The sequence below is a fragment of the Odontesthes bonariensis genome, chromosome 6, assembly GCF_027942865.1.
Source record: "Odontesthes bonariensis isolate fOdoBon6 chromosome 6, fOdoBon6.hap1, whole genome shotgun sequence".
Lineage (NCBI taxonomy): Eukaryota > Metazoa > Chordata > Actinopteri > Atheriniformes > Atherinopsidae > Odontesthes > Odontesthes bonariensis.
In genome coordinates, this window is record NC_134511.1 from 1683664 (window position 1) to 1744611 (window position 60948).

General features: G+C 43.6%; 3 protein-coding genes across 6 annotated transcripts in view; 1 reads left to right on the forward strand and 2 right to left on the reverse strand.

Annotated features, from left to right (window-relative positions):
• The window catches only part of cntrl (centriolin), a 30579-nt gene extending 23782 nt beyond the window's left edge, over positions 1 to 6797 (forward strand). For 3 of the 4 annotated variants that reach the window (XM_075467019.1, XM_075467021.1, XM_075467020.1), the window contains exons 15-19: positions 2685 to 2752; positions 2833 to 2973; positions 3065 to 3128; positions 5050 to 5112; positions 5755 to 6797. In XM_075467019.1, coding sequence (XP_075323134.1) covers positions 2685 to 2752; positions 2833 to 2973; positions 3065 to 3128; positions 5050 to 5112; positions 5755 to 5892 — 474 coding nt within the window. In that variant the 3' untranslated portion in view covers positions 5893 to 6797. The remainder of the gene's footprint in view (positions 1 to 2684; positions 2753 to 2832; positions 2974 to 3064; positions 3129 to 5049; positions 5113 to 5754) is intronic. The other variant, XM_075467022.1, reaches the window with a different exon arrangement.
• Positions 4916 to 19790, reverse strand: tti2 (TELO2 interacting protein 2). Its single transcript, XM_075467024.1, has 10 exons — positions 19681 to 19790; positions 16134 to 16602; positions 15894 to 16060; positions 14731 to 14788; positions 14439 to 14567; positions 11928 to 12020; positions 11437 to 11630; positions 8014 to 8157; positions 6291 to 6450; positions 4916 to 6209 (listed from the first exon to the last, which is right to left on the reverse strand). Exons 1-10 carry the CDS (start codon positions 19713 to 19715, stop codon positions 6123 to 6125), a joined length of 1536 nt encoding a protein of 511 aa, XP_075323139.1. The 5' UTR covers positions 19716 to 19790; the 3' UTR covers positions 4916 to 6122.
• Positions 19791 to 29966: 10176 nt separating this feature from the next.
• Positions 29967 to 58197, reverse strand: slc18a1 (solute carrier family 18 member A1). The gene is made up of 17 exons (XM_075467023.1): positions 58091 to 58197; positions 52317 to 52415; positions 50303 to 50604; positions 49467 to 49591; positions 45369 to 45427; positions 45199 to 45282; positions 41570 to 41662; positions 40293 to 40382; positions 40154 to 40197; positions 39187 to 39247; positions 38968 to 39063; positions 38061 to 38139; positions 36959 to 37010; positions 35417 to 35480; positions 35183 to 35302; positions 34877 to 35010; positions 29967 to 32494 (listed from the first exon to the last, which is right to left on the reverse strand). Exons 2-17 carry the CDS (start codon positions 52411 to 52413, stop codon positions 32384 to 32386), a joined length of 1611 nt encoding a protein of 536 aa, XP_075323138.1. The 5' UTR covers positions 52414 to 52415; positions 58091 to 58197; the 3' UTR covers positions 29967 to 32383.
• Between the last annotated feature and the right edge of the window lie 2751 nt (positions 58198 to 60948).

Below are 60948 nucleotides of genomic sequence, written 5' to 3' on the forward strand. Positions count from 1 at the left end.
CCAGAGACCAGGTACACACACACACACACACACACAACCAGAGACCAGGTACACACACACAACCAGAGACCAGGTACACACACACACACACACACACACACAGGTACACACAACCAGAGACCAGGTACACACACAGGTATACACACACACAGGTAAACACACACACACACACACACACACACACAGGTACACACACACACACACACACACACACACACACACAGGTACACACACACACAGGTAAACACACACACACGCACAGGTACACACAAACACACAAACACACACAGGTACACAGGTACACACACACACACACGCACAGGTAAACACACACACACACAGGTACACACAACCAGAGACCAGGTACACACACAGGTACACACACAGGTACACACACACAACCAGAGACCAGGTACACACACACACACACACACAGGTACACACACACAGCCAGAGACCAGGTACACACACACACACACACACACACACACACACACACACACACACAGGTACACACAACCAGAGACCAGGTACACACACACACACACACACACAGGTACACACAACCAGAGACCAGGTACACACACACACACACAGGTACACACAACCAGAGACCAGGTACACACACACACACACACACACACACACACAGGTACACACAACCAGAGACCAGGTACACACACACACACACACACACAGGTACACACAACCAGAGACCAGGTACACACACACACACACACACACACACACACACACAGGTACACACAACCAGAGACCAGGTACACACACACACACACACACACACACACAACCAGAGACCAGGTACACACACACAAGTACACACACACACACAGGTACACACACACAACCAGAGACCAGGTACACACACACACACACACACAGGTACACACAACCAGAGACCAGGTACACACACACACACACACACACACACACACACACACACAGGTACACACAACCAGAGACCAGGTACACACACACACACACAGAGGTACACACACAGGTACACACACACAACCAGAGACCAGGTACACACACACACACACACACACACACAGGTACACACAACCAGAGACCAGGTACACACACACACACACACACACACACACAGGTACACACAACCAGAGACCAGGTACACACACACACACACACACAACCAGAGACCAGGTACACACACACACACACACAGGTACACACAACCAGAGACCAGGTACACACACAGGTACACACACACACACACAACCAGAGACCAGGTACACACACACACACACACACACACACAGGTACACACAACCAGAGACCAGGTACACACACAGGTAAACACACACACACACACACACACACACACACAACCAGAGACCAGGTACACACACACACACACACAGGTACACACAACCAGAGACCAGGTACACACACAGGTACACACACACACACACAACCAGAGACCAGGTACACACACACACACACACACACACACACACACAGGTACACACAACCAGAGACCAGGTACACACACAGGTAAACACACACACACACACACACACACACACACACACACACACAACCAGAGACCAGGTACACGCACAGGTACACACACACACACACGCACACACACACACAACCAGAGACCAGGTACACGCACAGGTACACACACACACACAGGTACACACACACACACACGCACAGGTAAACACACACACACACACACACACACACAGGTACACACAACCAGAGACCAGGTACACACACAGGTACACACAGGTACACACACACACACACACACACACAGGTACACACACAGGTACACACAGGTACACACAGGTACACACACACACACACACACAACCAGAGACCAGGTACACGCACAGGTACACACACACACACAGGTACACACACACACACACGCACAGGTAAACACACACACACACACACACACACACACAGGTACACACAACCAGAGACCAGGTACACACACAGGTACACACACACAACCAGAGACCAGGTACACACACACACACACACAGGTACACACAACCAGAGACCAGGTACACACACACACACACACACACACACACAGGTACACACAACCAGAGACCAGGTACACACACACACACACACACACACACACACACACAACCAGAGACCAGGTACACACACACACACACAACCAGAGACCAGGTACACACACACACACACACACACAACCAGAGACCAGGTACACACACACACACACACACACACACACAACCAGAGATCAGGTACACACACACACACACACACACACACACAACCAGAGACCAGGTACACACACACACACACACACACACACACAACCAGAGACCAGGTACACACACACAAGTACACACACACACACACACAACCAGAGACCAGGTACACACACAGGTACACACACACACACACACACACACACACACACACACACACACACAACCAGAGACCAGGTACACACACAGGTACACACACACACACAGGTACACGCACAGGTACACACACACACACAGGTACACACACACACACACACACACAGGTACACACACACACACACAGGTACACACACAGGTACACACACACAGAGGTACACACACGGGTACACACACACAGGTACACACACACTCGCCCTCCTGTGATTGGTCCGTCTCCTCCAGGCTGACCTGCTGCAGCGCAGAGCTCAGGACGGCGCCACCTGTCTGCTGGAGGCCTCGCAGAACCTCAGGTAATCTGCTGCAGCTTGACCTCTGACCTCTGAGCTCACCTGAGATCTTCTTCATCCTCATCATGTGACCCGACCTGCAGGCGGCTGCAGGTGGAGGCGGAGCGGCTGAGGAAGAGGAGGCAGGAGGAGGAGCAGACTCTGAGGGAGGTGGAGGAGGAGCTGAGGAGCAGAGAGCAGGAGCTCCAGCAGCTCAGCAGGAAACAGGAAGCAGCTGCAGACAGGTGAGGAGGTCACCTGCAGAGACCAACAAGAAGAGACTGTACTGGTAAACATCGTGTGTGTGTGTGTGTGTGTGTGTGTGTGTGTGCGCAGACTCACCGGCGTGCTGTCAGACTGTCAGGAGGCTCAGAGGCGGCTGGACTCCCTCACCTGTCAGGTAACATCACAAAATGGAGTCATCAGATCAGACTCCTTAGGAGCTGGTGTACGTCAGCTTAATTAGCTAAGCTGTTAGCGTTAGCTGCTGCTAAAGGAACAGCAATAACTCCTTAGGAGCTGGTGTACGTCACCTTCATTAGCTACGCTGTTAGCGTTAGCTGCTGCTAAAGGAACAGCAATAACTCCTTAGAAGCTGGTGTACGCCACCTTCATTAGCTAAGCTGTTAGCGTTAGCTGCTGCTAAAGGAACAGCAATAACTCCTTAGAAGCTGGTGTATGTCACCTTCATTAGCTAAGCTGTTAGCGTTAGCTGCTGCTAAAGGAACAGCAATAACTCCTTAGAAGCTGGTGTACGTCACCTTCATTAGCGGATGAGGCGGGGCTTAGCAGAGGGGACGGAGTCAACTTAAGGATTGACGTACTTGTTATTTTGTAAAAGTCTGCTGCTCACAGGCTTTTATTTTGTAAAAGTCTGTTGCTCACATGCTTTTATTTTGTAAAAGTGTTGCTCACAGGCTTTTATTTTTTTAAAGTCTATTGCTCACAGGCTTTTATTTTGTAAAATTCTGTTGGTCACAGGCTTTTATTTTGTAAAAGTCTGCTGCTCACAGGCTTTTATTTTGTAAAATTCTGTTTCTCACAGGCTTTTATTTTGTAAGTCTTTTGCTCACAGGCTTTTATTTTGTAAAAGTCTGTTGCTCACAGGCTTTTATTTTGTAAAATTCTGTTTCTCACAGGCTTTTATTTTGTAAAAGTCTATTGCTCACAGGCTTTTATTTTGTAAAAGTCTGCTGCTCACATGCTTTTATTTTGTAAAAGTCTGCTGCTCACATGCTTTTATTTTGTAAAAGTCTGCTGCTCACAGGCTTTTATTTTGTAAAAGTCTGCTGCTCACAGGCTTTTATTTTGTAAAATTCTGTTTCTAACAGGCTTTTATTTTGTAAAATTCTGTTTCTAACAGGCTTTTATTTTGTAAAATTCTGTTTCTCACAGGCTTTTATTTTGTAAAAGTCTGTTGCTCACAGGCTTATTTTGTAAAAGTCTGCTGCTCACAGGCTTTTATTTTGTAAAAGTCTGCTGCTCACAGGCTTTTATTCTGTAAAAGTCTGTTGCTCACAGGCTTTTATTTTGTAAAAGTCTGCTGCTGTCTGCTGTGGAACAGGAAAAGAAAGTAATCGGCGGATCCACCAAACATGGAGAAGGGTACGGAACTTTTACTCGGCCATTTTCATTTTAAAGTTCTTCCAGACGGCGGAGTCGACAGAATCAAAGTCATCTGTAAACTCTGCCAAGTTGAATTGTCTTCTCAGCGTAGTAGTTCCAGTCTAAAATATCACTTAAAGGCAAAACACACAACTGATAGCAGCAAGTCATTCAAGGAAACAGACAGTGGAGCGAGGCTTCTACATAAAAACTACAGAAAGATGCTGATGTTAAAAGTGTGTTTGCACAACAAATGTTATGGCACTTTCATTCATATGGCAGCACATTTAAAATAAAGCTAAATGCTAAAAGCTATACACTACTTTTGGATTCATTTTGGGATTCTGCACAAATGCGATTAATCGTGATTAATCAGGGAAATCATGTGATTAATTAGATTAAACATTTTAAACGTTGCCCGGCCCTAATAAAAACTCATACATAGATATTATATATACTGCAGTCTTCACCTGATACGAAGAGGTTCGAATGGAGAGTTACTCAGCTACATCTCCTATTTTAACACATTTAAACATAGAATAAATCCCATTCAATGTAAGACACAATTCATCAGTCACAGGATTGTAAATGATCACGTTTTTTATTAATAAAACACACGTTCATACAGTACAGCCTCCTCTCTGAACAGAGCTTTTATCTTCCCACAGAGACTGAGTGAAAGTGTCTGAAGGTTTCAGGTGTTTCTCTGTGTTCAGGAGGAGAGGTGGAAGGCTGAGCTGCAGAGAGAAGAACTGAGACAGCAAGGGGACCAATGGAAGGTAGATCCACCATCAGACCATCAGCATCTGCTCCTTCCACCAGGGGAGAGACTTTTTACTCAGTTCTACAGCAGCAGAGACCTTTAACATTAAGATCTGATCATGAACAGATTCTATGTTCATCAGACAAACAGATTCTATGTTCATCAGACGAACAGATTCTATGTTCATCAGACAAACAGATTCTATATTTATCAGATGAACAGATTCTATATTCATCAGATGAACAGATTCTATATTCATCACATGAACAGATTCTATATTCATCAGACGAACAGATTCTATGTTCATCAGATGAACAGATTCTATATTCATCAGATGAACAGATTCTATATTCATCACATGAACAGATTCTATATTCATCAGACGAACAGATTCTATGTTCATCAGATGAACAGATTCTATATTCATCAGATGAACAGATTCTATGTTCATCAGATAAACAGATTCTATTTTCATCAGACGAACAGATTCCACGTTCATCAGACGAACAGATTCCACGTTCAGATACAGATTCATACAGAACAGATCCAGCACCAATCTGAGCACAAACACTAGAACCTGAAGCAGCATCTGGTGTCTCACCTGTTGTCTTAAAGTGAGTCAGAACCACCTGAAACTGTTTGTTTTTGTGTTCTGGAGGCTCGTCTGCGCCGCCGGCTGTGGAACCAGCAGGAGAACCAGCAGGAGAACCTGACGGCCCGCCGGCAGGAGAACCAGCAGAGCCTCCTGGGCCTGAAACTCAGGCTGGACCAGGTGGACTCGCTGCTCACTCACTGAACCAGAACCCACAGAACCCACAGAACCCACAGAACCCACAGAACCCACAGAACCGACCGCAGGAGCTGGAAGGAGATCTGAGCCCAGTCCTTCTGAGGATGGCGGGGACGGTTCTGGGTCATCTTAAAGGAAAAAACTCTGCAGTCCAAACTGTTTCCAGGAAGCTGCCGCTCGGTTCCCCATAGGCCCCGCCTCCTCCATAGGCCCCGCCTCCAGGTGCGCCGGCTGCATCACCTCTCCGTCATCGCCGTCACCGTTGCTAAGCAGCCGATGACCTCCGGGCTGCAGCAGCTGCCGTCGACCTGCTGGAGGAGAAGCTGACAGACGGACGGACAGAAGTTTTACTGACAGCAGAACGAGGGTGGCGATCAGCTGAAGAAAAGGGGGCGGAGACTCACCCGCACGCGCCCGTGCGAGCAGGCGTCCATCAGCCGGAGGCAGGCGGCGCTCTGATCCATCAGCCGCCGTCGCACCGAGTCGCTGAGCTGCGAATCCGAGGAGACGCCGACCAGCAGCTGCAGCAGGCGGCGCAGCAGCGCGTCCACTCGATGCTCCATCCTGAGGTCAGGGGTCAGGGGTCAGTAAGAGGTCAGTTAGAGGTCAGGGGTCAGTTAGAGGTCAGAGGTCACACAAACATTTACAGACAAAGCAAATTGTGAGCCATGAAGCTGAAAACAGCGAAGAGGACTAAAGAAGAGCAACGTCTTCACTCATTCATCCTTTATTATTCCAGAGGTGCAGTTCCTCAGCTGAACACTAGAGGGCAGAGTTCCCCCGTCACACTGCAGGGGAGACTCCCGAAGCCCCGCCCACCTCAGATGGAGACACCAGGACTGGATTTCCTCACATGAGACCCTGAGACTCGTTTCTTTGGACTTTTTCTGTTCAATAAAGGTTCAAACTAATCTGCTGATTCCAGATTTTGTTGTATTTCAGAGAATAGTTCCTCTAAACATCAAAGAACTTTAGTTTAGAAATAAAAACAGAACATTTTCTGTTTAAAAGCTATGAACACGCATTCTGTTCAGAGCTAAATTCAACAGTTTGAATTGGCTCTATATGAACGAATTGTATTATTTTATGAATAATTATGATTACAATTAGGCTACGGCTACACGAAAACGAAACAAGGTTTTTTTTGTAAAACAGGTACGATAATTCTTGCGACTCAGGTCCAGACGAAAACGGATGAAAACGATGAAACGATGCAGTACACACGCCACTGTGTCACGCCACGCTGTGAGACAATAGAGAAGTCTCACAGCGTCAACGTTTGACTGACGCAAAAACGTTTTAGCTGTAACAATGGAAACGAACAAATCTTCCCACTCTGGAACCCGTTCTCAAAAACTATCGTTTTGGGGTAGTGGGAACGCCGGCTCCGTGTGGCCGCGACAGCGAAACGATAAGAAAAAGTATCGTTTACAGTGAAAAACGTTTTCGTGTAGCCGCAGCCTTCATTGAATTCCAATTGGCTTGAATTCGACTTTATTATCTAAGTGCCTTTTGTGACATTTGTTCTATTTGGCGCTATATAAATAAAAATGAATTGAATTGAACTGAACATGATCTATGAATGAAAATCATTACCGTTGATTATAAGCTCTAAAGGAAAAAAAAATCTGTGGGTCGTCATGGTAACCGGTCACACTTGTAGGGTCCAACAGGTTTATGGGGATCAAATGGTGTGAAGCACATGTATAAGTGTGATTATATTATTTAGATATTTAGGAAGTGTATATATGGCATATAATTATAAAGGTGTATTGTAGTTTGGATATTTACAAACTGAAGAGTAGTTAAAAAGGAAACTAAAAAAGTATTGTACTTCTTCCCATTCCTTTTTCGAACAATGTTTTGTTATGTATTAGCACTTTATGTGATTGAATTATTATTATTTTTTTTAATTTCTCTTTTTCTTTCTTTTGTATGTACAAATACTTACACACATTTTTATTTTTTATACATGTTCGAAAATAAAAATCTATCTATCAATCAAAAAAGTGACCTTTGATGGTCAGAACTTGGTTTTAGGTTTGGTTGCGCGACTGGAAAATGTTTCCGTGTCAAAGAAAGATCCCCCAAAGGACAGAAAAACAAGGGTGCGTTTGTTTTCGACACCTGGGCCATGCCGCTCTGCTCGTCTTCTGCAGAACCTCCAGGATCTTCAGGCGGGTTGTCTCCTCGGGCGGATCTCTGACCTCCAGGTATCCCAGCAGCACGCGCTCCACCCGCTGCAGGTGTCTGCACACCGCCACGCCCATCCTGCACACACAAAACAAACGCACCCTGAGGGTCTGCTGCTCTGTTAGCTCCACCCGCCTGCTGCACATCCTGCAGGCTAAGGCCAATAAAAAGACAGATGTTAGTTCCTTTTCACAGGAAGTTAAAGAACTGAAGCAGCAGGGTCTATTGATTGATTGATTTATTTATTTATTTAGTCATTTATTATTATTATTAGTTGGTAGTAGTATTTTTTACTAGAATTGGTATTATTATTACACTGCGCCTCCTGAATCTGGGATTCAGGAGGTGCAGTGTGGTTTTCGTCCTGGCCGTGGAACAGTGGACCAGCTCTTCACCCTCCGCAGGATCCTGGAGGGAGCATGGGAGTTCGCCCAACCGGTCTACATGTGTTTTGTGGACTTGGAGAAGGCGTTCGACCGTGTCCCTCGGGGACTCTTGTGGGGGGTGCTCCGGGAGTATGGAGTGCCGGACTCCTTGATATGGGATGTTTGGTCTCTGTATGACCGGTGTCAGAGTTTGGTCCGCATTGCCGGCAGTAAGTCGGACATGTTTCCTGTGAGGGTTGGACTCCGTCAGGGCTGCTCTTTGTCACCGATTCTGTTCATAATTTTTATGGACAGAATTTCTAGGCGCAGCCAGGGCGTTGAGGGGGTCCGTTTTGGCGACCTCAGACCTCGGACCGTGACCTTCAACTCTCACTGGAGCGGTTCGCAGCCGAATGTGAAGCGGCTGGGATGACCATCAGCACCTCCAAATCTGAGACCATGGTCCTCGGCCGGAAAAGGGTGGAATGCCCTCTCCGGGTCGGGAATGAGATCCTTCCCCAAGTGGAGGAGTTCAAGTATCTCGGGGTCTTGTTCACGAGTGAGGGACGAATGGAGCAGGAGATTGACAGGCGGATCGGTGCGGCGTCTGCAGTGATGCGGGCTCTGCACCGGCCCGTCGTGGTGAAGAAGGAGCTGAGCCAGAAGGCGAAACTCTTGATTTACCGGTCAATCTATGTTCCTACCCTCACCTATGGTCACGAGCTGTGGGTAGTGACCGAAAGAACGAGTTCCTACCCTCACCTATGGTCACGAGCTGTGGGTAGTGACCGAAAGAACGAGATCCTACCCTCACCTATGGTCACGAGCTGTGGGTAGTGACCGAAAGAACGAGTTCCTACCCTCACCTATGGTCACGAGCTGTGGGTAGTGACCGAAAGAACGAGTTCCTACCCTCACCTATGGTCACGAGCTGTGGGTAGTGACCGAAAGAACGAGATCCTACCCTCACCTATGGTCACGAGCTGTGGGTAGTGACCGAAAGAACGAGATCGCGAATACAAGCGGCCGAAATGAGTTTCCTCTGCAGGGTGTCTGGGCTCTCCCTTAGAGATAGGGTGAGAAGCTCGGTCATCCGGGAGGGGCTCGGAGTAGAACCGCTGCTCCTCCGCATCCAGAGGAGTCAGATGAGGTGGCTCGGGCATCTGGTTAGGATGCCTCCTGGACGCCTCCCTGGTGAGGTGTTCCGGGCCCGTCCCACTGGGAGGAGGCCCCGGGGAACACCCAGGACACGTTGGAGAGACTATGTCTCTCGGCTGGCCTGGGAACGCCTCGGGGTCCCCCCAGAAGAGCTGGAGGAAGTGGCCGGGGACAGGGACGTCTGGGTCTCTCTGCTTAAGCTGCTGCCCCCGCGACCCGATCCCCGGACCAGCGGAAGATAATGGATGGATGGATGGATGGTATTATTATTGTTGTTGTTAATACATTCACTGTAAATATTTAAAAAAAATGTTGAGCTACTTGACTAATATGAATTTGAATGAATAAAGTATTTTTCTATTCTATTCTAAAACACATGAGCAATGAGCTCCTTATATACCAAAACTAAAGTCTTTATCATTAAAATGCAGCTTTAACAATCAATAACATCTTATTATTGTGAATATCTGCTTTTGTTTTTCTTTTATTGAAAGAACTCAGCAGGCCTGAACAAAAACAGGCTGTTCTTTCATCTTATGCCTTAAAGCATCTCTCTGCAGATATTTTTATTGATCAGGGGGTCGTTTTATGGATCAGTGATAAGGAAAGTGATCAGTCTGGATGGTAGCACACTCATGGACCTCAGTGTGACTAAAGGAGTTCCCCAGGAATCCATCCTGGGGCCACTGCTGTTCTGCTTATATCTGAAAAATCTACATCAAAATGTCTCAGAAGCAAAATCTTCCCCAATATGCTGATGATACTGGGATGTTCTGCTCTAAACCCAAGAGCTACATCTCAGACTCTGCAGGCCTCAGTTAGCATGTTAAAGGTTAAAGGTCACCCCAAGGTCAGAAACCCAAGAGCTACATCTCAGACTCTGCAGGCCTCAGTTAGCATGTTAAAGGTTAAAGGTCACCCCAAGGTCAGAAACCCAAAGAGCTACATCTCAGACTCTGCAGGCCTCAGTTAGCATGTTAAAGGTTAAAGGTCACCCCAAGGTCAGAAACCCAAGAGCTACATCTCAGACTCTGCGGGCCTCAGTTAGCATGTTAAAGGTTAAAGGTCACCCCAAGGTCAGAAACCCAAGAGCTACATCTCAGACTCTGCGGGCCTCAGTCAGCATGTTAAAGGTTAAAGGTCACCCCAAGGTCAGAAACCCAAGAGCTACATCTCAGACTCTGCAGGCCTCAGTTAGCCTGTTAAAGGTTAAAGGTCACCCCAAGGTCAGAAACCCAAGAGCTACATCTCAGACTCTGCGGGCCTCAGTTAGCATGTTAAAGGTTAAAGGTCACCCCAAGGTCAGAAACCCAAGAGCTACATCTCAGACTCTGCAGGCCTCAGTTAGCATGTTAAAGGTTAAAGGTCGCCCCAAGGTCAGAAACCCAAGAGCTACATCTCAGACTCTGCGGGCCTCAGTTAGCATGTTAAAGGTTAAAGGTCACCCCAAGGTCAGAAACCCAAGAGCTACATCTCAGACTCTGCGGGCCTCAGTTAGCATGTTAAAGGTTAAAGGTCACCCCGAGGTCAGAAACCCAAGAGCTACATCTCAGACTCTGCAGGCCTCAGTTAGCATGTTAAAGGTTAAAGGTCACCCCAAGGTCAGAAACCCAAGAGCTACATCTCAGACTCTGCAGGCCTCAGTTAGCATGTTAAAGGTTAAAGGTCACCCCGAGGTCAGAAACCCAAGAGCTACATCTCAGACTCTGCAGGCCTCAGTTAGCATGTTAAAGGTTAAAGGTCACCCCAAGGTCAGAAACCCAAGAGCTACATCTCAGACTCTGCGGGCCTCAGTTAGCATGTTAAAGGTTAAAGGTCCAACAGTCAGACCCACCTGTCGATGAACGGCGGCAGGGCCGAGGCGTAGACGCGTCGCAGCGCCACCTTGTGCTCCGCCTCCATCTGGGTCAGGACCAGACGCAGCACGTCGTCGTGGCGACAGGGCTTCCTGCGGGAGGAGGAGGGGCCGAGCGAGGAGGGGGGCTTCTCCAGAACCGGCAGCAGGTCGAGCAGACAGTTCAGGACGAGCTGTGGGGACAGCAAGTCCTCTGAGCCTGGGGGGTCCGGCATGTTTAAAGGGACAGTTCGCCTCTTTTGACATGAAGCTGTATGACATCCCATACAACTCTGCTCACAGGACGCAGCAGGGGGTAAGAAGATGTTCATAAATGATGTTGCTGATATGGGATGTCACACAGCTTCATGTCAGAAGAGGCGAACTGTCCCTTTAAGGTAGTTTTCGATGATTTTACCTTATTTGTGGACACTTTTAGATGGGTTGACCAGGTAAGATGGAGGGTTAGGATGTGCGTGTGGGTGTGTTACCTGGATGACGGCGGCCTCGGTCGTGTGCAGGTGTTTGAACAAAGCCTGATAGATAACTTCAGCTCTGTTGAACTGACGGAGATCTGCAGCAGGCTAAGACACACACATTCATCATCATCATCATCATCATCGTCATCATCATCATCATCATGGTAACAACATGCTTCTTTCTAAGTGTGTGTGTGTGTGTGTGTGTGTTTGTACAGGTTATTTGGTTTTAACTGGGTTCAAAATGTCCCCAAATACCTTTAAAGGGTCAGAACCAGGTTCAATGTGTCCCCAAAGACTTTTAAATGGTTGGAACTGGGTTCAATGTGTACCCAAAGACTTTTAAATGGTTGGAACTGGGTTCAATGTGTCCCCAAAGACTTTTAAATGGTTGGAACTGGGTTCAATGTGTCCCCAAAGACTTTTAAATGGTTGGAACTGGGTTCAATGTGTCCCCAAAGACTTTTAAATGGTTGGAACTGGGTTCAAAATGTCCCCAAATACCTTTAAAGGGTCAGAACCAGGTTCAATGTGTACCCAAAGACTTTTAAATGGTTGGAACTGGGTTCAATGTGTCCCCAAAGACTTTTAAATGGTTGGAACTGGGTTCAAAATGTCCCCAAATACCTTTAAAGGGTCAGAACCAGGTTCAATGTGTACCCAAAGACTTTTAAATGGTTGGAACTGGGTTCAATGTGTCCCCAAAGACTTTTAAATGGTTGGAACTGGGTTCAATGTGTCCCCAAAGACTTTTAAATGGTTGGAACTGGGTTCAAAATGTCCCCAAAGACCTTTAAAGGGTCAGAACCGGGTTCAATGTGTCCCCAAAGACCTTTAAAGGGTCAGAACCGGGTTCAATGTGTCACCAAAGACTTTTAAAGGGTCAGAACCAGGTTCAATGTGTCCTCAAAGACTTTTAAAGGGTCAGAACCAGGTTCAATGTGTCCCTAAAGACTTTTAAAGGGTCAGAACCGGGTTCAATGTGTCCCCAAAGACCTTTAAAGGGTCAGAACCAGGTTCAATGTTTCCCCAAAGACCTTTAAAGGGTCAGAACCAGGTTCAATGTGTCCCCAAAGACCGTTAAAGGGTCAGAACCAGGTTCAATGTGTCCCCAAAGACCGTTAAAGGGTCAGAACCAGGTTCAATGTGTCCCTAAAGACTTTTAAAGGGTCAGAACCAGGTTCAATGTGTACCCAAAGACTTTTAAATGGTTGGAACTGGGTTCAATGTGTCCCCAAAGACTTTTAAATGGTTGGAACTGGGTTCAATGTGTCCCCAAAGACTTTTAAATGGTTGGAACTGGGTTCAAAATGTCCCCAAAGACCTTTAAAGGGTCAGAACCGGGTTCAATGTGTCCCCAAAGACCTTTAAAGGGTCAGAACCGGGTTCAATGTGTCACCAAAGACTTTTAAAGGGTCAGAACCAGGTTCAATGTGTCCTCAAAGACTTTTAAAGGGTCAGAACCAGGTTCAATGTGTCCCTAAAGACTTTTAAAGGGTCAGAACCGGGTTCAATGTGTCCCCAAAGACCTTTAAAGGGTCAGAACCAGGTTCAATGTTTCCCCAAAGACCTTTAAAGGGTCAGAACCAGGTTCAATGTGTCCCCAAAGACCGTTAAAGGGTCAGAACCAGGTTCAATGTGTCCCTAAAGACTTTTAAAGGGTCAGAACCGGGTTCAATGTGTCCCCAAAGACCTTTAAAGGGTCAGAACCAGGTTCAATGTTTCCCCAAAGTCCTTTAAAGGGTCAGAACCAGGTTCAATGTGTCCCCAAAGACCGTTAAAGGGTCAGAACCAGGTTCAATGTGTCCCCAAATACCTTTAAAGGGTTAGAACTGGGTTCAATGTGTCCCCAAAGACTTTTAAAGGGTCAGAACCAGGTTCAAAATGTCACCAAAGACTTTTAAAGGGTCAGAACCAGGTTCAATGTGTCCTCAAAGACCTTCAAAGGGTCAGAACCAGGTTCAATGTGTCCCCAAAGACTTTTAAAGGGTCAGAACCGGGTTCAATGTGTCCCCAAAGACCTTTAAAGGGTCAGAACCAGGTTCAATGTTTCCCCAAAGACCTTTAAAGGGTCAGAACCAGGTTCAATGTTTCCCCAAAGACCTTTAAAGGGTCAGAACCAGGTTCAATGTGTCCCCAAAGACCTTTAAAGGGTCAGAACCAGGTTCAATGTTTCCCCAAAGACCTTTAAAGGGTCAGAACCAGGTTCAATGTGTCCCCAAAGACCTTTAAAGGGTCAGAACCAGGTTCAATGTTTCCCCAAAGACCTTTAAAGGGTTAGAACCAGGTTCAATGTGTCCCCAAAGACCGTTAAAGGGTCAGAACCAGGTTCAATGTGTCCCCAAATACCTTTAAAGGGTTAGAACTGGGTTCAATGTGTCCCCAAAGACTTTTAAAGGGTCAGAACCGGGTTCAATGTGTCCCCAAAGACCTTTAAATGGTCAGAACCAGGTTCAAAATGTCCCAAAAGACCTTTAAATGGTCAGAACTGGGTTCAATGTGTGCGAGCGTGTTGGTTCTGACCGCGTTGAGCACAATGTGGTGCAGACAGCGGACTCCCAGCATGCAGTTCTCTGGCCTGTAGTGGTCGCTGAGGACGAGAGCGGGGGGCAGGAGGCGGAGCAGGTGGGGGGACAGGGAGGGGCGGGTCACCTGTGGAAACCAGCACACCTGGGTTTAACAAGCTTTCTCTGGCACGAGCACAGACAGAACAACCAATCAATGAGCAGAACAGAGACGGAACATCTATGATCAATAATATGTGAAAATAGCTGGAATCGTTTTTGATTGAGTGAAGATCAAAGGTCAAGCTGACCTGCAGGAGAGTCCACGCGAACACCAGCTTCACTGCCTCACAACGCTGCCACGAGTCCCTGCAACACACACGAGCACACACGTTAAAGCCACGCTGCAGAACGAGCAACGTTATTACAAACGGATGGAACATCAGGAGTGTTGAACCCTTTAAGCCCCGCCTCCTGAATTAAACAGGCTGAAAGTCCCACATTAGCACCACATAACAGAATTTATCTGAATTATCCCTGAAGTCAGGTGTCTTCATGTTCAAAATGTTCCCATAAACTGATGAAAGAACTAAAAATATTTATTATTTAAAATAAATATTTTATTTAAAATAAATAAAACGGGAAGCGTTTGGCCGTTAGCTCACGCAGCTAACAGGAAGCGTTTGGCCGTTAGCTCACGCATCTAACAGGAAGCGTTTGGCCGTTAGCTCACGCAGCTAACAGGAAGTGTTTGGCCGATAGCTCATGCAGCTAACAGGAAGCGTTTGGCCGTTAGCTCACGCAGCTAACAGGAAGTGTTTGGCCGTTAGCTCACGCAGCTAACAGGAAGCGTTTGGCCGTTAGCTCACGCAGCTAACAGGAAGCGTTTGGCCGTTAGCTCATGCAGCTAACAGGAAGCGTTTGACCATTAGCTCAAGCAACTAATAGGAAGCGTTTGGCCGTTAGCTCATGCAGCTAACAGGAAGCGTTTGGCCAATAGTTCACGCAGCTAACAGGAAGCGTTTGGCCGTTAGCTCATGCAGCTAACAGGAAGCATTTGGCCGTTAGCTCAAGCAACTAACAGGAAGCGTTTGGTCGTTAGCTCATGCAGCTAACAGGAAGCGTTTGGCCGTTAGCTCATGCAGCTAACAGGAAGCGTTTGGCCGATAGTTCACGCAGCTAACAGGAAGTGTTTGGCCGTTAGCTCACGCAGCTAACAGGAAGCGTTTGGCCGTTAGCTCACGCAGCTAACAGGAAGCGTTTGGCCGTTAGCTCACGCAGCTAACAGGAAGCGTTTGGCCGTTAGCTGACGTAGCTAACAGGAAGCGTTTGGCCGTTAGCTCACACAGCTAACAAGAAGCGTTTGGCCATTAGCTCATGCAGCTAACAGGAAGCGTTTGGCCGTTAGCTCACGCAGCTAACAGGAAGCGTTTGGCCGTTAGCCAACGTTACACACACAGTTCTCAGGTCTCACTTGGTCAGCTGAGGCTGCAGGACGTCCAGGACTCCTCCCAGAATTCCATTTTTCTCCTCGTCGCCCATCAAGAGGTGGGCGGAGTTTGTCCAGCGTCCCGCCGTCAGCAGCGCCTCCTGCAGGCGGCGTGCGGCCGCTCTGGAAGAGGAGGAGGTCCAAACCTGATCCTGGAACACAAACAGAACCGGCTGTCAGAACCGGCAGCATCAGCACCGCCTGCTTCGGCGCGCTGCGACTCACCTGGAAATGTGTGACGGCGAACACACAGATGGGCGGAGCCACAGCGTGCAGCAGCCCGGCCGCACCTTCTCCCTCCCACTTTCTCAACAGCACCGTGAGGGCGGAGCTTACTGCCGCGGCTCGGCTCGGGACGTCCTGATAGGCCGCCGCGGTCGGAGAGCTGCACTCGTCCTCGCACAGCGGCAGAGCTGCGCAGCCAATCAGAGCGCCGATCAGGGACACATACGCTGCTCGAAGCTCCGCCCATCCGCCTGAGCCCGAAGAGAACAACCAATCAGATTCCGCGGCCTGGACGAGCCGCTCCACTTGACCAATCAGGGAGCCGATCTCAGAGGGTTTATCGGCCGCACCGATCAGCTTCTCCTGCAGCCGAGAAAGGAGCTCTGTGATTGGAGGGAGAGGGGGGCGGGGCTTCTCTGAGAGCGGGGAGGAGAGATGAAGGTCACAAAGAAGAGACGACAGCTCCATCCTGAGGAAGAGGAGAAAGAGCGGATGTTTCAGTCTGTTCAACGGCTGAGAAACAAGGCCTGAATCGACTCTTCTTAAACCCACGGATATAAACATGCGTCACACCATCAGAGCTGGTCATTGGTTGGCAGAGACGGAGGGCGGAGTCAGATTAGCATATTCAGTTTTAAAGGCTTGAGCTTTTATTTTGTACGGTTTGGAAATACCCGGACACATTTTCAGAGGATTTAATACAGCCGCAGCTCGACTTTAAAGGGTGAGTGCTTTGATGAGCACAGGGGGAGGAGCCTCAAGGGGAGGAGCCTCAAGGGGAGGAGCCTCAGGGAGAGGAGCCTCAGGGGGAGGAGCCTCAAGGGGAGGAGCCTCAGGGGGAGGAGTTTAAGTATCTCTGGTTCTTGTTCTCAGTGATGGTGGGTTGGAGTTAGAGATTGGGTCTGATGATTGCATATTCTCTGATATATACAGAATGAGCTGTTAGCTCATGCAGCTAACAGGAAGTGTTTGGCCGTTAGCTCACGCAGCTAACAGGAAGTGTTTGGCCGTTAGCTCACGCAGCTAACAGGAAGTGTTTGGATGTTACCTCATGCAGCTAACAGGAAGTGTTTGGACGTTAGCTCACGCAGCTAACAGGACGCGTTTGGACGTTAGCTCACGCAGCTAACAGGAAGTGTTTGGATGTTAGCTCACGCAGCTAACAGGAAGTGTTTTGACGTTAGCTCACGCAGCTAACAGGAAGTGTTTGGCCGTTAGCTCACGCAGCTAACAGGAAGTGTTTGGATGTTAGCTCATGCAGCTAACAGGAAGTGTTTGGACGTTAGCTCACGCAGCTAACAGGACGCGTTTGGACGTTAGCTCACGCAGCTAACAGGACGCGTTTGGACGTTAGCTCACGCAGCTAACAGGAAGTGTTTGGATGTTAGCTCACGCAGCTAACAGGAAGTGTTTGGATGTTAGCTCATGCAGCTAACAGGAAGTGTTTGGACGTTAGCTCACGCAGCTAACAGGAAGTGTTTGGATGTTAGCTCACGCAGCTAACAGGAACTGTTTTGACGTTAGCTCACGCAGCTAACAGGAAGCGTTTGGACGTTAGCTCACACAGCTAACAGGAAGCGTTTGGACGTTAGCTCACACAGCTAACAGGAAGCGTTTGGACGTTAGCTCATGACCAGTGGGCTCAGCATCCATCAGAAGATTCTGATCCATGTTAGATATCAGCAGGATCTGTTGGCAGGTCAGAGCCAGAAATAAAACATGTAGAAACTAAATGTTAGAACATGTAGAACCCATATAGAACCCATTCAGCCGCCATGTTGTTTGACTGTAACTGCAGCTTTGTGTTAAGCTAACAGGTTTTTAACTCTACACGAGCTCAAAGATTTTATTATTGTCAATTCACCTCCTGTACATACAGGGGATCAAAATGCTGTTTTTATTTCACCTCTGTTATAAAAAGAGGATAAAAAGAGGATTAAAATTAAAAAACTAAAAAGTCAAAAATATAATTAAAATAAACATGAGACCTAAAGCAGATTTTTAGTTCAGATTAAAGTGAAAAAAGGATATAAAGTGAGTAAATCTGAACGTTTCCGATTCTTTCAAAGAAAAGCCCGGGAATGTTTGGCCGCGCACGCGCACTGAGTTACGTTTTTCGTGATTTGATGACGTCTGAAGTGCAGGCCTTTTTATCATGGTTACTCATCTTCAAGCACAACTCCTCTCCTCATCGATACTTCATATGGAATAATAAGGACATTTTATTTAGGAAGAAAACTTTATTTTTGGATACCTGGTTTAATCATAACATTATTCTGGTTGATCTGCTGTTTAACAGCGTTGGCACGTTGCTGAGTTATGAGGAATTTCTCTCTAAATTTAATATTCCCCATTTCTTCTGGAGAATTCGCAAAAGTTTTTGGCGCTTTTTCTACAAAGATTTGCATGTTATTCAAACAGAGGACAAGACTCAGTTATCATAAGTCTCCAACTCTTACTCCCATACATTCTCCTGTTGGAAAAATAGGTTTTAACCCTCTTCTTGGTAACAACAATAAGTCAGTTAGATCCCCGTTTCAGAAGGAGGCGAATTCTACTCCTGCTGTCGGGCCTTTTTGGAATCGCTTTCAGATTAATATATCTTGGAAATTTACCTGGTTGCTCCCAAATCACTTTCTTCTCACTAACAGGGTAAAGGAAGTGTCCTTTAAACTCATTCACAGGATCTACCCTGCTAAAGACCACCTAAAGAAGTTCAGCTCTAACATTAATGTAAACTGTACCTTTTGTGACCTTTGCCCTGAGTCCATTACTCATTTGTTCTGGTTGTGTCCTCATTGTAAAGATTTCTGGCAACATTTTTTGTAATTTTGTTGACTTAAAAATATCAGTAAGCTTCCAGTTGTACTGGCAACATGTCCTGTTTGGGTTTCAACTAAGTGGCAAAATGAATCCGAAGGTTTTCTTTATTCATTTATTAATTCTCAAAGCTAAATTTCACATACACAAATGAAAATTTTTGAAAAGAAAACCAAATTTCTATGTTTTTTTGATTGAATTAAAGCAATACTTGCTCACAATTAAACCGTCAACTAATCATAAAGCAAAAACAACAATATGGGCTTGTTCCCAACTTGGGATTATGGACGAACTGTTGTCCTAAATCTTTGTTTTATTATTATTTTTTTTTTTTTTTACACGAGACTCCTTGGCACATATGTCAGTTTGTTCAATAGTTTTCTTTTTGCAAGAGTTTTGTGACTGTCATTCTCTTATTATTATTCTTATCCTTATGCTCACCTTGGCTGGCTTTTTTTTTTTTTTTTTTTTTTTTGACGTTATGTACACATTTATATTTCGTTATTCTGCTTTGTTGCAAATAAAGTTCTTAAAAATAAATAGATAAATAAATAAATGACGTCTGAAGTGAAGGGACTTCCGCCTCTTTGTAGGAAACTGTTAAAACTGTTTTCTGCTACGTCGTTTATCATCGATTAAAATACAAAACAACTGTTGGAATGATCGATAGTTAGACATTAGCTCATCTTCATCACGGGATCATCATCCTCATCACCATTAAACTGACCTCAGAGCAGCGCTTTCTTCTTCGTCCTCCTTCATCTCCGCCAAACTTCATTCAGATTTTGTCGAATTTTAGAGGAAATCTGAGCGTGTCGCCCGAACCCCGCGGAACGTTTAACGGGGCGGAAAGTGTGCTTCACGGGAAGACTTCCGGCTAGGAACTAGCTCTACAAGAAAGGTTCCTATGTCCCGATGTCACAATCAATTATTTTTTTGCATCAGAGATGATAGATTAACTCTAGAATTTAAAAAAACGACAGTTTTAAACCAATTTATATTAATTACGAATAAATTGGGTATTAGAAGTGTCCAAATTTAGATTTTAAAATGAACATATTAAGATAGATAGATAGATAGATAGATAGATAGATAGATAGATAGATAGATAGATAGATAGATAGATAGATAGATAGATAGATAGATAGATAAGTACTTTATTCATTATTGGGAAATTGTTGTGTTGCAGCAGCATACAGTATAAAAGATATGTAAACAATTAAAGTAGAAACAAGCAAATAGAATAGAATAAAATAAAATAAAATAAAAATTAGTGAATAAACATTAGCTATATACAGTATGAAGTTTTTTTGTTTTTTTTAATTAAAATATATTTTAAATAAACAAGATAAAACTAAGGATAATAAAGATTAAATGTTACAAACATTCCCAGATGCTGCAGATGATAATTAGTTTGTCATGTTTACCGTTAAAATATAACTATATTCAAGCTTTAAAAGTACAGACTATATGATAAACAATGTTTATGTCAGAATCAGAATCAGCTTTATTGGCCAGGTTTGAGTAAACAAACAAGGAATTTGACTCCAGTTAAACTTCACCCGCAAAGTACAACACTCAACAATAACATAAAAGAATAAAAATTAGAACTACAGAACAGTAAGAATGGAATTTGAGTACGGGTGGTAAAATAAGGCTGTGTATGAGAATAATAAATACAGTATGTATATTTGCAATAAATAGACTCTATGGGTGGGAATGCAATTGTCCAGAGGGGTGTGCAGCTGGGAATGTCTTGTTGTCCCTGTCAGTGTACCGTGGACATGGACACCTCAACAGGTACAAGCTAAATGCAATAATACAATTGAAGAGGGTGAGAATAGTGCAATATCAGAATAGGCAGGTTAAGGGTTAGGTATAACTGTAGTGCAAGGCAGTTCAGTGCAGTAACAATGTGTTAATACTGTAACAAAAAGTTTTAAAGGTGCAGATGAGGATGATGAGCAGAACAGTTTGACTATGTTTGCTGTAGGGGGGGGGTGCTGTTCCTGGGTCTTTGTGTCGTCCGGTTTTGGAAAGCAGTGCCCTGAATCGTCTGCCAGAGGGGCAGAGATTTAATGGTTTGTGACCAGGATGTGAGGGGTCTGCAGAGATTTTTACTGCCCTTTTCTGCGTTTATGTTTATGCATTTAGCAGACTTTGCTTTTATCCAAAGTGACTTACAAATAGGGTTGCCAACCGTCCCTTGAAAAACTGAATCGTCCCGTATTGAGCTGAAAAGGGACGCACTTTGTCCCGTATTAAAGTCTAAAAATAGTCAGTATCATGCCAATGGAAATTAATAACGGGGCTTTATATGAAAGTGTACGGTAAACTTGTTCCCAGACCCTGTCCTGCTCTGTGACCAATGAGCTGACAGCATATTCACACACGAGAATACGCTGTCAGCTCATTGGTCGAGGAGGTACTGTTGCTCGCGGAGAAGATAGCGGGAGACAACAAGGCAGCAGCCTGGGCGACAGTAAGCAGACAGCTTTAAGCAGTGGTGGACAAAGTACTCAACTCCAGTACTTTAGTTAAAGTATTGATACTCATGGTCAAATCTTACTCAACTACAAGTTCAAAATTTTACTCAAGTTAAAATACTGAAAAACTTACTTTTAAAAATACTTAAGTATTCAAAAGTACAAAGTACGTTTTCTAATATCAGTACATTGCTGTATTGTTTTCTGAATGCTTTTACAGAACCATGTAACTCTGAAACCACTTAATGTAGACTTTTTGCACCACTCTGCTACAGAATAACAACAGCACGGCAGCTCTGAGCTAACAGCTAACAGCTCTGAGCTAACAGCTAACAGCTCTGAGCTAACAGCTAACAGCTCTGAGCTAACAGCTCTGAGCTAACAGTGCAATAGTACGCGTTCATCCATTCATTGGTCGTAAAGTATCTGTGAAATAGACAGATAATAAACGGATATAAACGGATCTCCAGTGATCTAAATATCTTCCGAAGGACGCCGACTTTCACCAAACTATTATCAGTGAGAAGATGAACGTATTTTATGCCAGAAATAAGGTCCAGGTTTTAAAAAAAACGAACTTCTCCTTTAAGAAAGATACTTATTTTATTCAGTTAATTTTGTTATTTTGTATTAAAGTGAATTCCTGAATAATAATTTGTTTCACATGTGTTCATGTCACTCAAAAAAATATGCATCTAATTCAATTCAGGTTAAAAAATAGTTAAAAAATCGTTTCACTCACAAAAAAAAGGGGCTAAAAAATTCACCAGGCCAGAAAGGGTGAAGGCCCTTCTGATGAGCTGTCCCTTATTTATTTTTCAGGGAGTTGGCAACCCTACTTACAAATGAGGATATAACATTATAGCTAACGTCAAAGCTAACAATAAGCTACATGGAAGGACACCACCAGTCAGACTCTCAGAGGGGACAGGGTAGAGATAGAGTTCAGATTTAGAGGGAAGTAAAGGACAGGAGATGCTCTCTGAACAGCTGGGTCTTGAGTTTATTGAAGATATTCAGGGACGCCCCTGTTCCAGCCTCGTTTTGGTGTTGATGAAGGTAGTCCGGCTAGTTGGCTGGGGTTTAAAAAATAAAGCTTCTCAGAACAATATGCGTTCAACAGAGTAATACATTTGCATCACAGAATGGTTCTCCAGGAAAAAGTCAGAGCTCACAATCTCTTGGCCCTATTTTCTCTCTACCAGCTTCTACATTTGGTCTGTAGTCAGGACAGAAGTGTGCAGCTTGAACTCCCGGAGTCCTTTAGGAGAGGAGACGAGGAGACATCTGTTGGAGAATCGTGTAATTTAAGTTCAGACGGAGCTGTTGGAGGCGGAGTTCTGCCTTCCAGCTGACATATTTTATCTGTTAGCTGTTCTTTTCTACCAGTGATCCCTTCTTCTTGTGTTCAGAAAGGCAGCAGATGGAATTAACCCTTTGTGCGGTCTTAACATTCTGTTTACTCCCCTTTGCCCTACGGGTCAAAAATGGCCAAAATAAAGCAACTTAATTGAATTTTAAATCCAAAATCTATTTTGTATGATGAAACCACCTGTTATTTATCTATTCAACTCAATTCAATACATTTTTTATCATGTATTTTTTGTTACACAATACAAAAAGACAATCACCAGTTTTCAGGATTACACTTTTTTTTTTTTTTTGGTCAGTTGGACCAACAGTTTTCTTGTTTTCTCAGTTTTCTTTTACATAATAAAGGTTTATTATTGCTATTATATATATGTGAAGTAATTACTTCTGAATTAATTATATTGAAAGGGAAAAAAACAGTGAACTTTTTTCTGGCGTTTAAATGTTTTTATAATTCACGGGTCAAAAATGAGCCATAAGACAATCTTTGTACCCTAGTGGTGTACAGCCCACATGGGAACATAAACAAAAATAAAGTCTGACTTTTTCTAATGATGGGGTCCCTTTAGGAAAAGTCATAACATTTCAAGTTGGAAAAAAATAGTTTAAGGTGTTTTTTCTACAGCTAAACATGGCAGTGGCTCACTTTGGACCTGCAAGACAACAGGAGGGGTTAAAAAAAACCAACAGAACCAGGATCAGAACCTGGATAGGAACCTGGATCGGAACCTGGACCGGAACCTGGACCGGAACCTGGACCGGAACCTGGACCGGAACCTGGATCGGAACCTGGATCAGGACCTGAACAGAACCTGGATAGGAACCTGGACCGGAACCTGGATAGGAACCTGGATTCAGAACCTGAACCGGAACCTGGATCGGAACCTGGACCGGAACCTGAACAGAACCTGGACCGGAACCTGGATCGGAACCTGAACAGAACCTGGATCAGAACCTGGATCAGAACCTGAACCGGAACCTGGACCGGAACCTGGATAGGAACCTGGATTCAGAACCTGAACCGGAACCTGGATCGGAACCTGGATCGGGACCTGAACAGAACCTGGATAGGAACCTGGATCGGAACCTGGATCGGGACCTGAACAGAACCTGGATAGGAACCTGGATTGGAACCTGGATAGGAACCTGAACCGGAACCTGGATCAGAACCTGGATCGAAACCTGGATGACAGCTGTGAATCTTTTCCTTCCAGTTATCCTGGATGTTCTGAACTTTCTGTTTCCTCTGAACTGGGGTAATGACACGTCTTCCTCCTGCGTCTGCGTCACTCTGAAGTGTTTTCCTTTACCATGAAAGGATCCTGTGATCACCCACCTGTTGTCTTCAATGGAAGCGCAGGCCTTTAAATCTTATTGATCTTTCCTTCTGGTTTCTTATCATCCTGCAGACTTCAGATGACCTGATGAGCTAACGTTTCTCTGCCCTCTGAGGCCCTTCGACGCGCCGCAGGTTCACAGAAAGGTAAAAAGCAGCAGACGTTATTAACTAATGAGGACATGATGAAGGACGAGCCCCGGCTGTCCGTGACAGACCTGCACTCACACGTCAGCCGTGTGAGTTTGTGGCGACATTAGCAGCAGATTAAAGTCCTTACACGCAGCTAAATGATTTCTAACCTCGTATTTACCATAAATCAGTAGCACGGGTTCAGATTCAAAGGCTGAGCTGTTTCCTGTCTGTTAGCGCAGCAGCAGCCACATCAGAACGGGTTAAACAGCTTTGATGACTCCACACACACACACAGATTAGCTCAGAGTGTGTTTATTCATATTTCAAAGAGGGAGGAAATGTTTTGAAGCGGCTGAGATCTGATGTCTCAGGATGTGATTAACACCAACACACGCAGACCGCTAAATGTGCTGTAATCACTACAAGTGTCGCAGTTTGTAGAATCAGAGAGAGCCTGTTCATGGTTCAGTCCCAGCTCTGCCTGCCTGGCCTGGTTCCACAGTCCACTGACTGGACTTTACTGCCTCATCTGACACTTCCTTCACTATTTTCCTCACACTCTGTCCACTTACACCCAGCTCCCTCAGCAATGAGACAACAGACTTTGCAACAAATCCTCTACATCCTACTTCCACTGGACAGATTCTAACTTTCCATCCTCGCTGCTCTGCTTCTGCCCCCAACTCCACATATCTAAGCTTTTTCCTTTCATATGCTTCTGCTACTAATTCCTCCCAAGGAACAGTCAGCACTATGAAATAGACTCTCATTCTACTCCTAGACCACAAGACTATATCAGGCCTTAGATTTGTAGAGGCTATCTCCTGGGGAACAACAAGCGTATTTCCTAATCTACCTGTATCTCCCAATCACAAGCATCCTCCAAGCTGCCGTGCCTCCTTATCTTCTTATTAACTTTCTCCCCCTCTTGAACAAACTGAATTGTCACTCTTTGTACCTTAGACCCTCCTAAGTTTACCTGCCTTCGTTTATCTTCAATACCTGCAGCTAAACTTCTTAATACTTGGTCATGTCGCCATGTATACCGGCCTTGTGACAGACTAACCTTACAACCTGACAAAATATGCCTTAGAGTTGCAGTACCTGAACATAACGAACATAACGGGTCTCCATTTACCCAGAGTTTTAGATTCAGGGGAGTTGGCAATACATCATATGTTGCCCCTGTCAAAAATCTAATACTCCTTTCCTCCATACTCCACAGTTCTTTCCAACTAAGCTTTTTCTTCTCTACACCTTCCCAATTCAACCAGCGTCCCTGCTTAGCCTGAGCCACTGCCTTTGTACCCCTTAACATTTCCTCCTGTCTACGAATCTGCTCAACAACGAGCTTTCTCTTGTCCTTGGGACCTGCTCTACTCCACACCGGTTTGCCTGGGCCAAGCCCCAAGCCTCCCCGGCCTATTTGCACATTTTACCACACATCTCCTTCTTCCCTGATGCATTTTAACCTTTTAACCTCTAACTGACGTTATTTTCTGCCAGCCACAAGGACAAACCTGGAGCTTATTTCCCTCTAGCCTACCACTTTTATTTTGTCCAACTACGCTCTCTTTCCTCTGAGAACTATTCTGCCCAGTTCTAGCCCTAGAGACTAGGTCCGTGCCCCCATCCTTCATTGAGTCTCGTCTCCACCTCATAGTCATGTTCATTCCAGTGTCAGTTGCCATGTAGTCTGCCTGTGAGTCATCTTCTACCCCTGCTCTCGCTGATTCTAGGGGTATTCTCTTTTATCCCTTAACGCCTATTGTCGCATATATGCTACAAACCGTTTGACTCAATCAACCAGCTGAGATAGCATCTTTATTCCCCCAATGCCGGTTAGTCCATATTCACAAGGAACCTTTATATAAATAAATATGTTAAAAAAAAAAAGGGTGAATAAAAAAACATTGTTTTTTCACTGTTATATTACTGTGTTGTTGTTATCTTATTATTGAGCATTATGCCTGGTGTTGCAAATTTGCAACATACCAAAATTTCTATTTATTTTTTGTGCAAAAGTGAAATTAATAATCTCAGCATTATTTACCATCTACTTAACGGCTAAAACACACACAAAACATCTTTTATATACAGCTATATAAATTCAGGCGTTAAGAGGTTAATCTATTTGTATCTTATGCTGGTTGTAACAAAGCTGCTAGGCCTCGCTACCGCTAGCAGGGATTGCTCGCCGATGTTAGCACCTTTGGGGTCTTTGCATCCTGTCACATGGTCTTTCCCTTGTTGTCAGCTGCCATATTCACAGCAGTCACTAGCTAGGCTAGATTTGGATTCAAGGTAAACACAAGAAACTTGTGCTAAAGAAAAAATGGACCAGACTCAGTGAATAATTCCCTATACTCCCTATAGATCAGTGAGCAGTGCTGACCAACCATAAATAATCTCAACCTTCACACTGACTCAGCCTTTAATGAAATGTGTGATATAACTGGGTTCCAGCTTAGCACGGCAGCGCTGTCTGCGAGCGTTTCATCCACTTCCTGTTTACCTTTCCACCCGACGGAGCTTCGGTCCTGAAGTCGTTTTCTCTGCAGAAGAAACCAGCCGACAGGAAATTAAAGAGCAGATAAGAAGCCTGAAAACACACACAGCAGCTGGTGTGAACCAGACTGTGAGCGCACACACAGGTAAACACACACACACACACAGGTAAACACACACAGATAAACACACACACACACACACACACACACACACACACACACACACACAGGTAAACACAGGTAAACACACACACACGCAGGTAAACACACACACACACACACACACACACACAGATAAACACACACACACAGGTAAACACACAGACACACACAGGTACACACACACAGACACACACAGGTAAACAAACACGCAGGTAAACACACAGGTAAACACACACACACAGGTAAACACACACACACAGGTAAACACACACACAGGTAAACACACAGGTAAACACACACACACAGGTAAACACACACACACAGGTAAACACACACACAGGTAAACACACAGGTAAACACACACACACAGGTAAACACACACACACAGGTAAACACACACACACACAGGTAAACACACACACACACACACACACACACACAGGTAAACACACACACAGGTAAACACACACACACACACAGGTAAACACACACACACACACACACACACACACACACACACACACACACACACAGGTAAACACACACACAGGTAAACACACACACGCGCAGGTAAACACACACACACAGGTAAACACACACACACACACACACAGGTAAACACACACGCGCGTAGGTAAACACACACGCGCGCAGGTAAACACACACACACACACACACAGGTACACACACACACACACACACAGGTAAACACACACGCGCGCAGGTAAACACACACACACACACACAGGTAAACACACACACACAGGTAAACACACACACACACACACAGGTAAACACACACGCAGGTAAACACACACACACAGGTAAACACACACACACACAGGTAAACACACACACACACACACACACACACACACACACACACACACACACACACACACACACACACACACACAGGTAAACACACACACACACACAGGTAAACACACACACACACACACACACACACACAGGTAAACACACACGCAGGTAAACACACACACACACAGGTAAACACACACACACACACACACACACAGGTAAACACACACACACACACACACAGGTAAACACACACACACAGGTAAACACACACACACACACACACACAGGTAAACACACACACACACACACACAGGTAAACACACACACGCGCAGGTAAACACACACACACAGGTAAACACACACACACACACACACAGGTAAACACACACGCGCGCAGGTAAACACACACGCGCGCAGGTAAACACACACACACAGGTAAACAAACACACACACACAGGTAAACACACACACACACACAGGTAAACACACACGCGCGCAGGTAAACACACACACACACACACAGGTAAACACACACACACAGGTAAACACACACACACACAGGTAAACACACAGACACACACAGGTACACACACACAGACACACACAGGTAAACACACACGCGCGCAGGTAAACACACACACACACACAGGTAAACACACACACACAGGTAAACACACACACACAGGTAAACACACACACACAGGTAAACACACACACACACACACACACACAGGTAAACACACACACACACACAGGTAAACACACACACGCGCAGGTAAACACACACACACAGGTAAACACACACACACAGGTAAACACACACACACAGGTAAACACAGGTAAACACACACACGCGCAGGTAAACACACACACAGGTAAACACACACACACACACACACACACACAGGTAAACACACACACACAGGTAAACACACACACACACACACACACACACAGGTAAACACACACACACAGGTAAACACAGGTAAACACACACACGCGCAGGTAAACACACACACGCAGGTAAACACACACACAGGTAAACACACACACACACACACACACACAGGTAAACACACACACACACACACACAGATAAACACACACACACACACACACACACACAGGTAAACACACACACACACACACACAGATAAACACACACACACACACACACACACACACACACAGGTAAACACACACACACACACACAGGTAAACACACACACACACAGATAAACACACACACACACACAGGTAAACACACACACACAGGTAAACACACACACACACACACACACACACACACACACACAGGTAAACACACACACACACACAGGTAAACACACACACACACACACACACACACACACACACAGGTAAACACACACACACACACAGATAAACACACACACACACACACACAGGTAAACACACACACAGGTAAACACACAGGTAAACACACACACACACACACAGGTAAACACACAGGTAAACACACAGGTAAACACACACACACACACACAGGTAAACACACAGGTAAACACACACACACACACAGGTAAACACACACACACACACACACACACACAGGTAAACACACACACACAGGTAAACACACACACACACACACACACACACACAGGTAAACACACACACACAGGTAAACACAGGTAAACACACACACGCGCAGGTAAACACACACACGCAGGTAAACACACACACGCAGGTAAACACACACACAGGTAAACACACACACACACACACACAGATAAACACACACACACACACACACACACAGATAAACACACACACACACACACACACACACAGGTAAACACACACACACACACACAGGTAAACACACACACACACACACACACACAGGTAAACACACACACACAGGTAAACACACACACACACACACACACACACACACACACACAGGTAAACACACACACACACACACACACACACACACAGGTAAACACACACACACACACAGATAAACACACACACACACACACACACAGGTAAACACACACACAGGTAAACACACACACACACAGGTAAACACACACACACACACACACACACACACACACAGGTAAACACACAGGTAAACACACACACACAAACACACACACAGGTAAACACACACACAGGTAAACACACACACACACACAGGTTAATGGCTGTTGTCCAGGTGACAGCAGGTTTTAATGGTGACTCAGGTCAGAGGTCAGAGGTCAGACAGGCTCAGGTACATTTCAACACTTTGGTTACAGACTGAAGGATGAACAAACCCATAACAAAGGGAACTGAAACATCAACTTTTATACACAATAACAGGATGTGGACACACATTATAAATCAGAGGCTCAAAGCAGAGTTACTTTGAACAACTTTACAGCAACATCTCACTCATATTGTTGTTGTTAATGAATTATTTTCTGGATTTGTTGTTCGGTTTATAAGTTTTTATCTAAAGACCAAAGATATCTACGTTCATTCACAAATCATCACATCATCAAAGCATCTTTAGCCTCAGTAAGGGGTTTCCAGTTAAAAAGTAATGTGGGTGGAGTTTAAACCTTAAATAAAACCCAAAATAAGTGCTGGCAGGTGGATATAAGGAAGTAAAATGATCTACCAACCAAACATTAGATCCCATAGAAGTTGGCCAGGCCAATACATTATTGATTATTTAGCAGGAATGCAGTTTTTCATGTAGCTGTTTCTTACTGACCTAGCATGTACTGATACCACCTCCATATGTTAGCTGGGGATAACCATCCATGTTAGCTGGGGTGGCTAACGAGAGGTGTGTTAGCTACCCAAAGTGAAAAGGTTTGTGGGATATCTACTATATAGGACCGCATTTTAGTTATGGAGACGTTATGTGTGGGACATTCAAAGTCGAAGCATTAAATGTTGGCCTGAAGCCATCCGTCTAAGGATTCAAGCTTCAAACCAAGTTCTACTGAACCACAGTCACTATTAGCCTGATTTCTCAGGTGACGACTAGGGATGGGAATCGAAAACCGGTTCTTGTTGAGAACCGGTTCCCAGTGTTTCAATTCCTTGGAATCGTTTGGCGATTTTGCAAACGATTCCCTTATCGATTCCAGTGGGCGCGAATGACGAGTCCAGCGCAGCCAGCAGCCAACAGTAAACATGGCGCCCAAGCGGTACAAACCCTCGAAAGTTTGGTTCCACATCCCTAAAAAAGACGACAACAGGGCAACTTGCAAAGTGAATATTTCACCAAAGGGATGAAATACTACCAACATGCAATAACTATGAATGAATGTCGCATTTTCGATCCGCTCCGGACTAACGTTGGTGAATCTGAACCCAGCAACGTTAGCAACGTTAGCATGTCCTCGGCTAACACTGCAGGTAACTAACTAACTAACAAACACTGCCTATCATGTTAGCAGCATTTGCCTGATTGTAAAAGCTGCTGTTAGTAACGGTTAAGGTTAAATGAATGCCTTCTCAGGCATTACATTTAAAAGAAATCATGAGAGGCAGAGCCTGACTGGCTCAGAGCCAGAGGCTGGTGGTGCTACCCCCAGTTCACCTCTACCTCCAGCTTCTCCTTTCACCAGAGCAGGAAGAGTTCAATTACCCAGGCCAGGATAGACCAATGTGGACCTCACCGTTGTTGGGTTTGTGAGGTCACGACTCGTGTTACTTCTAAACTAAACAAAGTTGATGCTAATCGACCGGTTTGTTGTCCTTTTTCTCCAAATGAGAATCGATAAGGGAACCGACAAAGAACCGAACCGTTAAGCAGAATCGAAAATGGAACTGGAATGGTAAAAATCATGATCAATTTCCATCCCTAGTGACGTCTTTATTAAAGTATCATCCTCTCAGCCCCCAGCTGGTCGAGGCAGATGGCCGCCCTTCCTGGTTCTGGTTCTGATGGAGGTTTCTTCCTGTTCAAAGGGAGTTTTTTTCTCCCCACAGTCGCCTCGTGCACACTCAGGACGGGAGATTGGACCAAAGAGGTTTCAGAGCAATCTGTTGGTTTCCTGATACTTTTTTAATTGGTTCTGTGTGAACTGGACTAATTTGCAGTTTAATAAATTGGATTTGATTGCATAACAATGAATTGGCTTGTAATTGGCTTGAATTTGACTGTATCTTTGAAGTGATCTGAGATGACATTTGTTGTAATTTGGAGCTTAATGAATAAAACTGAATTGAACTTTTCAAAGTTGGTCAAATCTAAACACGTCAGAAAATATATAACATGAAACCTGTTGAATGGTTCTGTTTTAAGCACAAATCGAAGGCAAAGCTTTCAACTGAACATGTATACAAATAAGATTAACAAAGGGGCGGGGCTTACAAACCATCAGCTGAAGTTGACTGGATGTTTTTAAGGGATTTACATAAAAGTGTTCACATTAGTAACTCTGAGGCAGCAGAACATCCTTCAACTGCAACATGAACCACAAATGATCAGGTTACCAAGTGTCGACGCCGTCCCTTTAAGAAGCCGTCGATGTCTGCTCTGACTGCGCCAACAGGAAGCGCGAGGAGTGAAACGCGTTTGCAGACGATATAACAACGAGGACACGTGTGTCTGAGTCACTCGTCCGTCTCTTCTTCTTCGCTGTAGTCGCTCAGAGGAAACTCACGACTCTCTTTGTTTGTGTTGTAACTTTTCCTGTGCATCACACACTCCTGGTCGATGATCGCCTGGAACGCACAAACGTTAAAGAGTTGTTCATTTGTAGCCCATCTGGATCAATAAAAACAATAAATAACATCTAACATCTGATTCCTAAAGTTAAGGTTCCTGCACAATTTTAAACTTATAGTCACTTAATTTAATCACATGTCACCGTCACATGTCACCGTCACATGGTACGTCACGTCACATGTCACCATCACATGTTACCCGTCACATGTTACCCGTCACATTTTACCCGTCACATTTTACTGTCACATGTTACCCATCACATGTTACGTCACATGTTACGTCACATGTCACCGTCACATGGTACCATCACATGGTACCGTCACATGGTACCGTCACATGGTACCGTCACATGTCACCGTCACATGTCACCGTCACATGGTACCGTCACATGCCACCGTCACATGCCACCGTCACATCTCACCGTCACCGTCACATGTCACCGTCACATATCACCGTCACATGTCACCTTCACATGTTACGTCACATGTTACGTCACGTTACGTCACATTTTACCCGTCACATCTCACCGTCACCGTCACATATCACCGTCACATGTCACCTTCACATGTCACCGTCACATGTCACCATCACATGTTACCCGTCACATTTTACCCGTCACATTTTACCCGTCACATTTTACCGTCACATGTTACCCATCACATGTTACGTCACATGTTACGTCACATGTCACCGTCACATGGTACCATCACATGGTACCGTCACATGGTACCGTCACATGGTACCGTCACATGGTACCGTCACATGGTACCGTCACATGTCACCGTCACATGTCACCGTCACATGGTACCGTCACATCTCACCGTCACCGTCACATGTCACCGTCACATATCACCGTCACATGTCACCTTCACATGTCACCGTCACATGTCACCATCACATGTTACCCGTCACATTTTACCCGTCACATTTTACCCGTCACATTTTACCGTCACATGTTACCCATCACATGTTACGTCACATGTTACGTCACATGTCACCGTCACATGGTACCATCACATGGTACCGTCACATGGTACCGTCACATGGTACCATCACATGGTACCGTCACATGGTACCGTCACATGGTACCGTCACATGTCACCGTCACATGTCACCGTCACATGTCACGTCACATGCCACCGTCACATCTCACCGTCACATATCACCGTCACATGTCACCTTCACATGTTATGTCACATGTTACGTCACATGTTACGTCACATGTTACGTCACATGTCACCGTCAGATGGTACCGTCACATGTTACCGTCACATGGTACCGTCACATGTCACCGTCAGATGGTACTGTCACATGGTACCGTCACATGGTACCGTCACATGTTACGTCACATGTTACGTCACATGTTACGTCACATGGTACCGTCACATGTTACCGTCACATGTTACCGTCACATGGTACCGTCACATGTTACATCACATGTCACCGTCACATGTTACCGTCACATGGTACCGTCACATGGTACCGTCACATGGTACCGTCACATGGTACCGTCACATGGTACCGCGTCACGTCACATGTTACCTGTCACATTTAATTGAACTGAACTAAATTGGATTGAATTGAAAGGCCCAGCTGTGGTGGGACTCTATGAGGTCACAGGCCTCAGAAACTAATATATTCAGAAAGAAAGAAAACCCATAATAATCCTGCTCAGACTCCACTGAGTTAGTTTTGTGTGATCTCGATAAGAAACTGACAAACATAAACTGTTATTATCACATACCACCCCCCCGACTCTCGCTTTGACATGAAAACTGTGTTTATGTTGGTCTTCCAACATCACTTCAATGTCCCGAGTTTAATTATAACTGCATTCACAGCAGGAAAAGTGTTCCAAAAGTAAATATGATTTTTACTTATGTAGGACTTTTGTCATCAACAATATGACTTTATTACCAGCTTTATGTCCCCACAACACGAGTAACACACACACAGAGTAAATAAAGCGGCCTGTCGGTCGCTGTCATCTGTGTAATTGAGAGTTTATTAAGCAGAAATGTTTCCTCTGCAGCTTTGAGGCTGCTGCCTCTGATCTGTGATCAGCCTAATTAATGTGTAATGACTTCACACACAGTTTGGCTTCAACATCAAACACACTTCCTGCTGATGTGTTGGGACCTGCTGACGCGCTCTGAGCTGATTTCATCAGCCACAGAACGTGTCAACAACAAAAACTGTGCTGATAAAAAGTTTTACAACCTTTCAAAGGTGATCCAGGTGACATCACCTGTGTTCTCTGAGCTGAGCTTTAAGGAGCGCCCCCCCCAAGACCGACGTCTTTAAGCACCGCCCCCCTCAGATTCGACGTCTTAAAGCACCGCCCCCCTCAGAACCACCTGTTCTCTTACAGACTTTACCATTTTCTCCTCTCGGACAGCAGGGTTACGTAACAGGAAGCAGAGCGGAGCATACAAGATGTTGATCACCCCGATGAACACCATGAGGCAGGGGAACCCCACAGCCTGGACCAGAGCGCCCCCTGTGGACGGGCCTGAAACCAGAAGATGGGATTTCCATGTTATTGTTACAATAACAATCCCTGTTTGATGTTTTTTACAATTAGAACTACATTTCCCATCAGCTTCCTGAAGATGTTAATCATGTGTCTTTAGAGATTGAAGCTTTTTCCCGCCATCCTTCCCCTCCTGCTGTGTGTGGGTTACCTATAGCAAAGCCCATACACAGCGCCACATCAGCGATGGCGTACACACTGCCGTAGACGGAGGCGTGGCGGATGTCAACCAGGTAACCCATAATCGCCATCATGGAGGAGTCCACCATACCTGAAGTACCACAACACAGGTGTCATCTCAGTCTCACACAACACAGTCGACATGATGAACGTTTAATTAGGTCAAACACATTGGAAAGATGTAAGTGAGCGCGCCGATAGGCACCTATAGCGAAGCCCAGACCTCCGTTTGGTCCGATCAGACCATAGATGCTGGTGGCAAAAGGAACCTGAAACACATTCATAGAGCAGCCGTGCTTAGGATAGGAGGCCCAGTTCAGAACAATCAATGGATGGATGGATGGATGGATGGATGGATGGATGGATGATTGGTTGGGTGGATGATTGGTTGGATGGTTGGATGGATGATTGGTTGAATGGATGATTGGTTGAATGGATGGATGATTGGTTGAATGGATGGATGATTGGTTGGGTGGATGATTGGTTGGATGGATGATTGGTTGGATGGATGGATGATTGGTTGAATGGATGGATGATTGGTTGAATGGATGGATGATTGGTTGAATGGATGGATGATTGGTTGGGTGGATGATTGGTTGGATGGATGATTGGTTGGATGGATGATTGGTTGGATGGATGATTGGTTGAATGGATGATTGGTTGAATGGATGGATGGATGGATGGATGGATGGATGATTGGTTGAATGGATGATTGGTTGGATGGATGATTGGTTGGGTGGATGATTGGTTGGATGGATGATTGGTTGAATGGATGGATGATTGGTTGAATGGATGGATGATTGGTTGAATGGATGGATGATTGGTTGAATGGATGGATGATTGGTTGAATGGATGGATGATTGGTTGGATGGATGATTGGTTGGATGGATGATTGGTTGGATGGATGATTGGTTGAATGGATGATTGGTTGAATGGATGGATGGATGGATGGATGGATGATTGGTTGAATGGATGATTGGTTGGATGGATGATTGGTTGGGTGGATGATTGGTTGGATGGATGATTGGTTGGATGGATGATTGGTTGGGTGGATGATTGGTTGGATGGATGATTGGTTGGATGGATGATTGGTTGGGTAGATGATTGGTTGGATGGATGATTGGTTGGATGGATGATTGGTTGGATGGATGATTGGTTGGGTAGATGATTGGTTGGATGGATGATTGGTTGGATGGATGATTGGTTGGATGGATGGATGAGATGGAGATGATTGGTTGGATGGATCATTGGTTGAATGTTTTAATGACATAATGAAAACTAATGGACCATGGATTTGATGATTGGATGGATGGATGATTGATTGGGTGGATGTTTGGTTGGATGGATGATTGGTTGGATGGATGTTTGGTTGGATGGATGATTGGATGGATGGATAGATGGAAGAATGGATAGATGGATGGATGGATGGATGTTTTAATGACATAATGAAAACTAATGGACCATGATTTTGGAACAACTTTACATTGGCAGGGTGGATGGATGACTGAATGAATGGTTTGGGATATGATGTTGGATGGAGAGACTATTAAACTAATAGATGATGGCGAGATCTATAATTGGATTGAAAGATGAATGGATCGATGTGTGAAAGAGTAACTTTATGGATGGATTTTGGGTGAATGATTGAAAAACAATTGGAGCATGAATCAATGAAAAATGGATGGATGGACTTATTTGCCCTTTTAGTCAGGAAGGTCCCAAAAAGTTGGGCGGACTTTGTACTCACACACAGCAGACTGATGCCAACGATAAACATCCCCAACATGGAGCAGAGCCACCTGGAGACAAAAACATCCTTCAGTCACTTCCAGCTACTGGTTTACCAGAAACCTGCAGAATCAGGTCTGGACAGGACTCAGGAGTCCACTTACTAGAAGAGTTAATCTGCTTATTAACCGCTGGACGGATTCCCAGGAAAAGACTTCCTCATGTGAACCACAGCACAATGTAATCAAAGCAAAGCTTAGAATCAGGGGAAGTGAGCTTATGCTGTGTTTTCTAAAGTGTCAGTGAGGTTCAGACACAGATTTGCCTGATCAGCTCAGATCTGTTTTATCTTCTCAAGAATCCCTGTGAAACATCTTATGAACGGTACAACAATCTAACTAATACTAATTTCTTATTGCTATCCTGATGAAATGGAACAGGTCACTTACTTAATCCTAACCTCGACCTCATTAGAAACTTGATCGTGGAATCAAGTTTTACATTTATTTCCAGTAGAAACTTTACCGAAAAGAAATATCCACAAAATGATGCCAATCATAATTTGGTCCTTTCCCTTTCTTCAGCGCATAAAAGTACTGGGCCCATCAAAAGCAAGGAGAGTTTCACCAGCTGATGATACGCAGTTACGCTGTGTACATCTCCGGCTTGGTCCATCACTGTTGATGAGAAAGCCTTGTTTGCTAGCATCTGCTGCTAGCTTACAGCTACATGCTAAACTACTTCCCTCTGGGATCAGAAGAGGAACTATCTGTATCTGTATGTAGAAAGTGAGTAGCTGCTGACCCCAAAGAGGAGTTAAAACAGGGCTGAGCTTAAACCAACAGGTATTTTGACCAAAGTCTGTCTAAAACGTCTCAACAAGAGCTCAGAAAATGGTGTTAAATGGTTACACAAAGGGCAGAGTATGTCACCTTTAATGATGGATGAAAACTTTGGAGTTAGTGAATAAACTTTGGTTTTATCTTTTTTTCAACGTGCGACAATATCACAAGAAAAATACTGAAAGTTATTTACACAAGTTACCAAATTCTGCTTTAACAGTCGTTTCAGCCAGAGGCTGCATCACAGCAAGAGTCTTTAATCCTCGTTTACAGACTGACCTTCCCATCTTATTGGCCAGAACTCCAAACAGGTTTGTTCCTATCAGGTAGGAGACGCTGGCGGGGAGGAAGGCCATACCTGCAACACAACACACACCTGTGAGCCCCACCAGCTCAGAGCTGCTCAGCTACATGTACGATGTTAACAATGAGAACGTTTCTGGTGGAACCAGGTCATGAATCGGATCATTTAGAAGCTGAACCAGAGCATGAAGATAACATTTGGAACATCAGACTTTAAGCTAGCAGCAGTTTCCAGGTAAAAAACATCAGTCTGGACAGTTATTATTTGACATCTTATTTCTCCAAGTGTTTAGAATAGAATAGAATATAAAAATACTTTATTCATCCCCCAATAATAAAAAAATATTAATATTTACAATGATTGTATTTTAACAACAACAATAATAATAATACAAATTCTAATAAAAATACTACTACTAACTAATAATAATAATAATAATAAATGACTAAATAAATAAAAAAATTAAAAATCGGAGTTTGTGTCTATGAGTTAATATAGTTCTGAAAATAAATATTTTAACATTAACATTCTACATGAAAACTACATCAAAATGCTGATGTTAAAAGTGTGTTTGCACAACAAATGTTATGGCACTTTCATTCATATGGCAGCACATTTAAAATAAAGCTAAATGCTAAAAGCTAAACACTACTTTTGGGTTCATTTTGGGATTCTGCGTACAAACGCGATTAATCGTGATTAATCAGGGAAATCGTGATTAATTAGATTAAACATTTTAATCGTTGCCCAGCCCTAGTTTTGTAATCTCCGGTTGCTTCAGAGGTGTAAGTATGTAATGTCCCTTTAATCGGGATGGGGCAGCCCTGGGGTATCAGCCTCTGAAAAGCAGAAGCGTTGTTGTGGACACACAGAAAATCCTACCAAGCTGCCATTTTGGAGAGCACATGGTCTGCATCATCCAGATGGGCAGAGTCGGCTCCAGGATGGCGACGCCCATGTTAGCAAAGCACAGAGAGCCTAGGGACAGACAGCAGGAACTGACGAGATCTGGACACAAACAGCTGCTCCACAGAAATGATGTTTACATGTTGCATTCAAATGTACGAATCACAGTCCAACAGGTGAGGGGAAGTTTGTCACCTGCACTGATGAGGATGTACGGATCCTTCAGCAGCGTCAGTAATGGCGTCCCCTCAACACTCTGAAACACAGACAGAGCTTAGGTTCCCGGAAAGGTGATTTTAATGGGATTTAAGGTGATTTTAAAGGGATTTTAAGTGATTTTAATGGGATTTAAGGTGGTTTTAATGTGATTTAAGGAGATTTTTAAGTGATTTAAGGGGATTTTAATGGGTTTTAATTTTTATGATTCTGTGTTTATAAAATCAGGATTTTATTAGAGCAGAGCGACAGTCTGGAAATGCTTTCAGTGCGTGACTGTTTGGCCGTTAGCTCACACAGCTAACAGGAAGCGTTTGACCGTTAGCTCACACAGTTAACAGGAAGCGTTTGACCGTTAGCTCACACAGCTAACAGGAAGCGTTTGACCATTAGCTCACGCAGCTAACACAAAGCGTTTGGCCGTTAGCTCACGCAGCTAATAGGAAGCGTTTGGCCGTTAGCTCACGCAGCTAACACAAAGCGTTTGGCCGTTAGCTCACGCAGCTAACATGAAGCATTTGGCCGTTAGCTCATGCAGCTAACAGGTAGTGTTTGGCCGTTAGCTCATGCAGCTAAGTGTTTATGTGGATAAAATGAGAGAAAAACATAATAAAGATCAGAAGCTGGAACAGCTTTGTTCATAGTTGTGTTCATGAGTTCAGAAAAAGGATCAAAAAGGGAAAAATAACAGAAAAACATGGAAATGTGTTCAGAATCCAGTGATGTCATCAGTGATGTCACTACATGTAAATCAGGTGATTAAATCTACTCCCATCGTAAACTTTGGCTCAGACTCAAACTTCTTTATACAACAACTCGGCATTAAAAGATTTTTAGGAGCTTCTAAACTGCATTTGGTGAACTTTTTCGTACATTTACAGACTTTAAAGATGCACAAAACCCTGAAAACAAACATCAGGAGGTGAACAGAGGTTTATGGACTCACCCCGGGAGAAATCTTTGAGGGCTGCAGGATGCAGAGCTGCAACGCTGCAACACATAAACAGAGTTAGTTAGTTCTGTCAGTTAGTCAGGCGGCACCCCGGCCTCCACCTGCAGGGGGCAGCACCCTCACCACCTCCTACCTCCATCAAACATCGCAAGGAAGGCGAGGATCAGGAAGGGGGCGCTCTTCCCAACAAACTCATACATCACGCTGCCGAACGGAGCTCCAACTGAAACACAACACGTGCACAGATCAAAGAAAACCAGGAGAACGTTCACAGATTACAGGAATGTTTTTAACTGATTTACAAGAGAAACAATAAGAAAATGCATCAGGGTCAAAATGCAGCTTTTGTTGCAGAAGCTTTGATCTATAAATCTAACAAAAGCTAACAAAACAAACATTTCTTCAATGCAATTCAGAGATCATGTTTTGAACAATGTTGCTCTTATTTAAAATAAGTGTTATGTTCACAAATTTATTTGTCAGTCAGTTAAAGCCATCATGTCTTCAGAAATTATTCAATAACTCGCATATAAAACAGGTTTCTAGGACTGGGAGGCAGAGCCTTCAGTTATCAGGCCCCTCTCTGTGGAACCAGCTGCCAGTTTGGGAGGCAGAGCCTTCAGTTAGCAGGCCCCTCTCTGTGGAACCAGCTGCCAGTTTGGGAGGCAGAGCCTTCAGTTATCAGGCCCCTCTCTGTGGAACCAGCTGCCAGTTTGGGAGGCAGAGCCTTCAGTTATCAGGCCCCTCTCTGTGGAACCAGCTGCCAGTTTGGGAGGCAGAGCCTTCAGTTGGCAGGCCCCTCTCTGTGGAACCAGCTGCCAGTTTGGGAGGCAGAGCCTTCAGTTATCGGGCCCCTCTCTGAGGAACCAGCTGCCAGTTTGGGAGGCAGAGCCTTCAGTTATCAGGCCCCTCTCTGTGGAACCAGCTGCCAGTTTGGGAGGCAGAGCCTTCAGTTATCGGGCCCCTCTCTGTGGAACCAGCTGCCAGTTTGGGAGGCAGAGCCTTCAGTTATCAGGCCCCTCTCTGTGGAACCAGCTTTTCTCATTAAAACAGTTAGCATAGTGCTGCTAGCCGCTGTGTTTCCAGCAAAAACACAAGCTAGCAGAACTGACTCCTCCCTGAAAAACCCGCTCTGCTCTGATTGGTCAGATCAATATGTCACCAGCAGGCCTATCAAAGTTGTAAATTGAAAAATAAAATTTATTTAATTTTCCAGGAAATATGAAAAATACCAAAAAAACTATTTTTCAAAAATAGTTACCGGCACAACATGAAAGTGGGAAAACTTGTGGGTCAAGACCTTCGAGGAGCTGTTTGATCATTTATGTTCATTGAGCTTTAGATTATGGAGCTGAATGAGGGTTCTCACACAGATACAAGTACAAACAGAAGTGTGTGTGTTTATCTCACTCAGGACCCCCATCGCCAGTCCGCCGAGTGCGGCACCCATCGCGATGCCTCTCTCCTCGTCATCAGTGTACACGCTGGCCAACATACCCAGACCTACAAACACACACACACACACACACACACACACACACACACACACACACACACACACACACACACACACACACACACACACACGTGAGTATATGATGAGACAATAAATGCTTACTTATAAGTAATTAAGTAAGTAAAACCACTTTTCAAAACCTAGAATGCAAAGTGGTTTTCATAAAAACAGGGTTAAAAAATAATCAAGTAAAGCAAACAAAATGTAAATGCTTCTTGAGAAACAAATTTTACTCAAGTTAAAATACTGAAGTATTCAAAAGTACAAAGTACGTTTTCTAATATCAGTACATTGCTGTATTGTTTTCTGAATGCTTTTACAGAACCATGTAACCCTGAAACCACTTAATGTAGACTTTTTGCACCACTCTGCTACAGAATAGCAACAGCACGGCAGCTCTGAGCTAACAGCTAACAGCTCTGAGCTAACAGCTCTGAGCTAACAGTGCAACAGTACGCGTTCATTCATTCATTGGCCGTAAAGTATCGGTGAAATAAAGACAGATAATAAACGGATATAAACAGATCTCCAGTGATCTAAATATCTTCCGAAGGACGCCGACTTTCACCAAACTGTTATCGGTGGGTAGATGAACGTATTTTATGCCAGAAATAAGGTCCAGGTTTAAAAAAAAATTAACTTCTCCTTTAAGAAAGATACTTATTTTATTCAGTTAATTTTATTATTTTGTATTAAAGTGAATTCCTGAATAATAATTTGTTTCACATGTGTTCATGTCTCTCAAAAAAATATGAATCTAATTAAATTCAGGTTCGAGTCAAATAGTTAAAAAATCGTTTCACTCACAAAAAAAAGGGGCTAAAAAATTCACCAGGCCAGAAAGGGTGAAGGCAATCGGGTCGGCCGGCCCTTCTGATGAGGTGTCCCTTATTTATTTTTCAGGGAGTTGGCAACCCTAGTTGGGACTCAGGTTTAAAGGTTCACGGATGTATTCGGGAGCCAGATTGTTGGGGGCTTTATATAATGGAGAGGAAGGATTTTTAACTGAATCCTGAATCTGACTGGAAGCCAGTGAACCAACACAAGAACAAGGTGATGTGGGATCTTTCAACTCTGAATGGATAACAGAGTCTTAAGAGAGTTAAAGAAGTTTAATCAAGACAACATCCTGTTCTCTGAATTTGACCGCTTTCATTTATTCCCACGCTACTAAATAAGAACTTTAGTTTGTATGTTTTATGTCAGATTTTGCTTTTTAAAATAGTTTTCTTCATTTTCTTTTCTCTTTAAATGTTTTAAGGACAGACAGAATCACTGTTCCGTTAATATAAACCGCATCGCCCTGCAGGTCCGGGTATTTTAGCTGGTTTTTACACACATTTCCTTTCTCACAGCACATTTTGCCCCAGTAAAAATGTCCCTGTGGGAACCATGAAATCGTTTCAATAAATTCGATTTGATTCGGATCAGTTCGATTTGACAAATAAAAACGAATGACCATTTCTAACTCCTTGAAAATATATCATTTTCTGTCTTTTTGCAGCGGAAATGAACTGGACTGAATAACAGACTTAACATTTTTACCAAATTTCAATCGGCAAGTTCAGATTTTAGCTAATTATCATCGTATCATCGGCTAATAAGCTAACAGATGATTTTAGAAACCTGATTCAGAACTTTAGTTTCACTGTGACGTCGATATGAAGACGGTTTAAAGGGATAGTTCGTCTCTTTTGACATGAAGCTGTATGACATCCCATATTAGCAATATCATTTATGAACATTGACTTACCCCCTGCTGCGTCCTGTGAGCAGAGTTCCAGCCGATTTTTGGCGTTCACAAAGGTAGTCCGGCTAGTTGGCTGGGGCTTGAAAAATAAAGCGTCTTGCTTCTCAAAAAAATATGCGTTCAAAAGAGTAGCCCCTTTCACACTGCCGAATAACCCGCGTTTAATCCGCGAATTTAGCGTGTCCGCTGTTGCGTTCACACTGCCGACCCGGGCTGCCGCGTCAACTCGTCTCGCCTTTCGACCCGCGTCGGACCCTAGTCTTTCTGCCGAGCCGAGTTTGATGTGAGTGCAATCGACGTGGGCGTGGCGTGCGGAGTTTAAAAGACAGAATGGACAGCTGATTCAGAACAACAGCGACAGGTGAGGACAAGTTTCACTCTGTTTTAGCCTACATCAAGTTTGAGACATTTTTGAAGATGGCCAACTGGGGAGACAAGGAGGTCCGCGAGCTCCTCAGCCCCCGAACAGAGGACGTTATTTACCGCCACATTTCGGGGACTATAGTGCTCTTGTATTCTCCGCATATGTTCTTCGGTGGCATCCCACGTTGTAACCATCCACACCCCGTAAAATAACATCTCCATGAACTGCATATACAATTGCAAAAACGAGTCCTCAAGGTGTATTTAACCCTACCTCCGACGCATGGCTTGTGCCTACGTCAGTACACGCCCAGCATTTTATGTGTTTCGTGTGACGCTCTGCCACTAGGCCACGCCCCCTGAACTCGGCTTCAGGCGACACGGGTCACCAACACGCCAAGCGTTCACATTGCTCGACGCGGGTCGAAGGTGCAATTTGGACCCGCTAAGGTAGCGGGTCGCAGTGTGAAAGGGGCTAGTGATACATTTGCATCAAAAAATCGTTTTGCATGAAAAAGTCAGACCTCACTTCGCTTGGCGCTATTTTTGCCTCCCTTGATATCAATGCGTCACGCCACCTAGCGATTGCTGCACCTGTTATGGTGTTTGCTGCTCGGAAGCGGGGGACTGCTCGGTCTGCACAGTTTACATTGGACGCATTGATATCAAGGGAGGCAAAAATAGCGCCAAGCGAACTGAGGTCTGACTTTTTCATGCAAAACGATTTTGTGATGCAAATGTATTACTCTGTTGAACGCATATTGTTGTGAGAAGCAAAAGGCTTTATTTTTTAAACCCCAGCCAACTAGCCGGACTACCTTCATCAACACCAAAACGAGGCTGGAACTCTGCTCACAGGACGCAGCAGGGGGTAAGAAGATGTTCAGAAATGATGCTGCTGATATGGGATGTTACACAGTCAAAAGAGGCGAACTGTCCCTTTAATGTAAGAAGTTACATCTTCAGAGTTTGGGAAAAGTAATGAAATTTAATTAATTTGATTGTAATTGGCTTGAATTGGACTGTTATAAAAAACAGATAAAACAGACACCTGAACTCTTGGATATGAAAGGAGCATAAAAAGTGAATTAAACTGGTCCAAGTATAGATCCCTGCTCGGTCAGAGGAAATATAATCACCAGAGGCAAACAAAGACTATTTTGGTTCAATGAGAAAGATGTAAAAGATAAAAGATAAGTTACACTGATTTATCTCAGCACCTCAAAGAGTTGTTGATGGTTGAAATTTTATCTTCTGACTCTAAATTTATCAGAAAAAAGTTCTGTTTTTTGTTTATATTTTCAGTTCTGATCATCTTATCGCATTCCCGTGGGAGACTGTTGGAGAACCCTGAGGCAGAAGTCGCTGCCCTGATGATTACAGGTTTAAACGGTGTTTGTTGTTCCCTACCTGCCACAGACGAGAAGGACGAGCCAATTCCCTGCAGAGATCGAGCGAAGAACAGCAGAGCGTAGGTCCCTGAGAAGGCAAACACTGACACAAACACACAAACAGAGGCGGTCGCACTCAGGGAAACTCAGAGGAAACATGCTGCCGTCAGCCGGTGTGAAACTACTCACTGATGGTGGACACGAACATGATGATGAAGCCTGCAAACATGGGGATGTGATACCCGATCCTGCAGAGGAAATCAGGATGAAACATCAGGGCTTCTGTTGACTACTTTATAACTAGGGCTGGGCAAGTTAACTCGTTATTATCGCGTTAACTTGTTGATTATTTAATGGCAATAACTATTTTATCGCGCAATAACGCAGGTTTTATTTATTTATTTATTAAAATTACAAAAGAATTTACCTTTTTTTTTGGGCCTTTAATGGATAGGAAAGTTCAGAGAGACAGGAAGCAGGGGGCAGAGAGAGGAGGAACAACATGCAGCACAGGGCTGTCGGATACGCTACGGACCACCCATGTTTTATTATTTATTTTATTATTGTAAAAGTCTGTTGCTCACAGGCTTTTATTCTGTAAAAGTCTGTTGCTCACAGGCTTTTATTCTGTAAAAGTCTGTTGCTCACAGGCTTTTATTTTGTAAAAGTCTGTTGCTCACAGGCTTTTATTTTGTAAAAGTCTGCTGCTGTCTGCTGTGGAACAGGAAAAGAAAGTAATCGGCGGATCCACCAAACATGGAGAAGGGTACGGAACTTTTACTCGGCCATTTTCATTTTAAAGTTCTTCCAGACGGCGGAGTCGACAGAACCAAAGTCATCTGTAAACACTGCCAAGTTGAATTGTCTTCTCAGCGTAGTAGTTCCAGTCTAAAATATCACTTAAAGGCAAAACACACAACTGATAGCAGCAAGTCATTCAAGGAAACAGACAGTGGAGCGAGGCTTCTACATAAAAACTACAGAAAGATGCTGATGTTAAAAGTGTGTTTGAACAACAAATGTTATGGCACTTTCATTCATATGGCAGCACATTTAAAACTAGAAATTTTGATGGGTGCCAATCTACTACCCGCCCTATAAAAGAAAAAAGTTTAGTTTAGTTGAATTTGAGAGTCTGCTGTCACATATAAACTTTGAATGAGGTCTCTGTGATGTCGTATGGCTGAGTTATGAGGCCTCCAAAATAAGGCAGTTTTTGGCATTTTTGGTTCATTAACTCATTGGCTGCCAGCCATTTTCAGTGCAGAGCCACCCATACTGCCAAGTGTTTTACAGTATTTTGACTGATTTTCCAAGACCCACAGAAAAGTGTGTCTTATGACTATGTACACACCGAAATTACCAAAAGAAAGAGTAGACTCTCTTCTTTCATCAGGAAAAAAAGTTTGTTTCTACCATTTTCAGTCCTTTAGTAATAGACAGTAGAACATAGGTTGGTTTCACCAAAAACAGCTGTTTTTGACCAAAAAATTGAGAAAACAAGCTTTTTTTTGTGCAAAGTAGCACTGCTGCCACCTTGCGGGTAATTTTGCCTGTATATTCTCTGTTTAGTGTTTACAAGACTAAGATTTAGTCAGTGATGGGCAGTAGCGTCACTACTTGTAGCGAAGCTACTAGTTTAACTACATTTCCCAGTAGCTTGGCCGTAGCGTCACTACTTTATGTATCGAGTAACGTCCCTGTAGTTAAGCTATTTTTTTTGTCAAGTAGTGACGTAGCGTCCACAAAAGCTACAAAATTTCAGGTCATGTCTGAGGAAAACAGCAGTTACCAGCAACACAACATGGTTTTGAACACAATAAAGTGAATGTCTGTTGAACGTCATGCGCAAGCTGCTCCCACTCGTCTGCTCGTGCCGCCTGCATACATACCGGTACTAACATAGGACCCATGCATTGCATAGCTACCCTGCGTGCATACAGTTGCGAGTGTAACCGGCGTGATTCGACTCTGGCTAAAAGTGTTCCTCTCTGCGTTGTGTTGAGAACAAAGTAACAGGACAACCTCTGTAATGGAACAAATATATTCAAATTAAAGCCACTTCGCCGCCTCTCACACACACAGCTACTCAGCGATCTCAGAGACCAACTGACAGCGCAACTGACAGGATGTGACATCACCAATAAGTTCCGGTAACGCAATAAAACAAAATAAAAATAGAAGCTCCCAATAAAAAATATTACAAAACAACTGAAATTAACAACAAAATGAGAACAAGAGAAAAATGTATTTATGGTGAAATTAACCAAAAAAACTACATCATTACATTACATCGGTTACACGAGCATCAGCAACATTTGCAAGCAGAACTCGCAATGCATGCTCGCAGAACGAACAAGCCCGCCAAGGACCTGGGCAAAGCTAGAAGTCCAGTCAGTCTGTCAGTTATGTGTGTTTGTTGTATGAAAAGATTGTCTGGCATGTGGCCTATAATGAAATTTAAAATATACTGAATGTACTGTATAATGAATTTGCCTGCGCTCAATAAAGTTTTATTTAATGAAGATATCTGTTATTTTAAATCAATCTGATATTATGTCGGTACAATGTAGCTTCTGATGTAGTGAACTACTTTTCCCCACATTTTTGTAGCTTAGCTCACTACATTTCTAGTGGTGGTAGCTTTAGTGTAGTGAAGCTTAATTTATGGTTGAGTAGCTGATAGCTTAGCTCACTACATTTTACAAGTAGCTTGCCCAACACTGGATTTAGTGACAAACTCCGCTAGATTGTTCCCCAACCCGCTCCGTTAAAAAACGCAATTGACGTCTATAGACGTCTTTGGCAGTCAGCGTTTTTTTTTAAATTGACGTCTATAGACGTCAATGGCAGCCAATGAGTTAAGTGCTTTTCAATCGATATTCCTAAGACAGGTCTGATGAAGACAGTTATGTAATTTTTATCAAGGTAATGTTTAAAATGCAGCTTTTATGGCATTTTCAAAATGGCCTCGGTAAGTGCTTTTTAATGCATTTTCCTATTGCATTGTGGGTATTTTCAAACTTCCCCTCACTATAAGTTTAAAGGAGAAAAGCAGATCAGATTTATAACATGAAGCTGTTATAACAGGGCAGCCATCTTGGCTCTGCCCTCATAAGCAGTCTGAGAACAGAGCAGGCTAACAAGGCGTTGCCCCGGTAACAGGAGCAGCTGCTGCTCGTCTGTGTTAGACAGAGAGCAAACTGACATATGTGCACACACTATGGCTTCTTAAAATTAGACTAATTTTGACTGTAGCCTACTGTCTCGAACAAACGGTCGCTGTTCGAAAAGTGAATGCCGTATCCGAATAATTTTTTTAACTGTCAGCGCCCCAAGAGAAGGCAGAAGCCAGCGGTGTAATTTTCATTCGGCTACCATGTGTGGCTGTTTTTTTATGGCAGTTTTAAAATCATTTTCAGACATTGATTTTATGATTTTAGGCGTTTATAATGGAAATGGAGAGGCGACCTCTGCGCTCAGAGGCAATTTGTAAGAAATCTGTGTGGCAGAGCTCAATAAGTGTGACTTTGGGTGAAAGTGAACACAAATGCTTACGTTTTGAAGTAAAATTTGCCCAGATCGGGCAGATATTTTTGACATGAGAGACATTTGTTTGAGGAATTGGTGCAGTATCAATTTTTGAGTGAGAAGCAGTGGGAGAGACACCTCAGCTGAGATGTAGTCTACCTAAAACGTAAACTGCCGTTGTGTCAAAGCTGTATAATGTATCAACAAACCCTTTGGTTCAGTTAAAGCCGAGAGTCTCCTGTCACATATAAACTTTGAATGAGGTCTATGTTATGCTTTATGGCTGAGTTATAAGGCCTCTAAAATATTTTTTCATTTCCAATGCATTTTCCCATCCGCAATTTTCCGACTTTTTCCCATTTTGCCAGAATTCCTTTCGACTAATGAGAGCCAAACGACATTTTACACCATTCCCGATCGATGCGCATGCAGCGGTGTGCTTTTTATGTCGGTCGGACCATCGCTGCCAGACTAGTAGCGCGCCGAACTTTAGGGTGGAAACGGAAAAATAAGAGTCTGGCAACAGAGTAAGATGTGTGTGTAAATGCCTTCGGCATTGGCACCCATAATAAAGCTAAATGCTAAAAGCTATACACTACTTTAGAATTCATTTTTGGATTTTGCGTACAAATGCGATTAATCGTGATTAATTGTATTAAACATTTTAATCGTTGCCCAGCCCTAATTATAACCAATAAAACTCATATCTGAGCAGGACTTTCTCTGCATTTAAGGAGAAAAGATGGAAGGTGATACCTGTTGGTGAGCGGGCCGACAAACGGGTTGACGAGCAGCTGGACCAGAGCTTTGGAGGCAAATAACAAACCTACACGAACATTTTCCTCCTCGAGAAACATACTGTCCTGAAGACAAGAGGACTCCTGAAGGAAGGAAAGGATAGGAAAGGACAGAGAGGAAAGGAAAGGAAACGAAAGGACAGAGAGGAAAGGAAAGGAAATGAAAGGAGAGGAAAGGAAAGGACAGAGAGGAGAGGAAAGGAAAGGAAAGGAAAGGAAAGGAAAGGAAAGGAAATGAAATGAAAGGAGAGGAAAGGAAAGGAGAGGAAAGGAAAGGAGAGGAGAGGAAAGGACAGAGAGGAAAGGAAAGGAAAGGAAATGAAAGGAGAGGAGAGGAAAGGAAAGAGAGGAAAGGAAAGGAAAGGAAAGGAAAGGAAAGGAAAGGAAAGGAAAGGAAAGGAAAGGAGAGGAGAGGAAAGGAAAGAGAGGAAAGGAAAGGAAATGAAAGGAAAGGAGAGGAAAGGAGAGGAAAGGAAAGAGAGGAAAGGAAAGGAAATGAAAGGAGAGGAAAGGAAAGGAAAGGAAAGGAAAGGAAAGGAAAGGAAAGGAAAGGAAAGGAAATGAAAGGAAAGGAAAGGAGAGGAAAGGAAAGGAGAGGAAAGGAAAGGAGAGGAAAGGAAAGGAGAGGAAAGGAAAGGAAAGGAAAGGAAAGGAAAGGAAAGGAAAGGAAAGGAAAGGAAAGGAAAGGAAAGGAAAGGAAAGGAAAGGAAGGGATTGCAAAGGAAACAAGGAGAGAGGATAAACTATGATGAAGATTGATGATGATGATTGATTAGGAGGTGGTCCTCCACCTACTGTTGCGTTGGCGGTCTCGTTGGCGGTCTCGTTGGCCTGCAGGTCCGCGGTCGGACTCATCGGTTCGGTTGGACCGGCGTCGGCGGCCTCTTGGGTCCGGACCTCCTGCAGTCTGAAGGTGGTGTTGTCGAACAGCGACAGCAGAGCAGGGAAGGAGGGTGGAGGCGGCCGGGGGATCTGCTGTAGGTCTGCGCCCAGGAGCGCTGCACCGCCGCTGGGCGGGCTGAGCAGCGAGGGCTGGGCGGTCTGCGGCTCTGGGCTGGGATGCTCGATGGCGTAGAGGAAAGTCGGGATGATTGGAACTGAGGGAAGAAGATGGACTGATGAAGAGTTGATCCTTCACTCTGTTTTCTCTGATGTTACAATTAAATGTTCAGTTTACAACGATAAATGACAAGTAAAAAACACCCGATGGTCTGGTTTAAGGCTGAAAGGCGAGCAACGGCCAAATCAAGAAAATAAAGTCGGTAAAGGTTCGGAAACATCTGTTTGACCCGCAGTTTCCAACAATGGTGCAACGGCATCAATAGTCTGAGGATGAAAGAGCACAGAAGAAGAGAAAGACAGAAAGAGACAACTTTAAAGTTCAAGTTCAGGAGGTGAAAAGCGTTTGTGCGCACGTTTTTGTGCACGATGGGGACGGAGATCTGAGTGCACAAAGGGACGAGTCTGTCCCCACGGGTACAAACGGAGGTTTAGGGTCAAGACCTGGCTTTAGGATGAGGGTTAGAACACGGTTAGGGTTAGGTTGTGATGGTGGGGGGGGGGGTGTGTTCATTGTGTTAATGGAGGTACGCCACGGTCAACATAACCTGGACACGTGTTGACCCGTCCAGCGTCCGCATGCAGTTGAGTCTAACAACGAAAGACAGTATCGACCTCGAGACTTTGTTGCGTCACAGATCTGCCAACAGCAGCTGAGCCTCCAGGTAAGTACATGCTGAACATCTGCTGAACATACGACTACGTAAATAACCGATTTCAGTTATTTGGAAACATGTTGAAGGGATTTGACTCGTGCTTCTACCTCAGAACCTGTCAGCAGCAGAAGCTGCTTTCAGTGGAAATAACTTGAGAGTATAAATAAACAAAGGTAAATAACTAGGGCTGGGCCAGTTAACTCGTTATTATCGCGTTAATTATTTAACGCCGATGAATATTTTATCGCAGGTTTTATTTATTCATTTATTTTTTGGGGGCTTTTGTGCCTTTAATGGAAAGTTCAGAGAGACAGGAAGCAGGGGGCAGAGAGAGGGGGAACAACATGCAGCACAGGGCCGTCCGATGCGGGACTCGAACCGGGGCCAGCTTCAGTGAGGACTATAACCTCTGTACATGGGGCGCCTGCTCAGCCCACTACACCACGGAGCCCCCCTGTTTTATTATTTATTTTATTCTGTAAAAGTCTGCTGCTCACAGGCTTTTATTTTGTAAAAGTCTGCTGCTGTCTGCTGTGGAACAGGAAAATAAAGTAATCGGCGGATCCACCAAACATGGAGAAGGGTACGGAACTTTTACTCGGCCATTTTCATTTTAAAGTTCTTCCAGACGGCGGAGTCGACAGAACCAAAGTCATCTGTAAACACTGCCAAGTTGAATTGTCTTCTCAGCGTAGTAGTTCCAGTCTAAAATATCACTTAAAGGCAAAACACACAACTGATAGCAGCAAGTCATTCAAGGAAACAGACAGTGGAGCGAGGCTTCTACATAAAAACTACAGAAAGATGCTGATGTTAAAAGTGTGTTTGCACAACAAATGTTATGGCACTTTCATTCATATGGCAGCACATTTAAAATAAAGCTAAATGCTAAAAGCTATACACTACTTTTGGATTCATTTTTGCGTACAAATGCGATTAATCGGGATTAATCAGGGAAATCATGTGATTAATCAGATTAAACATTTTAATCGTTGCCCAGCCCTAATAAATAACGTGAAAGGGCTGTGAAATAACAGCGAGGGTTACAAGTATGACACAGAGAGATGTTTCCACAATGTTTTGAGTTTACTCACCAACCACAGTGAGCAACATGTTGTCGAGCAGCAGAGCGACACAAACCACCACCAGGACGAGTCTGGGAGAACCTCGGCTCTGATGGAGCCACGCCATGTCTGCACAAACAAGAACATAGTCGTCCGTCACCTCAAAGAACGCCGAAAGACATCCGTTTATTTGACAGTTTAACCAAAACAGCCACTTTGTGGTCTCTGAATTTGCTTCTTAGTGTTTCCTTCTCTACCAAATGTTGCAGAAACACATTTATAAAAATGACTTGATACAGAACCACCTTTCAGCCTTTTTTATTTCCCCCAGAGGCCACTTGTGGTATTGCAGCAGAACTCCTCAATTTCATCCATTTTCCATTTTGTGCTTCATCAGTTAAGAGGCAAATGTAACAAACATCCTCTTTGTCTATTTAGTTAAAGCTCACCATTTCCAAGAAAGGTGCAGAGCAACAAGTCCTCAGTCAAGTCTGAAGGAAAGTCTGATCCATCTCCAAGTCAAGTAACCAAGTAAAGATCATCAAGTCATGAATTGAATTTCAAGACAAGATCAACAAAAATCAAGTCGACAATCAAGAAACGAGCAACATGTCCCAAGTTAAACGGTTTCCAATTCAAGCCTCAAGACCAATAAGTCCCAACTCGAGTCCACAGGAAGGTCCAATTCCAGTCCAAGTCAATGACCAACAAGTCCCAAATCAAACTATCTGAAGAGCAACTAGTTATAGCTAGGCCTACAAGAATCAAATCAACCTTCAAGTAAAGGAGAAGTCCCCAGTGAAGACCACACTACAAGTCATAAGACAAACAAATCCCAAGACAAGTCAGGAATACCTATGAAGTCCCATGACATGTCCAACACATCCACAGTTTAAACACCAAGTAAAAACTAATTAAGTCAGACTCAAAGATCCTAATTAATGGATAAAGTAAAGATCAACAAAGTCAAGTCCAACACTTCACTGGGTAAAGCCCTACGATTTAAAGAGTCAATTCCCAAGTACAGATCAACAAGTCACGCATCAAACTCTATGCAAAGATGAACATGTTCCACAGCAAGGCTCGAGAACAAATCCGAAGGAAACGGTTCTATTATGACCAGAGTCACAAGGCAAGACGAGTCTTAATGCCCCAAAGAAGTCAGATTTTTATGTGTAAATGTACTCATTGGATTTGTCGTGCACTGCACCAAACACCAATTATCTGGTCCCACACGGGCTAAAAGTGGTTTAGAGGGTATTCTTAGAGATATTTTAGAGTTTACACCTAGAAAACAAAACAAAGACATAGCAATGTTTCTGTACTCAGGGGTTGTGTACTTACATCTGTCCAAAATTCAAATTTCAGCAAAGCAAATCCAGTACGATGGGAGGGGCCTGATCAGACCCCTGGAGCTGACCTATTCAAGAAGGCTGGGCTTGTTTAGAGAGCTAGCTTCTGTTTTTACAGTAAAACACGTAAATGTGTACACTGTTAGCACTGTGAGCACTCTGCAAGTTAAATGAGAACTTTGACGGCATGCAACATGTTAATCCTGGATTTTTAAAGATGTTTGGAGGAGGATTTATGAGCTTCGGACAGACACAGTCATGCTAGCTGTCATGCTAGCTCTGTTCATGTCCATTTCGTATGCTAGGCTAGGCTAACCTCATCTAGCATTCAGCCTCAGTAATACGTCTAAATGTGAGGGGGGGTTATGCGAAATATATATTTGTTTCTTCAGTAAAGTCTACATCTACATCCGTATGATGCCTCCTGGCTTCTTTATTTCTGTGTTTTTAAACAACTGGCATCAGCAGGAGGCTGTTCAGAGACTGAGAGCTCCTTCATATCACATCTGATCTTTAATAAAACAGCAGAACAGGCTGTTATCATCATTATCAGAGACTCCCCGTATCAGTCTGAGACACCAGACTGTTGCTGTGAACAGGTATATGCGTTCTGAATGTCCGAGCTGCTGATATTCTGCATTTGTCATCAACAATTCCAACATGAAAAACAAAATTTGATTCATTCTTCAGTTACGTAAATTAAATCCTGACAGCTGTGAGCCACTAAAGCCCCACGAGGTCCAACAATTAGTAACAAAAAGCTGCAGAGAACAATTTAAGGAGATAACCAGAGGTGGGTAGAGTAGCCAAAAATTAAAAAGTCGTCATCCAAATAATTACTTGAGTAAGAGTAAAAAAGTTTGTGGTGAAAAAAACTACTCAAGTACTGAGTAACTGTTGAGTAACGTCTGATTTATTTGTTAACACAAGCATTCAATCAGACAGACAAAAATACTAAATAATCATCTTTAGGCAAATTAGAGTTCATCCAATTGATAAAATAAATTAAAATGAATGAATTAATTACAAAATAGCTTAAATTAAAATAATCCAGGTAAATTCCAAAACTTCAATAAAAAATAAAAGAGACTTAGGAAATGTTTAAAACATATGTAACCCATATGTAACCTAAAAAACAAACATTCACCTATCCATGGGGGGAAAAACGAGTTTAGGAAACTTACCGCTACATGTTTCCTCAAGTTAGATGTTGAGTTTCTGCTGAAATGTGCGTTTGTTTTGGTTGCCACAGAAGACACATAATGTAGCTGCTGTTTCTCACTCTTTGTAAGGTAAACATGCTTTCAGTATGAGGCCTCGTCTGCGTCTTCATTTCCCACCGTTGGTTCTGACATTTTTCATCTGTTTCTTTCTTTGTTTGCTACGACTGCTAATGCTAAAGCTAACCCGTCCCGCCACTGAGATTAAGTACGGTCACGTGACCAGACCGCACGGCTGCGTCTGATTGGTGGAACACAGTCAGGTGGTAGAGCCTTTGGGGGAAGTCTCTCTCTCTGTCAGAATAAAACATTAAAATGAGGCGTACGCGGGGGATAAAAATAATGAGGCGTAGAATACCAAAGAGGTAAGAAGAAAAGTAACCAGCTCATTGTAGCCTAATGTAGCGGAGTAAGAGGACAGCTTCTGCTGCACACGTCTACTCAAGGAAAAGTAAAAAGTATAGAGATTTAAAACTGCTCCTAGAAGTATAATGTTTTCAAAAACTTACTCAAGTAAATGTAACTAGTTACTACCCACCTCTGGAGATAACTGAGCCTTAAATGAAAGGTTTGAGAATAAACTTAGCATGCAGCAGCTTAGCATCCCACATAATCATCAATGGATTCCAAAGACCAACAAGCCCCATAGGTGTGGCATCACAAACAAGTCCCAAAAGGAGACAATAAACAAAGAGAAGTCCCAAGAAAAGACAACTGTCCACAGTAAAGGCAAAACAGTCCCAGATCCAGCCCTGAGTAAGGACCCATGAGGTCTGAATACGGCCGATAAGGGTCAACCAGCGAAACTAAATCAGGCTAAAGTGGACAAAATAGTCAAAAACTGCATAAAACATCATCCTTAGGCTTGCTGAACTCAAGCCTAAGGATATAATCAATTAGTAAAAAGATTATAAAGAATAAAAATATAGAAAAAGTAGCCAAAAATAAATGTCAAACTTGGAAAAAATTTTAAAAAATAACAACAAATAAAAACTACTGAAACATCAAAATAAAACTCACGAAATCTACAGTTGAAATAAATTCAGCCATCACCATCTTTCTCTTTTTTCAGAACCAGAAATGACCATATTTGGACAACAGGGTGGAGCTGGAGATAAAATATTTGAGTTCTAAAATCTTTTCGTTAACCATCTTAAGAAGAACCAGTAGCACACGAAAGGAATCGATCAATGACACGAACCTTTCTGACTTAATGTTTCACGGGAAAATACCGTTTTTTTGAACGGGAGTCCGATGGAGCCCAAGATGTTCTGGGGCACCACCTAGGGGTCGTCAGCGGTATTGCAATATAAACATTTTACTGATTTTCTGTTGTTTTTACGTGGATAAAGTGACATAAAAATATGAAAAAGATCAGAAGCTGGAACAGCTTTGTTCATAGTTGTGTTCATGAATCTAGTGTGATGTCATCAGTGATGTCACCACATGTAAATTAGGTGATTACATTTACTACTTTTTCAACTTTGGCTCAGTATTTTACCCAGTTTCACTTTATCTCTGTTTGTTTTTAATCTGTTGGAACCTGGATGTTAAAATGTGAAGTTTTTCTTTATCAAACCTCTGAGATTAAAGGGTTAAAACCCATTTTGTCTCGGTGCAGGTTCACCGAGCAGATGTTTATTTGTAATTATCATCCATCCATTTTCTATTCCCGCTTAATTCAACGCAGAGCCGCTCGGGGGCTGAAGTCCATCCCATCAGGCGGGACGCAGGACAGGATCCGCCCTGAACAGGTTTGGGAGTCCTTCAGTTTTCACCAAAATGAGAAAAAGTCCAGATTAAGTCTGGACTTTCAACGTTTTTATTTAAACCGTTTCCTTAAATCTTAAATCAGAGATGATTATCTTGGTTGCAGCTGAAGCTGAACAATGAATCAGAGTAGGTGGTGGGTTTATTCACGTCAGCATGACCGTCAGCCGTCTGCCTGCTGATTGTTTCAGATGCTTTTTCCTGCCTCGCTAACGCAGTTATGTCGCGCACACACACTCCTTTTATTCTCTTATCTCCATCTTGTTTGTTCGGCTCCACCTTTCTCCCTCCTCTGTCTTCGGTTTGATGGAAAATTGATCTGAAATGTGATTTTACTCCTGAATGAACCTGCAGAGCAAACACACGTGCAGATCATCTGCAAGTTTACAGAATTTTAACTTCATGTCATGTTTTTTTACCCCTGAAACCTCTGCTGTTATTGGAGCATTATGGGAAATCAATCAATATGGGATCAATACACATCCAGGTTGGTCAAAAACATGCATTTATATACTGACTGAAACTAATGTGACTATAGAAGGAAGTTAAAACACCAAAGATCATTTGATAAATGAATGAAAATGAATAAAATATGAAAACATTTACTTTCTAATTAATAAAGATGAATAAATTAAATAAACCAAGCAAATAAAAAATACCAATAAAAGCAAAATATACTAAAAACAACTAAATAAGAAACAAAATGATAATGAAATGAAAACCTAAAGCAAAAGTAGCCGAAAATAAATTTCAAACTTGGAAATTTTTTTGAAAATAACAATTAAAAACTACTGAAACATCAAAATAAAACTCACAAAATCTACAGCTGAAATAAATTAAATAAATATATCTAAAACCAACAAAAATCCAAACAATCTAGTCAAAAATAATTAAAGTGAATGATTTAGTGAATAAGATTAATCCATAAGTAAAAAGATTATTAAGAATAAAAATATAAAATAAAAATATAGAAAAAGTACCTGAAAATAAATGTCAAACTTGGAAAAAATAACAAATAAAAACTACTAAAACATCAAAATAAAACTCATGAAATCTACAGTTGAAATAGATTCAAATAAATATATTTAAAACCAAAAAAACAAAACAATCTAGTCAAAAAGAATTAAAGTGAATAATTTAAAAAAGATTAATCAATAAGTAAAAAGATTATTAAGAAAAAAAATATAAAATAAAAATATAGAAAAAGCAGCCAAAAATAAATCTAAAATTTAATAGAATAAAACACAAATAAACACTGTTTATAATGAATAAAAATACATTTAAAACCGCGAACTGAACATTTTAGTCAATAAGAATGAATGAAAAAGATTAAATCAATAAAACTTGAAATTATTGATGATTAAAGAAAGTCAAACATGAAACTAAACTTTAAGGTTAAATAACAAAGAATAAAACATTCTGACCGTGAATCTGAAGGTAAAAAGCGACAGCTGGGTCCTACCTGCAGGAGTGATGCTCTTCTTCTTCTTCTTCTTCTTCTTCTTCTTCTTCTTCTTCTTCTGTGTTCAGCGGCCGACTTTATATCCGACCTGAGGGGAGGAGATGAGGAGGTGGATGATTCCTCTTTTTTACTCTGATCATGATAAAATCTGACAACCTGCAGGCACACACACACACACACACACACACACACACACACACACACACACACACACACACACACACACACACACACACACACACACACACACACACACACACACCCTGACCTGAGTGTGTTTGCTTACATGTACTTCTGGGGACATTACACTACATCACATTACGGTCATTCTGCAGACGCTTTTAACCAAAGCGACTTACAATAAGTGCGTTCAACATCGGAAGGCACAAGAACTTCAGGTCACAAGAAATCAGAAGTGCATTTCCTGCCAAAACCAAACAGCTAAGAGCAGAACTAGTGCTAGAGTAAGTGCGGTAAGTCAGGTACCGAGACACAAGCGTAGTGAGTTTCAGACCTTGCGGGGACATTGTGCAAAGTGGGGACTTAGATACTTTATTCATCCCGATTTGGGAAATTATTGTGTTGCAACAGCGTACAGTATAAAATATATGTAAAATGAAAGGGAAAAACAAGCAAATATAATAGAATAAAAATAGAGAAATAAACATCAGCTATAAACAAATCTACAGTATGAAAAGTAGGGTAAATAATAATAATAGTCATAATACTAAACATCAGTAAACTAAATAAAAACAGATTTGTACATTTAACAATAAAGGTCAAAACATTGTTCAAAGTGGGGACATTGTTTGCGATCTGAGGGTTCAGACTTTGTTTACAGAGTCGGTGTAAGACATTTTTAATCACGTTTAAAGAGCCTGTGTATGCATCATGTTCGGGAGCGTCCTCGTAAAGCTGGTTGAACAGATGCGTGTGTGTGTGTGTGTGTGTCAGTAATTGTGAGCATCTGTTGTTCTTTTATTGAAACCCTGGAACAACCTGCAGGCTGCAGACCTTATCGCACATCTACACACACACACACACACACACACACACACACACACACACACACACACACACACACACACACAGCAGCTGTTTACACGGCAGCAGGAGGCGTTTTAAACCTGTTTGTTTCACCTGTTGCAACACACTCCACATACGAGCAGAAACAATGAAAGAACAGACGCAGTAACGCACATTAAAGGTCATATTTGGTCTCCACGTCGCTGCCGATCTGTTTCCGAATCGTCCACCTCTGGTTGCAGACGTCCTTCCAGGCAGGTTTCAGGTCATCGATGCTGGAGATAATGTCAGGGAGGCCCCAGGGCACCCGGGAGGCCCCAGGGCACCCGGGAGGCCCCAGGGCACCCGGGAGGCCCCAGGGCACCCGGGAGGCCCCAGGGCACCCGGGAGGCCCCAGGGCACCCGGGAGGCCCCAGGGCACCCGGGAGGCCCCAGGGCACCCGGGAGGCCCCAGGGCACCCGGGAGGCCCCAGGGCAGGGCACCCCGGGAGGCCCCAGGGCACCCGGGAGGCCCCAGGGCACACCGGGGCCGAGGTGCAGGGCTGAGAGGGTCCTGCAGCTGACAATAAGACGGAGATGTGTTTGGGGCTGGATCCAAACCCATTAAACATGTGAGAGACTGTATTCGAAACCGCCTACAACCTACAGCATACTACATACTACATACTCATCAATCAGACAGTATGCAGAGCGTTTACCCAAAATGCATTTCGCTCCTGCCCGAGCCGAAATCAGCCGGCCTGAAGCTGATTTCCCTTAAGCTCTAAACTCTGTAAACTTTAGCAACATTTGAAACATTTTCAGGAGAGAAAGTAGTCGTTTAGATCCCCAACGTGTTGAAAACCTGACAAAATACCGGCTATTTACAATTTTGTTCCCACGGATTCGGCGCTACTAAAGCTAGCCGCAGTGAGCTAACGCACTTCCTGTTATTTTCACAAAATAAAATACCCGTTGCCTTTTATCATAGGGAAAGCCATTACCATACAATTGGTGCTTTTGTTTTGAAAACAGGAAGTGAACCTACCCTCGTTGTAGCTAGCTTGAAACTGCCGTTTTGACAGGAAATGACGATCGGCGACGTCACCTTACGTTGCATCTTGGGTAGTTTGAGTACGAGTAGCAGTGTTGTGCCAGTTCACAGCTTTTCTGAACTAATTCAAAGTTCAGTTCATTTTACTTTTTTTGTGAGATATTCAAATAAATACTTTTTTTCACACTACGAGCTAGAAATCACTATACGTTCTTGGAAACTGCTCATTGTAGACATTTGCTCATGACACTGCAATTGTGGGTTTCTTACCAGGTGATGAAACTTGCAGCAGGTCAGACAAGGTAGACCAGTTCTATACTTAGTGCAATGAAATCTACCAGCATTTAATTAAAAAAAAGAATATATATAATATGCCGTCGGGGTCTTGGTTTGCAAGAGTGTAAAATTGTTTTAAATGTTCATAAGGAGAATCGGTGTCTGTCTCCGTGCCATCACTTCCACTAGCCTTTTTTTTTTTTTATTGCAGCGCTCGCTCGCTCCTCCAGCCCTCCGCGCTCTCGTCGTTGCCTGCTACGCGGCGTTGCTATGCCTACCCCGCTCTGCTGCAATTCATCACGGGTAAAGTCGTGCGGAAGCCAGTATGTTATTCAACTATTCTCAGCCGGACACTACGTTACCCACAATGCATTGCGCACACAATGTCAAAACCATTTCTGTCTGGTGATACATGATTTAAGCGGCACCAGCGAGAATACAGGAGGGAGGAACTTTCTCTCGTTGCGTTTCAAAAGAGAAAACAGATGTCACTCAGTTTTCAATGGAAAACAAATTCCAACGT

Coding starts and splice junctions, on each gene's coding strand:
- tti2 (XM_075467024.1), bottom strand. CDS start 19,715: ATGAAGGAGGACGAAGAAGAAAGCGCTGCTCTGAG. Junction 14,789..15,893: donor CTGCAGCCTCAGCTGACCAA/GTGAGACCTGAG, acceptor TGTGTGTTGCAG/GGACTCGTGGCAGCGTTGTG. Junction 8,158..11,436: donor CTGCCGCCGTTCATCGACAG/GTGGGTCTGACT, acceptor TTGTGTGTGCAG/GATGGGCGTGGCGGTGTGCA.
- slc18a1 (XM_075467023.1), bottom strand. CDS start 52,413: ATGGCGTGGCTCCATCAGAGCCGAGGTTCTCCCAGACTCGTCCTGGTG. Junction 41,663..45,198: donor GTCCTTCTCGTCTGTGGCAG/GTAGGGAACAAC, acceptor GTGTGTTTGTAG/GTCTGGGTATGTTGGCCAGC. Junction 37,011..38,060: donor CTGGCCAATAAGATGGGAAG/GTCAGTCTGTAA, acceptor TTTTGTCTCCAG/GTGGCTCTGCTCCATGTTGG.